We start from the raw sequence: 67766 nt of genomic DNA, 5'->3' as shown, positions 1-67766 counted from the left end.
GTAGGTGGGGTGACCCACTACATGTTACCTCACCTATCTGCGGTCCCCCACCTCCATGTAAAGAGGCCTTTTTAGGACGGGTAAGGTAAGAGGCACCTTTGTCTCAAGTATTAATTTTAAATCCCCTTGTTTCACGTATTGAGGAGAAGGTGTTCGTGTCGGTATTTTACGTTTGTATTTGTCTTTGTTTCGTTTGTTGCCATTTCCCCCCAGGCGAAAAGGGGCTCAGAACAGCGTACCCGTCGAACTTGCGTCCCTAAGGGAACGAACATTTTTAGTATATAGCGTGCGTACATGGAAAGGCCGGTCATTCTTGCAAGTTTACAAGAAGCCGACCTTCACTTTTCTCTGGCTCTCTCCCTTACCTGTACGGGTGAAACGTTCTAATGTACTGAGTGATGACGTCACAGTTATAGTTGAGATGAAAGATTGCGAGAGAACGGGTTTTTTCTCAAGCATAGGTTTTCAAAACCTGACTCTGTTTAAGAAGGGAAAAATACATCAATGAAGGCCGGACCCACTATTGTACACCATTTGAATGCTTCAGATAGTATCATCGCAGGGCCGTAGCCAGGAAGAAACTACAACCGAGGCGAACACACGGTCCGTTGTACGAAATCAGCCGTATGAAATCTTCTAATATTATCAGTCTGATAAAAAAAATAAAAATCGACAGTATTTGGTAAAATTTTACCGAGGCGAGTGCCTCGGTTCGCCTCATACTGGCTACGGCGGTGCATCGTTTTAAAATCGTATTAGGATACCTTAAAATTCCGAAAATAAGACCCGGGGCTTATATTTTTTTTAAAGACCCTTTATGAGGGGCTTATTTTTGCAGGGGCGTATCTACGGTGGGAAATTTGTGTTTCCAAATCGATTGGGCTTGCCTTCTAGTTGGAAGTAAATTTAGCGTTTTTGCTTTGTGTTGCTTTGTATTTGGGGGCAATTTTCCAAGTACAAGCCACCGGGGGGGCTTATATTCAAGCTTAAATTCAAGCGACCAATAACTGATGAATCATGTCGTAACAAGATATTAAGGTGGTACTTCCTACAAAATCCGACAATAACTACTCAAATGAAAGTTGAATTGCAATAGGATGTCTTATTTTCGTGTTTGTGAACGATGTTTTCAAAGTTAAATTTAAGATTTTTTTTGCCACAATTGCGGTCAATGGCAACGGCATGTTGTTTTTGTTTTTGGTGGCTAGTTTTGCCGTTAAGATATAGAAATAATTTCACGGTTAAGTTAAAAACATTGCATTGTATCGACAGATTTTTAACTCACAAAATCATATCCTTTTCAGCCTAGGGTTTATTCTTATCATCTTCTCAAAATATATTCTTATAGAAAAAAGAGTGTTTAACCTGAACCACTGGCAGGAATCGGCTCCTGCTCGAACCCTGGAAGATGCAGTGCTAAACAACTTTGCAACCCTCGAGCTTAATTCGCTGACTTCGCATGTTAAGACACGTAATCATTGGATACAACTCGGTGTCCGACAACTGACCTGGAAATAATAAATATTCAAATAACTGCCTGACAATTGTCGTTTTGATATCGGGCTTTCTCGTGCGAGCCGTCTGATAGAGAGGAGAAGTCGTTACGTCACGTTGCCATGGTAACAAAATTTCTGGTTGACAATAAACGGAAAAGGTCTGTTAAAAAGTGCATTCGCATTGTTGCAAACTTCATCGATTCTATTCAGTTTCATTTAATTTGTCAACCGTTGGCGAAATTTTCTGGAGTTGAATCCGAAATGACCGTACCAAAGTTTAGAAAAAGAAAAAGAAAATTTTTGTGTTCTGCATGTTCCCGTACTCCATAAAGCGGGCGCGTGAATTTAGGAAGTTTCATGTCGCAATCGTGCAACGACGGCTACGAAATGTACAAAAAAGTAAACACAGATAAGATTTTCAAATTCATATGCAGCATCCGCACATGGAAGTCATATTTGCCTTTTGGAATTTGCCATTGTTTTAAAGCTGAAAAACAATAAGAAAAATTTCAGAGGGAAAATGCATTGGCTGCAAATGAATCCACCCCGAGAATGTGGCTTAATTAACCTAATTAATTCCCATTTGGCTTTTTCCTTTTTTCATTTTTCTACGACAACGTTATTGCAATTAGGTGTATCTTCGCGCTGTTTGTCGCCTTTTCACGCAGATGAATGCGTATTTTCTCTTAATGAATAGCAAAAGCGTATAACAATTTATTCCCTCTATGTAAGTATACACATAGTACACGCTGCATGCATATTATTTAAGACACGCTTTCATGATCAGTTTCCGCACTGGGTTATGAAAAATGTTTTGTTTCCAAAGGTTGTTACAAAATTCAAACTTATTTACCTTTTCTGGTTTAAAATGGAACAAACTCTTCCTAGATTTGGCGTTACTCGCTTTACGTCGGCCTCGGCTTCGGCATGTTTTCTCAGCCCTTTTCCCAGGAGTTGTACTACTTAGCTAAGACGATCTCTTCAGTCCGACACTTTCAACGCCTCATAACGGGAAAACTATCCGGGGTAGGCCGGGGTACACCCCTAAATTTACAAAGAAGCCAGGTTGAAGTAACAAGATGACAAAAATAATCCGATAACAACGCTAACCGTAACCAGCAATGAATCCAAGAAGAACGGCGAAAATGACACTCAAATCATCATGGCGGCTTGCACATAACCGAGCAATTCAACCTCGTCCTCAGGGCGCTTTTTGCGAACAATTCAAACTTGTCACAAACGCTCAAGAAAGCAAAATATTTAAAGTAAAGTAACTTCTATCAAGATAAAGTTCCATCCACGGCGCTATAGTGTCGAAATTACCAACATAAGCTTGGAATAAAGCGAAAACCTCTGAAAACAGCTCTTTCCATGCGTGAAAATATTCATGACGCACACAGCGTCGGTGTGTATATAGGGATTTTTTTCGGTTGCGAGGCAGATGGGGGGGGGGGGGGGGGGGAAGCTACTTCCGTGTTCTCACAACTTGCAAAGCGATCAGCAAGGGTCTTACGGGATTCTTACCGGCGGATTTGTGTACTCATCATGCGCATTACGTCAAAAACCATAGATCAACGGTTTCGAGAAGGAACAAAAAACATTGCGGTCCAAGGCGGGACTGTTTCTCACGATAATATTTCGGTAATTCGCAAATTTATTGATTTTATGTCGCTTTTCAGACATAGTGTGTGGTTTTCTTTTTCTGTTAAACAATTTCCCTCTGCAGAGTTTGGAATATGCAACATATAGCTGCGTATAGCTCATAAAAACCGCCGAAGAGTTGAGCTATAGAGCAGTGTTTTGCTTACACACCTTAGGAAAGCTAAGATCGCTTCAAGGTACAGAGCTTTCAGTAGTAGTTATGATTTGTTTTCTAGGATCGCATCACTGATCGTAATAAACGAAGTGAAATGTTATGAAGTGTAAATGTTTATTCAGGTATGATATGTACAGCTGAAAGCTCATATTTATAAGACTCTCTTGAATATACCATAAAGACCTCGTCCTTCCCCCCCCCCCCCCCCCCCCGACCGGGATGATGTACCGAAAGGATTTATGGGCTAGGGGACTGTCCCTTTCGGCTAAGATGGTTAGTGATGCATCATACATCATACATACTTTAGTGAAAGATCACCTTTAAATGCTCCTTCAAGCCTTCAAGACATAAAGAAACAAGGTAGAATGGCTCTTTCTTCCCGTCGTGAGGAACAGTCATCCCTTTTTCGAGAAGCATCGTTTGAACAGAGTACAATGGGTGCATTTTCAAGAAGTGATTCCTCGTCATCTGAGGGATATGACGAATACTTTGATCCGCCTTTGGAAAGCAAGTACGAATGTCCTATTTGTCTTTTGGGTCTGCGAGAACCGGTACAGACTACCTGCGGACACAGATTCTGTAAAGGCTGCATTTTACGTTCAATAAGGTAAAAGAAAAGTTTTCGGCCAGTCAATCGATCAGGAGCTGAGAGAAGTAGCGTACAAGTAAAAATTTAAGATTACTACTGTAGACCCAAGGTGTTTGATACGGTTTTAACTAGGGTATCTAAAAGTTAAGGTAGTAATGCTGTGGCACTTTCTGTTGATACAGTCGAACCTCGATTATTTGGACTCGTTGGAACCAGACGAAATAATCCGGATAAGCGAAGGTCCGGATTATCGAAAATATAAATGTCAATGAAGAACAAAACTGATTAGATTAAAAAAAAGCTACATTTAATCGTGAAACAACACTTTTACAAATCATTTGGGGGACCAGAAATTGGAGTGCCAGATGTTCGTTGCTGAATAAACCAGGTATACAGGGCTTTATCGAGCTGTTGATCATGTGCAGCTTTCAAGGATTTTCGCTTCTGTCCTTCGCTGCTCTCTAAGAAGTCGGCAAACTTCATGATCGTCTCCTTGTTCTAGCGGATATCAGAGATCTGCTGCTTACTAATGCCATATTCAGCTGTGACAAATTGGTTCCTTTTTCTCCTTTCTCTAATCGCACAATTATAGACTGTTTATCCTTCATCGTGAATAAACGTTCGCCACGCTAGCTTGTTTGTTTTGCATACCACGCCGAGCGTGGTAACCTGTAGTAGAGCGTGAAATTTCACTTAGCGACATTGAACTCCGGGCCAATCATAATCAGAACAGTTTTGAATGTTCTTGATTAGTTACGAAAATGATGATGTTTAGAAAATGATCAAATGGTTATCAACTCTGGTTTTCCCATAGTAAATTGTAGGAAATGATTATCCATATTTATAAAATAACTGAGATAGTACGCGTGATCTGATTGGTCAAAAACCTATGGTTTATTATACCGGCAAACCCATAGAAAAAGGTATCCGGTCCACGAGCCATAAACAAAAACGGCTATTGATCTGCAAACAACGATTTTAGAAAGGCTAAAAAACATAACAAGTTACTTACCCAGCCCTTCTTAATATTAAAAGCGTTGGTTTCCACATTTTATTACTGAGCGTCACAATTCGCTACTGCCATAGCTTTAGAAGTTATAAAGTACAAAGCTGGAAAAGACAACAAAAGACAACTACTGTGTGACTTTCTGGTGTAGAAAGTCTCTAGCAAAACTTAACCATGTGCCAACCAGCAACAAAACGGATAGTTTTAGCATTATTGATTTATTTTATGTCAAAATTAAATTCCGTCGCGGGGACGGGTAGGAGAGAACCCTGTGAACGAGGTTGAGGTGTACTATCTTTTCTCTGAAAACACGATACTTTTCTTTCTGTTTATTGTACTTTATTAAATAACAGTTATTTAGGTATACATGTATAGAAAAAAAAACAACACAAAAAACGGGGAAAAAAAGAAAGAAGGAAAAAATGATAAAGTACCGGCTGGACGCGACTATACCTTAGCACCACACCACAGAGACTGATCACATGACCTTTGGGAAAGGTCTTTAATTTAGTGCCTTTTCCATGAAACTTCCGCCGGCAAACCACGCCGTTTAAAGGTTTGTTTGTTTATTTATTTTTCCCTCCATTTGTTTATTTTACAAGCCATTTATATTGTATTACAAGATTTGAAGATGAAGATGCTTTTTGTAGAATTAAATATCAGGTTAAAAGAATAAATGGAGAGGGCAGGATATAGTTAAACTAATTACTTGCCCGAACCAAGCCGTTTAAAGGTGATCGAGCCAAGCTATTAACAGTAAAGAAAAAAAAACAATGTAAACGTACTTTCCATGGCAATGAATGAATGAAAGAACATAATTATGCTTCATAAAACGCCGATACAAGTCCTCGTCTGCAAAGTAAGACTTCTCGATTTCCGCTGTTATTTTGAAACTAATAGTCAAAATCACATCCATTTTCGGCTCATACAGGTACTTAAGAATAGTATGGCATGACATATTGTCACTTACACAACACAAGCTGGAATTTGTATATCCTTCGTGTTGCGGAGTCGAAGAGCAAATGTTCATCTTCTCGTCAAGTTTAACGCCTGGACGAGTCAAAGGGTCTTGAATTGAAATCCAGTCCCCAAGATAACCATCGCACTCATCTGAAAGACTCCTGTGTGTCTTAAATTTGGTAAGATCTCTAACCGTGTAGAAAATTTGCCACAAAGAAAACTCTGTGTCTGAGCAGCGAATGATGCACGCTTTCACCCACCGACCTTCCTCGTGTTGTTATTTGAGTTGTTTGTAGCGCAGTGCATTCTGTTAAAAAGTAGCGCAGTGCACTCTGGTTAATTGCAATGCATTCTGGTAAAAAGTGATGAATTCGAGAATTCGTCTCAGCTTATATATTTGTCTTAAATCCTGATTATTTTGCTGCTTGCTTGCTTCGCTCGCTCTGCAACAATAAGGTAATGGTCCGTAGAAATTTCTGTCTAAACAGGAAATGAGCGAAACTTGCTCTCAGACATATGTGTTTATAAACCTTCGTAGCCAACGTTTTTACATGAACAGTCATACTCCCACCTTGCGGCTTATTTTGGTTCCCTTAGTTCCGGTCTTCACTGTACCTTATTATTACGGACAGTTTGCTTTGTCCATGGGCAAAGAAAACCCTTACATTTTTTCTAAATTTAACCATCTTAATAGCGATACCGGGTGAATACAAACACTTTCTATGGTTCCCTGGTGTTCCTATAGAGTTCTAAAGTGATGACATCATAAAAATAATTTTTTAAAATTTTAGAATTTGTTGGGATATTTTGAAAGGACAACAACTGAAAGGCCTCTTTGCCAAAAACGAGCATTGTGGGCCAAATTGTCTCGGGGATACTAGTCCCGTTTTACTCTGGTGACGATACAAATACACGTGAACTACGCAAATACTATGAACTGAATCACATTTAGATGGATTTGTTTGGAGTCATCAGAGCATAACTGGGCTAATATCTCAAAGACAATTTGCCTTGGAATACTAATTCTTGGCGTAGGCCTTTTGGATATTGGTCTTTCATAATACCGCGAAAAATCCAATAATTTCACAAATTTAATATTTTTATGACGTCACACTTTAGGACTCTATTTGAGTGATGGCACCCCTACTGTAGGACTAGAAATTTTTGAATGAGGGTTTTGGAAGGGGTTTGACTATACGTGTGCTTTTTTGGGGCTGAGCTCATCAATATTAACTGCAAATCCTTTTAAAACCTTGTTTTCTGTTTGTTTGTAAGTTTATTTTAGCCGGTTTCGCGTTTGGAAGGCGAATAGTAGATGAATATACCCCGCTTAAAGCCTTCTTTTTACAACCAACACGACAACTAAGTTTTCTTTAGAACATCTCCTTTTTTATTTATAGTCAGAAAACTGTTTAAAAGCTTGTGTATGTTAAACACGAGGCCATACATCGCCTCAAATTTATCTTACGAGTCACCGTAAGAAACTTAAAATAATTATGCCCGCCGTTCAACTAGACCAAAAAAATGCAATAACTTAAAACTCACCGAGATGCAACTCCTGACAGCTGGTAAAGACGTATTCAAAGGGAGAATGGTACTACCAACTAACACACCGCAATTCAGTTTTCGCAGTTTTACCGCAGAGGAGGTTTCCAAAGCTAGGGAAGTTAGATCTTCATAAAAGTATTGGACATGATAAAATAACATTATAGGCTCTAAAAATTGCAAGCCTAGAACTCTCACCCTCTCTAACTGAATTATACAACAAGTGCATAGTAAGGAGCTGTTGGCTTAATGAATGGAAGAAGGGCGACTTGACCCCTGTTCATAAGAAAGGCAACAAAATGGATAAAATTACTAAGCACTCAAGTTACATCTTTTATTGAGCCATATTTCAGCAAAACTGACAATGACAGCATATCGAAAGATGGAAACAGAATTTAGTTGGAAAGATATTGCTAGGAGTTCTTTCCACTGATTTGTCCAAAAAAATCGATTTACTTCATTCACCATTATTGATTGCCAAATTAAGAGCATATGGACACTCTTATGGAATGTATTCCAAAATGATTTGTATTATATGGTGAAAAAATGTGCATTATTCCCGTACGCCGACTACCATCAATTGCCACATGCTGCTGAGACGATTAAAGAGGTTGAGCCAATTTTGAACGAAGAAGGGAACAAAGTTTCCCAGTGGTATGACAAAAATCTTTTGAAAGGTAACTTCTCCAAATATCAAAACCAAAGCCTTTGGCTCAAAACAAAAGAACAAGAAAGTCAAAATATTGAGAACAGAGGTGGCCTGCGAGCAAGCTCTCCTGGGGCTCCCGGGGGTACGGGGGTCGGGAAGGGAAGAGGCGAACGAGAGCCTGCACTCACGTCTCGTAAGTTTAAATATCTACGTCCCAGAACAGGATGGGAAATGCTGATGGGCTACTTTTTAATCAGGCGATGAAGTTATGTTCCCCCGGGAGAGCTTACACCTTCATTGGCGTCCTTTTAATACATATTGCGCTAACGAGAAGACATTCTTTCAGATATTCAATTCGGTGTATTCCTGTCAATTTGCAATCCGTTTTAATAGCGGGAGAGAGGCGCAACTTATTAAGTTGTCCTGGACATCTTCGTGTCAAAACACTTTCGGAGGAACAATGCTCTGAGTTCAAGGTTCGCCACCAAGCTTGCAAAATATCTTGTTAGTCTCGCTTGCGTAAGCAGCGAGACTCATAATCTGCAACCCGTTTTTTTTCGTACAGTTTTACGACAAAAACAAGAACGCTCTTACAGCGGTCGTCGGTGTCGCTTGCTTGGAGATTAGATCGAGAAATGAGGAGGCGATTAATTCTACATGAAACAGGATTTACTCGCTAGAGGTTTTTTACTTCCTACTTTATCGTCGTCGATACTTTTTATTTGTTTCTGAATTGATTCAGTACAAGTGTTAGCGACGTCTGCGGTCGCAGGCTATATGCGTGTATAAATACGCGAAAATTCAAGGGCCTCGATTCCAGAGAAATCACATCATTGCTAGAGATCAAAGAGGTGATTTACATGGCACGTCATTTCAATGATTGCCGAAAATAAACCGCATGCTCATCACAAGACTCATAATCTGCAACGCGTTTTTCTCCGTAATTAGGACACAAAACGGGGTTATTGTGCCAGGCGTTCCTTGCGGAAACCGTGGAAACTGGAATAAGAATCGTTGCGTGATCAAAGCCGCGCATGTTTTGCGAAGAAAGGTTAGGAAAGATTAAATTTAGACCTTCTCCGAAACGTGTCGGTCCACGAATTCTATCGCTTGAAGCGTTGATTACTTTGGAACAAGCGAACACTACTGAAAGGTCGAAGAATAAGAATCTTAATAGCGCTTTGCACCAATGACTTCACAAATTTCTGGTCCCTGCTGTGTCTCAGACATTGAACCTGACCAGTTTAAGAGTTTCGTATGGGAAAGTCACGTTCTTTGAAGATTTTCATCGTTAAAAGAAACAAAATCAAACTTGGTTTCGATAACATATATCTTGAAAATAATCAATGCGTGCCAAGACAACGTTAAACATGGAAAAAAAAGGTACAGAATGAGTGATTTTATTTGTTATGCGGTGTCATTGCTGTGGGTAAAATTATGTTACGGCATTTTATTAAGAAATACGTGTAGAGCAGGGCTTAAAAGCCGTCTATGAACCGTACATTAGGTTAAATTTATAGGCAAAGGTTTCTGATTTTTTTTGGTTGAGTTTTTATCATAATACTCTACTTAGTACTACAGGATATAAATTACTGTACCCGTCCCAGATTTGTATGGTACCTGGCCGCACAACAACAGAACAAAGTTATAAATTTCCGGTTCGTGCTAATGTTGGCGTGCTTTTCAGCTTAGATATTCTGTCGCGGGCGTTCGAGAAGCACATAGAAACTCTATTTCTCTCTAGCAATTTCTGTATTACACAGCCATGTCATGTTTTAGTACATGGTGCTTTCTGACAAAGGCAGAACCAGGGATCCGATTTCAGTAGCCTTCTTTGATCAAGTCGCTTTATTTTCTGATTTTGACCATTTATTTTAGTTACTTGGACCAGGTTTTGCTCCCTGTAGCAGTAGTGCCTTTTAAATATTGGAATACAGCTCAAAAAACGTTTTTAAAAACGATCACTGCGAATTTTATACCAATTTCTCATGTCGGAAACGCATGCTGCTCCTACAACGCCTTTGAGTAGAATGCAAAGTTTGTCTGAGTCACGCGGGGGGTCTAAGGTGACAAAACCTATTTTTAGTAATAGTGCAAAGCGCTACTAGCAAAACTGCGATGTTCGGGTGTTGTAAACTTTCATTGTATGCAAATAAGCTTGTGATGAGCATGCGGTTTGTTTTCGGCGATGATTGAAAGGACGTTCTTGAATTTTCGTGTATTTATAGATGTACACGCGTATAGTCTGCGACCGCAGACGTATTTCCGGTGAAACAAATAAAAATTAAATATCTTGAAGAATACTCGACGGTGATAAAGTAGAAAGTAAAATACTTTTAACGAGTAAATCCTATTTCGTGTAGAATTAATCGCCTCGTCATTTCTCGATCTAATCTTCAAGCAAGCGAGACTGAACGCCGCTGTAAGAGCGTTCTTGTTGTCTCAACATGCCGAGGACTAAAGTAGGGGTTAGCGGTAGTTTGCCACCTTTTGGACGTTCTTCTGTTGATCTGGCACCCTCAACGACCAGCGTATGAAAACAAGAACTCGACAATTTTCTGGCGTTTCTTTTTTTCGCTGCGGCCGTACTTTCAGGGCTTCGTTCGCTCGAGGGAAATTTATCTTTCACGCGCTGTTTCTATGTTTGTTGACATTTGATAGCTTTGTCGTCGGGGAGCTACAGGGGTCACTGGGGGCGGAATTCAAATTCCTAAGACGTCAGTAAGCTCAAAAAAGAAGGGAATCCGTGCACAGGGGTGTTTGCGTATCCCTCAGGTTTTTCCCATTCAAGCAACTTTCAGTTGCAATTTCCTTTAATAGGCCCCGACCAAGCCACTTAAACCAAACCGAACACTTTATTAATCAAACTTAATCGAACGATTCGGTTCGATTAAGTTCGGTAATCGAACAAAATCGAACTCCGCAATAAATCGAACCCAATCGAACTTTGATCGAGTTTGATTAGGGTTCGATAGTCGAAGTTGGCATACATTCGATTAAAAATGGGATGTTATACGGAAGATTGGGCGTGTTTTGCGAGATGTTTCCTTTTTCCAGCTATAGGGTGTCTTACGACTGGGTATATTGAGGCAGTGGTTGTAGCGGACCAGTGTAATGTATTTTTTTACGTATTTTTTGGGGCAATAATATACAACACCAGGGAAGAACAAGTCTATATTGCCATTTTACAACTTCATTCTTCTAACAGAGTTAGGGGCATACCGATTAAAACATATGACAGAAAACAAGTACTTATAAACAAAATTCGCAAAGAAAGAAATAAACGTAATCATTCAACCGAAAAGGAACAGCCAGCAATTATACAACAGATACCACTACAGCGAACTTCAAACCATGCCTATGTCACGGAGAACGAGAAAGCGGTAAAGGAACCAAAAGGAACCACTGGAAGAAGATGAATCCTTGCCCAACAAAGATTTTGATACTGTACAATATGAAGTTATCTATTTTGATTCCAGACGCCATCGCTTAATTAAGGATGTTGATTCTCACCTTTATTTTCCTTATCATACGCTTTTCTCGAGAAGAACATGTTGCAGTTCATTGAAGGATTTTGTGTATGCACCAAGCAGTTAAACGTCCTCTTATATGCTGAAATAATAGGGTTTCTTTTTAGAGGCTATTACATTGTTGACAACTCTGTTAATGCTTCTAATAGCATTTCTAGCGAGTGTTGTGGCTTCGCAATTTACCTCACGTTACCTCGATCCGTTACTTAACATCCCAGGTACAGATTGTTCCCATAAAATTGGCGGCCTTTTATTGCAAGAAAGCCTAATGATATGAATGAACAAGTAAGTACTGTTGAATTAGTTTCGTTTCAGTTCATTGCAATGCCCGGTTCGGTTGTTACATGACTTTGTGCTAAGTTGACTCTACTAGGCTGATAACAGTAGTGGATTATAGATTATGTTTTAGTAAAGCTACAGTTAATCTAGGGTTTGATTCAACTGTTTCATTTTTGGCTCTTTTCTGACTCTTCAAAATTCTTGTTTATTTTGAGCCATTGGTCTTAAACATTCGATTAAGTTTGATCGAACTCTCACGCAAATTTTTTGGTTCGATTCTGTGTGATTACCGAACTAAATCGAACCCAATCGTTCGATAAAGTTTGATTACCGAACAGTTCGAGTGGTTGAGCCGGGAATAGGCTATATACAAAGACATGATATATTGCAGGCCGCGTTTAAACTAACTGCATCATTAAATTAAGTTATGCCAACAATTACGACAAAGCATTGCTTCTAAATAAGTTTACACAAGGGTAAAGATACCGTTATTTGTGTCTCATCAGTAAGTATTAAAAAACCCATCAAAGATTTTTATAACTTTCCTTGGAGTGCAGGGGTTTTCCCTTTGTTTTGCTTTGCGAGCGAGTACCCGTAAAGGATTATGGGATAAGGGAAAGTCCCGTAACCTCTACCACATGCCCTGCCGCTTAATAAGTTATGCCGCCTGTGAGGATTATAAAGAAACAAAGAAGAATGACTCGCTCTTTTGGTCGCACGGAACAATCATTGCTTTTTCGAGAAGCATTGCTTGAACCGAGTACAGTGAGTGCATTTTCAAGAAGTGATTCCTCGTCATCTGAGGGATATGACAAATACTTTGATCCGCCTTTGGAGAGCAAATACAAATGTCCTATTTGTCTTTTGGGGCTGCGAGAACCGGTACAGACTACCTGCGGACACAGATTCTGTAAAGGCTGCATTTTACGTTCAATAAGGTGAGTTGTTGCTCCCCGAAAAAGAAAACTTTACGGCCAGTCAATCTGCCTTTTTTAATTTAAGTAACATATATACACGAAAGCATTTGCCAGCACAAGCAGCAGAGACCTTGATCTATTTACTCGTGACCTCAAAAGTTGATTTTTGCAATTCACTTCTTTATGGTGTTCCTAATCAACTGATACCAAAAGTCCAAAGCGTTCAAAACTCAGCGGCCAGGCTATTTTACAATTATTCCACGAGTGCGCGTTGGATATGAGATGTTAGATACGCGCCTCGTTGGCTTAATCATCCCATCTCCACCAAGCGCGAGTGGAATATTTGTTTGACTTAATAAGCGCTCCGCTCATCATGATGTTGTAGGGATGACGGCCAGAATAGATGCGACCTTGTAGAACTCTGAGGTCATTTCCAAAAGACTGTTTTCAAGCAATACTTCAATGACCTCTTCAATTACTTCTGCAGCTGTTTTTGCTGTTTTTTTTTTACGTGTGCTGTCTTGAATTGACTGAACAGGCCTTGGTCCGCTTGGAGTAGCTCCTTGTCAAGATCATAGTATTTGGCAAAGAGGTCAGAGCTATGACTGGTAGGTGAATAACTAAGAGTGATATCACTCAACGCACAAAGAACATCTTGGTCATTTCCACTGAATCGATTCTCAGTTTCAGCTAGGATCCTATCTAGAGAGGTGAGAAAGGTGCTGACAAGATTGTAACCCTCTGGTTTTGATAGTGGAGGAGCAACATTGACGTTAGTTTTCCCCGACTTACACTTGTAAGCGTGTTGAGGGTTTTCCTTGAAGTACAAGAGCATCGCAAAATGAGAAATCGGATTCATTCACACAGTTTCCAAAGATCCAAACTGTACAGTACCGCAAATGATCCCCAACCGCAAATGACCCCGAGACCGCAAATGATCCCCAAAATAGACCGCAAATGATCCTCGACCGCAAGTGATCCCTAATCTCGACCGCAAATGATCCCGTGAAAACTTGAGGAATGGAATGGATTTTATGGGACTGATTACACAAAAGGACTGATTATAAAAAAGAAACCTTTTTCTTTCGCCTTTTAAAGAAAAAGGCAAGGAGGACGCTACATCTCAGGTCAATTTATACAAGGCGAAAAAAAAATTGAATAAATCTGAAAAGGTATGGTATTAGCCGTATACTTCTTCCTTTGTCGATTGCTTCAATTTTTTTTCAAGAATGTTTCGTCTTTTGAAAAATTTAAGACAGGCAGGACGTTACGCAGAAAAAACTCTATTATTTTAACGGCTAGAAGCTCAACTTTTCTACCGAAGAATACAAAGCCGGGCATCCTCTACAAAACAAGAGCTTTATTGACTTTACTGATCTTTTTGAAAGTGTGAAATTAATCAGCCAGAATATTTAATTTTGATTTTTCTCTGAAATGTTAATTTTACGTGATAAACAGCAAGACATTTGTTCGTAACTTAGGTGCCCGTTACGGAACAAGGCATGATTTAACATAAACACAAGTCAAAATGCCCCCGAACTTATCAATGTCCACAGGTTTCGATTTATTTCGAAATAGCAACTTTCTTACAGCTCATGAACAGCTCATGTAGTTATCGCGTGACAAAACATCGTAGGAAACCGTCACATTCACGTACTAAAAGAAAGTCGCTTATGATTATTCGGATCCAGGAGGCACTTTGGAGAAAATTAAACAACCTAAAACCCTTATTTAGCAGCAATGAAGAGCACTGCATTTCAAAAGAGGTCAAAGGAAATGCTCTTGCATCAAAGGGCAAATCATGCCGACCAGAAACAACAATAACCAGGGGCACCCAACGACAATTTTCGGAAAATATCTGTTCGGAAGACGATTTGAGATCTAGAATTTTCGGGACATTTGTTGTAAAATTTCTTGCTTGCCTGCCTCTCCTAGGATTTTCGAACATCTAAAAAATGGCATGACTGCCTATTTTTGACCTATTTTTACCCTAAAAAGGTCACCTAGAATTTTTGAGAGCCTTTTTTCTGACTGGAATTTTCGAAAAGGTAAGTTTTGATCCCCATATTTTTCGGATCACTAGACTTTCAGCTAGGAAATCCGAACAGATGAAAAATTTTTAGGGGATAAAAATATGCCTATATCTACCGTTTAAATACTAAAACACGTTTAACAATGCTATGTTTAAGTGGTTTTGACCTTTATTCTCGTTGGGTGCTCCTGAATAACCGCAGAAAATGCGTGTCATGACCTCTCAGTATGAAATAAGCGGCAAAAATCACATTTGTTCAGTCAAAACGTTTTCTTCAGAGGTATAATCTACCTGCCAGAGCCGGAAAAAAGTCATTGGAACAAGCAGTATTTTAGCGTGAGGTAAAAGTCGTGTTGCCTACTGACTTCGTTTTTACGCTTGAATGATTTTTTCATTCAGTTTTTATTCATATATTTACTTGAGAAGTAAAATTTAGCTTTTAATCTGACTTATTGTAATAATAATTAATCGACACGATGATCCACTAACTTGAGTCCAAGTCATTCCTATTTTTCTTTCGGGATCATTTGCGGTCGACTTTGGGGATCACTTGCGGTCGAGGATCGTTTGAGGTCCATTTTGGGGATCAATTGCGGTCTCGGGATCATTTGCGGTTGGGGATCATTTGCGGTACTGTACAAAACTCAGAATGGACATTGCGGGAAAGAATTAAGAAATGTAATCGACAAGTTTCTATCATCTGTTACATAACACTTGATTGACACCACACACCTTGATTTGGCATGTGTCCATTCAGCCTGACACTTTGGAATGACAGTCGTTTTTCCATTTTTTTTAGTTTTCTCTCAACTGCTGTTGCCCGAATTATGAGCGTTTTGCCCGAAAAGTTTCAACAGTTGCCATCGTGTGTCATTGCTACGAGAGACTCGCAGTTTTGCAAAATGTTTTCACCATTATTCTGCCTGAAAGGCCTTGAAAAGGCTTGAAGGGCGTTGAAAAGCTATATACAAGTAAGATAAAGAAACCAAAAGAAGCAGAGACGAAAAGTAACTTTTGGGACTTAAAAAATGCCTAAACTAGCACAAATCCTCGAACAGTCAAGCTGTACACGGCAAGTATGTTAGCCCGGGACCACGCTCCGCAGTGGGGAAAAAAGGCAAAAAAGCAGGGTGAAATAGGAAAAATATCGGCGAGCGAAGAGTGCCGAGCGGTGGCCTGGGGAGCGGGAAAGGGCCACCCTTTCCCCTCCTCATCAGACTTTTTATGCCCACGCCAATTTTTTTATCATATTTCCCCCAATGCGGAGCCTGATCCCAGGCTACACGTAAGTGTATCGGTCTAATTCTTTTCTGATCATTGTATAAAACAAATAGATTCTATGTTGCTGTGGGTCTGTTCAGTAATTAGATCACAGAAGACGTCAAAATGAGGTAAAAATATCAGTGACACACTCGCCTGCGGTACATGTGCCACTTCTTTGTTTTACCACATTTTGACGCAATCTGAGACCTATTATGCACCTATCAAGGTCTTGCCTCAACGGGGGGGAGGGCGGGCATACAAGGGGTATTGACATCGAAGCGTCGCCCGTGACAGGGGCTGCTGAGCTTTTATTGACCCAGGGCTCCCGTCAGGGTCCGGCTTTTTGGCATTTTCAGCAGAGAAGGACTGGGAGAAAGAATAGCCCGGAGCGTGATAGGTACTTCATGTATGGGACATATATTGTACCGACTTTCCACACATTCTAAAATGGCGGGAGTGATCAGAAGGCGTTGTGCAAACGGAGACAAAGAAGGTAAGGTTTAATATACTACCTGAAAACATGCCACTTGCCTGTTTTTGGTTTGTTTTTACAAATGAAATAACATGGTGTTTGTTTTCTTTCTCTTATTACCAAGAACATATCGGAAATGAATCGAAGTTCTGCCTTCAAACGGAAAACCACGTGCATTTTATTAATTTGCCGACAAAACTAAACCTTAGTGGTCCATTCTAAAGACATTTTGTACTTTTCAGGTCCTTGTTCAGTATCTAGAACAGAGAAAGATTTTTATAATAACCAGTTTAGAGGATCTAGAGACGAAAGCAAAACACTGTTATTCCAGCTGGAATCATCAACAACTATCGTTCTTCAGAGAGTCCACTAGTAGTCTATTATCAATGCTGCGTTCTGATTGGTTGAGCTACTACTAGGCCATATGTTATAGCGCACTAGTAGCGAAAAGCCTCGGCGTTGAAAACCAAAACAATGGCGGCTGATAAGTCGATAGTGTTCGAAACTTGTCAGTAATTGTTGACTGACAAGTTATGTTATTTTCTCGATAAAAGTCGATAATCACAATGATCTGAGGACAGGTAATCGATTTCGATTGACTTTTTATCAATTTTTATCGACAACAAGCAATTCTAACTTGCACTAACTCGATCGTTTTTGAGCGCTAGCATTGAAAGTGTAAGTACTTGTAAGGTTTTTAACGAAAATGGCAATAAACAGCGATAAAATTATATTGAATCAAACCTACTGTTTTTGCCTTGCTTTACAATGAGCTGTCTTGTTATTGCAGGTTTGTAGTACTCGCTTTCATGCCTTCGCCCTGTGTTTTTTCCTGCTACTGCTCTGCGATTCTTTTGTTCAGCACTGACACTTGCCTGCGATCAGCCATTTGTTGTCCAATGTAACTCCTTCGATCTGATCCCTTTCTATCTTCTGATAGATTTTGATGAAAATCAAATTTTATCACAAAAAGTCAATAGGAATCAATAATCACACAAAATTTTGTGACTGACTTTAATCGATTTCTGATATTTGTTGATTAATTGGTATTGATTTTTATCGACAGCGATCGATTTTTGTCCAATATCGGAATTATCGCCATGTAATGTCCTGCTATGAGAGATGCCAACTCACTGATGTTTGCTGGGTTATTTGTGGTCTCATCTGAGCGACATCATAAGTCAAACAGTTTTATAATTTTTGCAGATTTAGCTTATTTGTCATATAGTATGCACGGCTGTTATTTGCTCTTTTTCTTCGGATGGTCATGCTAGACAGTTCTTTTGAAAGACAAATTTCTGAACTTTCACACCACCATCTCTGTGTGGGCATTACTGATGAGATGACACTGAGAGGAATGTTTACGGTATTAAGGGCCATGGCACATTGCACGGTATTGTACACAGGCAGAAATTGCCATATTAAATTACAGAGAGGATTTGTTACTTATTATAAGGAATTTTAAACACAATTTTTGTGCTTTGTAATATTAAAGTTAATATTACCTCACTACTAATAACTTCCCGTGGAAGGTGATATTTGTCTCTGCTGTTTAGTCCTTGGATGGGGATTATTGACATCTGTAGTTTCAAAAATGTCAATAGCCCCAGGGTGTGCCTACCCTTGCCCCGTTTAGGCAAGACATTGATAGGTGTATTACTGGGAAGACGCACTGCAACGTGAAATCTATTTGTTAAATACCAACAAGCAGGAACAAATTAAACCTGTGCTAACACAGCTGCACTGGCTACCTGTTGAGTTCAGGATCCAATATAAAATCCTACTGATGACTTTTAAATGTATATTTGACACTGCTACTGATTATCTTAAACATTTAATTCACCAGTGTATACCAAACCACAGCCCGATCAGGTAAAAAAAACTACTTAGCACATGAGCAATACCACCTGAAAAGTTATGGACTCAGAGCCTTTTCAGTTGCAGCATCCATTCTTTGGACTGGCTTAAGAGACCATACAAAATTTTCTAAATTTTCTATTGCTGATTCAATTATTCATTTTTTTTCTCAATATTTTTATTATATTTATTGTAAAGTCCTAATGAACTTTATGGAATTGGTGCTATCTAAGTGTTACTTATTATTATTTTTATCCATTGGATAGTGATTTATCCAGTGGATGGCGCTATCCAACGTTTGAAGAACCCAGGCGCAAATCAAATTGTCGGTTGTGTGGTAATCTTACTAGCAGGCTTAAGCAACCATGACAAAAAAGGAAATGACAAAATAATAGGAAATGCCCATACAGAGTCTCAGAAGTTCTAATTGAGAGTTGAGTCCTTGTCTGTTAGCTCTTGTTGCTAACATCTGTAGATTCTCAACCAATAAAATTGTCGTTTTCAATCAACGGCAATGGATATAAATCATTGGTTCTCCTACAAACTGTCTCGGAGTGGAACTATATAATCCACCAGATAAACCTTTGTTCACATTAAAATAGTGTGAAACATAGGAACCCACACACTGTTTGTAAAGAATATTATTGGGGAAAAAAGGGATGTTGTTCCCGGTGGTGTGGCTCGTCTCAAAATAAAATTCACTTTCACATCAGAGGGCATTCATAATTTATCACTGAAATAATTATTATCTGTGTGATAAGCAGTCTGGCTTACATGTAAGTCCCCCAACCAGTATTATTAATTATCCAAGAAAAGCCCTGAGGGGAATGAAAAATGTGATATTTATTTCACTGGAAATTAATTATGTAAATTATTTACATTATTAATTTCCAGTGATAAACTCATTTCTCTTGGAGTTAACTCAAATCTAGCACCAAGTTTTGAAGCCATTATCCGGTGGGCATCTCAGCAAATGGCTTTGAGGTTTTATTGTATTCATTGTGTATAAACAATTGCTATAAGGGAAGAAATTAAAGAGATTTGTCATGCAGAACATTAAGTGCACAAATGACAATCATGACAATGATATTTTTTCACTTTCCACTTTGCAACTTCCCCTACTTATTTTTAACACGGGCATCGTGAATGGGTATTGTTTTAGGGACCTATTAAAGGCAGGATATTTTTTATACTGAAGACCTGTAATCCATCTTATAAACTTGGCCAAACATGTGTTAGATAATCTTGTATGATGTGACAGGCATTGATTCCTGTACATCTAGACCTGTAAATGAACATCTTTTGACTCAATTTAAGTATAAAACACGCAAAAATTATCAGTTGGAGAAAAAGAACAATGGTGAAGATATAACATTTGAGGGATTTCTGGAAAAATTAGAATTAATTGAAGGCATCACAATAATAAAAATGACTAGACAGGGAACTGGGGATGAGCCACTGTCTTTAAGACAGGAACCTCAATGGTACAATGAGTAAACAATAGTGCTCTCCAAGGAGGATTTTGCCTCATACATGTATATAGGCACCTACTGTCACATATGTTCCCTAAAATGATGGAATAGCCTTGTAGAAAAGTCCATGCACCTTCTCATATGTTTTTATCGTAAAATGTGTCCCAAACTTAACATAAACTGGCAAACTAAGCCCTAGCCTTGTGAGAGAGATTTTGCATTGTATGACCCATGTTTTGACATACTAATACCGGTAGACTATTGCAAGTTGATTATCAGCTTTCATTTCTAAAATACTTAGGTAATCCATGAGTTAGCCAGAGGCACCCTTTGGTCTTTTCTTTGTATTTAGTACAGAGAAGGGGTCTCATGGTCCCAGGCATTCCTAGCCGAGACTGTGGAGACTGGGGATAAGAATCGTGACGACTTTCATTGCATGCAAATGAGCTCATGGCGAGTATGCGCTTTATTTTCGGCAATGATTGAAGTGACGCGCCTAGTTGATCATGTTTTGGCTTTTTGGCAATGATGTAATTTTCCCCAAATTGAGGCCCTTGATTTTTGTGTATTCATACACGCGTATTAAAAAGTAAATATCCTGAAGAATACTCGACTGTCGGTAAAGTAGGACCTGAAAATATTATAGTGGGGAAATCCTGTTTTGTGGTGCATTGAACCAAATACACCACAAAACGGGATTCCCCCGCTAAAAATCTCTATACCATGCCAAGTTAAGGAATGAATTTTCTTTAATTTTTTCTTAGTATGCCTGAACAACGTACTAAGTTTTTTAGCTTGTATTTAATTACAACTGTGAGATGAACGCATTGTTGGGCTGACAAACATACATAGCTTGCTGACAAGAGCATTTGTTATTTATCAGTACAGCTGTGTTCTACGTTTTCTGGCACCCTATTCAGCCTTTGTACAACTGTACGTTGGCATCCTTAGTACACCGCTATGCTCCATTTTTATTGGCATCCATGCATTGCTTTTTTTCGGCTTTAACACAGAGCACAGCATGTAACAAAAACAAGTGATAAATGAAAACATGCAGTGACTTAAGGGGAAACAAACAGGCCCTTTTCACACTTAACTCAGAATCTAGTATACACAAAATAAACTAAGAAAGAACTCACTAAATTCTAAGTATGCTAGTCAGGCGTACTAAGCAAAAAAATTAGAAAGAGTTGCCTAGAACGCGCAGCATATAAAAATCTCGATCTTTGCCTCGTGGTATTGCCTTTGATTGTGGAAGATTGCTTGAAATTGCAGCATTATTGCCTAGACATTATTGGAAATTTTCACTCAAGATTTATAAACTGTAGCGTTATAATCTTTTTCCAGTTTAGGTTTAGTCTGACTATTCTATGTAACATAAGGCACTCAACAGTTACTGTGTAACCTATGTCTGTCTGCACACAGGCTCCGTAAGAATTTATCTTGTACTCATTTCTTATCTAGTTTCCAAGCAACCTCGAGTTGTACTAAATAATTTATTAGTCTTTTTGGAAAAGAAACAATGACAAGTGATTAATAGTGGGGTTCGTTTGATTGATGCTAATGCTTTCTTTTCAACTTTAACCAGGGATGCTGGTCGAAAGTGCCCTGTTGATGATGAACTACTACATGAGTCACAGGTATTATATTTATTATTATATATTATATATTATTATTATTGTGAAGAGTATGATTGGATAAACTTCTGATTTGTTGGGCATTATCTCCCTACCCCTCTGATAATGTTGTGACCACAAATGGGCACATTTCTACCCATTTTGCTCAAAATTCACATTCAAAAACTCATTAATAATTCATAAAGAAAAAACAAAAGAAATTTATGTTTAGTGAGTGTCTTTATATCTGATAAAGACACAGCTAAACTTGATGTCCAATTTTTAGAACAAAATAACCCCAAATGTTAACTTGCAAAAATGAGTTCATCTACAGTCAGGGTGTATATCAGAGATTTTGGAGCCGTTGAAAAAACTGGCAGTCTTGTATCAGGTTTAAAATCTCGAGGCTTTGCCCCGAGTTTTTAAACCTGATAATACACTCCTGCTTGTTTTTAAACAGTACAGTACTCAATAAGAATTGAAGTAGCCAGCAGGTTTGAATAGAGTAACCAACTGTATCAACAAGGACCTATTCGTCCCCTTCTTCTAGTGGGGAGTGAGTTGTACTGTACTCCAGAAAATTTCAGAATTTCAAAGCCCTATTATGTGATTTGCAGCATTCTGGGTACTATATTGAGTATGAAAGAGTGCATTTCTCATTCAAAAGGAATGTAGCTTTCATTTAGGTTTCAATTAACATGTATCAGCCACACAATCAACTCCTACTAGCAATGGATAAATTATGACACATATTTTTAGAAGTTATGTACATTTGCAAGTGAACAAATTCTGGGTAAACCTATAAAGAAACGGGTGAAAAATTGACTCGGAAATACAGTATTTACATAACTTAAGAATAACATAAAACCAGTGAGCTTTTAAGAAAACACGTCAGTCAGATTTTATGATTATTTTTTGTTTAGAACATTTGCAAACTTAGCTGCTTCTTCCTTCAGGGAAAAAAGAAGCGGACTTGTTTTTCGTAGATCATCGATCTGTGCTTTTTGAAACCCCTGCATCAACCTCCGTTACAGCTCCTTCAAATAGTTTGGTCTGCAGAAAAAATAATAGCATTCTCAAAATATCACTGGTATTATGGTTTGATACAAAGAAGTTGTTATTTTAACAGTAGAATTGTTTACTGTTTTTGTACATCTATGAGCGAAACAGTAATCATTTTTATGTATATCGTATATTAATATTAATTTATAGTTTGAACACAAAAGGAATTTTACTCACTGTGTGGACAAACTTCTTCAGTTATTAATTAACTGTATTTAGAGTCCTTACAATCCAATGTTTCCTTTTTTCTTTTGTTCTACAACAATAACCTTTTTTGTTTTAATTAATTAACTATTATTTACTTTCAAATTATAGCTTTTTCCAGATAACTTCGCTAAGAGAGAAGTTTTGTCTCACGATGTGTATTGCCGACAAAAGAAACAATATAGTTGTCCATGGAAAGGGCCTTTGAGCCAGTTAGAGGTAGTGCCTGTTGTTTTCATTTTGTGTGCATTTTGTGTGCATTTTGTGTGCATGTTGTGTTTTCAATAACATTAGCTTAGAATAGTATGTCTTGCATCCACTTCATCATTCTTCAAATTTCATTAAAAGTTATGCCCTCAGGGTTTTGATAAAACTAGTACAACTACAGAATTGTACCTGTTATAGACTCCTAAAGTGTGACATCATAAAAAATTAAATTTTTGAGATTATGGGATTTTTGGGGGTATTATGTAAGGACAACATCCAAAAGGCCTACCTACCAAAAATTAACATCCCAGGGCAAATTGTAGCATAGCCAGGTTTAAGTAAATATTTTGAAGCCTTGAATTTTGTTGTAAATAGTGTTAGGGAACGCGTCCAAATATCGGTAGGCAACCCGATCATGGGAAACGGACCCGATTAATTTTGCGATTGATCGGAATCGGTACCTATCTGTAGGCACTAGTTGCCGTTTCCGATAATGATAAAAACTTTGCCGATTCAATCGGAGCCAGAAACATTCCGATGTGGATAATGGGGTATCACATTCATCTGATAAGGATATGTGACTCTGCAAACATGTCACGAAACCAAATAATGAAAGAGTCATTTCACTCAACAAAACAGTCTTTAAAACTTGCTTTGTTCTCAATAGTAAAATAATTATAACAATACTTCAGTAGATGTTTTTTCGACTTATAAGTTGGTTCGAAGATGTCTACAAGGCTGTTCGACGATTTGTTTTCTGTCAGCCGATCGGTAATTGCTTACAAACTTTTCCACGCTGTTCTAACAAAATGTAGAGCGAGTCATATTTCGAAACCTCTCATAAAAATTCGTGACTGCCTAGCGGCCAAATACAGTCCAAAGCGGAAATGCCAAGCATAAGCTGTAAATAAAATTTATAACTAAGAATAATTCAAGAATATTTTCAACTGAAAACCGACAGAACAATAAGAATATTCAGCGTAGGCCGGTAAAACAACATTCTTATAATAGATTATATATAAAATAAGTGTACTAACTTGCTGTTTATTTACAAAGCTTATTCAAACTTGTAGTTGTCACCTGTATAACTATAACTTATAAACATTGCTTTCAAGCTAGTTTTGTATTTTGTATTTTGTTTCACTTGCAATTAAAAGTTTATCATAATTCAATTCACTTCTGATGAGCTGAAAATATAGGGAACGGCGTTTTCAAGTTGCTTCTGCCTACGTATCCAATACGTATCGCATGTCGCAAGCCGGATCTTTAAAAGCAGTTTTCTTTCCTTTCTTTAACTCGAGTTAATACATTTTATAGAAAGCTTTGTTTTATCTCGTTTCAGAAAAGAGCGAAAAATTAGTTGTTTCTTTTAAAAAATTCGGAGCGTCAACGGAATGTGCAATCAACATAACAATGAAAGATCCAGTGAGTTTGACTCGACGAGAGAAGTTTACAAGCAAATAAACAACTTGCCTGATTCTAGCCGGTTCAAGTTGGCTCCTGTACACGCAATGTCATGAATGCCTGATCTGACAGTATTCTGTCCCCTATTTTCTTGGCTAAACGATTTTAAAATTCCTCCAGCAAGGATTCTTCAATCACGCGTTTTGGATTCTAAGGTCGTAAATGCATTCAGCGCGCTATCTTTCGCTTAAAGATGCTCGATACAAAAATTCTTCATCTTGTCTGGTATTGTCTTCCATAAGAACTCTTCGATGAAGGCATTTGTCGCTAATTTTTTTTGAAACAATACACATTTCAGAAAGACAAGATACAATACGGCGATAAACACTTGGTCTTACCCAGCCTGTTTGTGCATTGAAAACTCAATCATTCACGCTTTGCTTTTGTTGACATAAACATTGCCCTATATAATTTTTGTCAGTAACGTAGCGTGACCGACGATTTCAACCCTTTGACAAACGCTGACAGATATAAGTCAAGATTTCATGAATTCTGTTAATTGGCCCGATGAAGAATTTTGAACGGTGCCGATTCCGTTTCAATCGGTACCGATAATATCGGTACCGACTGAAAACGGAATCGGAAAAAATCGGCACCCGATTGATCGGCATCGGCGTGACCCGATGCCGATATTTGGACGCGTTCCCTTATTGATTGCTTTAACGATTTTGATAATGTTTTTAGTCTTGGCACAACCACAAAATGAGCTCTGCTGTACTTTTAATTGTGTATAAATAAATACTGTTATTATTAAGCCCCCCCCCCCCCCCCCCCCAACACACACACCTCCCAAATAAGCCCCTTAATTGTCTCTAATAAGCCCTCCCTTTTCAGGGGAGGAAAGTTCATAAGCCCTCCCCTCTCTTTTAAGCCCCCCTTCCCCTCCCCCTTATTATTCTTCACTAATAAATGATATTTAGCAATTAATGAATGAGGCTGAGTAGGATATGAAGAATTAAGCAGATCGAGGAGGGTGTTTAATATCCACCTTAGCCTTTGACCTTGGTGGATAACACCGTCCGAGATCTGCTTAATTCTTCATATCCTACGAAAGCCAAATTCATTAATTGCTTTATTATTCATTCAAAATAATTCCTAGTTTAAAAACATAGCTAAAACATGCTTACCTACATCGATGTTAAGTTTATCTTCGATAGTGTACGTTTAGATTTGTCCAGCTCCGTAAATATTCTCCAAATAGCAGATGTCGCCCTCCAAGTTGTCTTCTTGCTGTTTTTGCTATGTTTTTAGCCATTATTTCACTTAGTTCCAGCTGTAGTTCTTACTCTTGAAATGAGTGAAGTGTCCGCCATTTTAGTTTTCACAACAAAAACAACTCAACCTTGTCCCCAGGTCTTCTCGGTTAATGGTGCATTAACCTGTAGAGGGCTGCTTCAGGGCGGAAAAACGTACTGAGCATGCGTGAACTTTTTTGCCCAGATCCCCTGGTCGGGTTTGAAAAAATGGCGGGATTTCAAATATTTTATTGCCTAAAAATAAAATGTTTAAACTCATAACCTGGAAAGAACAGGCAATTTGTCTTCAAAAGTTGCAAGCTGTGGTTATAACCTTGTCGTTACTTAATTTTCTCGAAGAATACCTCATGGTTAAACGGACTTTAACGACATTAATTTCTTTGCGTTGTACTGGAAATGTGCGTGAGTAGGTCCGATTTTTTTCAAGATGCATTCACAAAATGTGTTCATATAAGGAAGTTCCTGGATATATAAGATCCGGAGCTCCACTGTGGACACAAAAACAACATATCTTTGGACAGTGATTTGCCCAAAAAAAATAACGCTTGCCCACAGTGTGTTTGAAGTCACTGAACTTTGTCGCACTCGAGCTGATATTTTAAAACCCTCGCTCGATCGGACACTCGTAGTTTCACAGATCACTAAAATATAAACAAAATCCTCAATGTAGAAGTTATTGCGTTGATATGTGGGCAGAAAAAAGGTCAACCTTTATTTAGTAAAATCTTCCCAAAAATCGGTTTAAAAGCAACTATAGTTTTTTAAACTTGCTCGTTTCGCGCAGATATATAAATTTTGCTTTGTGTTGTCAAGTTGAACACGCATAACATCTATCAAAAACCTACGCGTAAATAGGATTTCCTTCAAACAAAGTTAAAGTTACACTATTTCAAAAACTTTTTGCTGACAATGAAGAAATGAATTTTCTGTACGAAAAGAACCTACCTTAAGATCTTGAAAGCAAAAGATCAGTTGCAACTTGGCAGCCAAGCCATGATTCACCATGTAGCTATTTTCAATAAGCTTGACTGGTCCATGCGAGGGTCTTCGTTTAAGCAAATTAAACTCAGCCGATCATTAGAAAATAAAGAAAATTGCACATACGGGTTTGTTTTGCTCGCCTCAGTCAAATCAAGCTGCAGCAATTGTTTACGGGAAAAGAGTCAATTGTTTTGAAGTCACTGCCCGCAGTTGTCGTTCTCTACTTCACAGCGAGTGAAAAGGACAAATTGCGTACAGAAAGTTATACTTATAAAGAACAGACTGTGACTTTCACAGTGCACTGGAAGACAAAACTATGTAATGAAAAATGAAAAAAATTCTGACTATTATTACTTAAGCAACAGAAAAATGATCTTGAGTAAGCTTCCTGGCCTTCTATTTCCGAGAAAGTTTAATAAGCGCACAAGTTTGTTTAGTCTGATGCGTTATAACAGCAATCTGATTCTTTGACTGAAGACAAAGATAAAGCTGGTTCTGCAAAGGTAATAAATCTGGGCATGTAAAAAAAGTAACCGTGACTACTAATAACAGAATTCAAACGGGTTTTAATTGAACCCGGCGAAATCAACTCATAAATTAATCAGATGCACAATCAGAAAAATACTCGCCTCTTAAGATTAGTTCAAAACCTTTTATTCCACCTCAGACTGACGGAATGATCCGTTTTTCCTTTAACATTGGTTGTTCTGAATCCAAAGTAATTTTCATGCGACGAATAAAAGCAAACATGTCAAACAAAAATGCTTTACAGGGAGCAAACGTTCGCACCTCGTGAATTTCACTCAGAACTCCAGCAACAAACAAACACAGTCAACACACAGAAAAGCCCGCCTTGAGCCTGCGATAAGGGATGCGCAGAAGCTTGCGCAGAACGTTTTTCCGCCCTGAAGAGGGCTGCATCTTTGACGTCATTTCCTTGTTAAACTGAAAATTCTTGCAAATCTGGTTATCAGTAACTGGTTATGGTGAATTATGCTTGTGCTTTTAGCCAATCAGAATTGGGGACATATTTTGAATGTATAATAAACTGTATTAATCAATCACAACTCTAATTCATGCATGTGGACTGATCCAGGATGGTTAATTCACCAGCTAGAAGTTCGGATTTGTTTTTGATCCTCGGCTGCATGACCTCCAACCATTGTACTTGAGCTTTTCCACTTTGCATTCGATTTGTTTTAGGAGAACTGATACCATCGTCTTTGCCTAATTAAATAACCTCCTCCCCACCTCCCATAAATGTCTTTGAAATAAATAAGCCTCCCGGGGTATTAATTGAGGATTTACAGTAAGTTGAAGATTTGAAATTTGAGATGACAAAAAAAGAAAAGTCAGTCGAGTCAAAAAAAATGAGAAAACATGAATCTCTCGCCGTGGAAAATGAGGGAATGCTGATCAGTTATCTTGTCATTTTTTGGCTTCATTCCACTCAAAACAAAATGGTTCGTTCATATTTTTTTTTCTTGGGTATGGAGGTCTTGAAAATGCAGCTTAGTTCAGCATCAGGTGTTAGTTAAGAATTCTTGTTTTGGTAACTGATGATCACTTGTACACTCTTGATCACACTCTGTCCTCACGATTTTGTGAGACCTGCAGTAGTCAAGATCAAAATTAATCGCCGCCGCAGGGCCATGCTGTCTTAGGTACCCTTGTACCGTCCTCAACTGACAACGGTCAGCTCTTTCTCGTTTTTGACTCATGTTTTGTTTTATTTCGTTTTGTTTTCCAACCCGACCCACAGTTTTTTCTGGTGTCGAATCAAATGTCAAAATTTCAACTCATGTTGTTTTTATCGACATCTGCTAAGTATTATTTTTTGTATTAAAGAAAATCTTGGCTATTTTCACTCTATTTGATGTATTTTATAATTTTCTACTTACTTGTTATGTTTTTTACATGATTTTACCATTGTCCACAACTGATTGGAACGCCCTATTCTTCACTCATTCTCTTTAATTGACTGACTCTCTAAGGTGAACACCAATCAAGACACAGTGCCAGTGTCTGATGTCTTATTTCCACACTATATTCGCAATGTACTTTCCATTCTAGTCCTCTCTCACCTTACACAGTGGTAACTTATTCCTTCTTCATGTCATTAGGTATTTGAGTGCTTGTGCATCAGGAATTTTCTTTTTTCTTGTCTAGGAGCACTTAAAAATAGAGTGCGACTTTGTTGAGTTGGATTGCCCAAATGAGTGTGGAAGGATACTCAAAAGGAAAGACCTCAAAAAGCATTCAGAAGAAGAGTGTCCTAACAGGACTGCACCATGTAGATACTGTCAGGAGCAAGTGAAGTGGAATGGACTAGAGGTTTGTTATTCACGTTTCTCAAAGTTTAATGGTTAATAACAGCAATTTCCCCTTTACATCGCCTTAATGATGAAATGGATTGTTTAATTAGAAAAATTTTGTTTAGGGTTGTGCTATACTGTAGTCCCCGATAAATTACTTGTACGTATGTAGCAAGAGTTTTAAAATATTATTAATTTTGTTTATTTAAGCACTGTATTTAATTAATGACCTGAAACAAAAGTTGAAAAAAATTTGGTCATGTACGGCGCAGCCTCATGTACTGCACAATATTTTCAAAGGTCTTATCTATCGTCATTTTATTTTACTTCCTTCAGGAACATTTTGAAGTCAGCTGCCTAAAATTTCCACAGACCTGTGACAAATGTGGACAAGAAAACATACCAAGAGACATGGTAATTCACTTTTATTGTCATGAGGAGTTTCTTGAAATGCTTGAAATACTTAATGAGTAAAAATAGATAGATTGAACAGGTTTTATGGTTCAATTTTCCGAAGAGAATTGCAAAAGAATGAACTAAACTTCACTATAGTAATGAAATTATAGTGATTTGGTATGTCTGGTTTCTTTTCCTACTTGCTCCAATTCCTGCTTATCATAAACAACTGCTTTTACTAAAACTTGAGCTGTGTATGTAATGCTTGATCTGTTTCTTTCAGTCATTCCTAACACTTGTACACTGCCATGCAATTTTTACTTTCAAACAGACGTATAAACTACAACTGGCATACTTGCATTAAGTTGAACCTCCGTCGCTCAACTTTGATGTTTACCCACATCTCACATCGTGTTGAAAGCTTTGTTAAAATGAGCAAGAAAAACATGCAACTTGTTTTGCAACATTGCTGCAAAAAGACTTGAAAAGCAAAGTTGCGCGTTTTACCACCCACGTTCAAACCTTTCTTGCAGCAAATCGGGCTGTTGCAAGTTGCGCAAATACTGCCTTCTGATTGGATAAAATGACGTGGGAGTCGCGCCATACATGGGAGCTACGATACTTGTTGCAACAAGCCAATGTGCACGACATGTACAAATTGTGTTGCAAAAAGGAATTACTCTACTTTCTGCAACAACTTTTCGCAACCTGCAGCAACCTGTTTGGTGGAAGGCAGGTTCGATTCGTTGGTGGTAAAATGGGTAACAACACAATTCAACTTAGTTTGCAACTATGCATGGTTTTTTTGCCTGTTTTATTGCTGTGTAGAGTGGGATAGACTACGAGTAACCTCTCTTTTTCTTAGTCCGTCGAGCAAAACGCGCGAGAGAAAGAGAGACTGCTCGTAGTAGGAAGAAGAGTATGATGATGATGACTGTGATACTGATAACGGTGATGATAATGTGTCACTTGTTTATTCGGAGACAGGAATTGCTGATTATCACTTGAAGTGCTTAACCCTAGCTAACTAGCAGGGCTGCACTACCATGTTATCACTTATTTTTGCGAGACTTAATTTTCGCGAAATTAAAGTCCCTCGAAATAAAGGGCCCGCCAAATTAAAGACTCGAAATTTAGAGACCTATATAAAAACCTTTATTGCTAGTAGTACTAAGCTAAAACTGTGAGCCCCAAAACATTACAAATGTGTATGTCGCGACTTCCAAAATATTTCTCCGCTTGTTTCCTAGACCTATAACTACGAGGTTTGCAGTTTCTATACGCGAATCCGTGGGTGTTTTGAGTTCAACTGATGTAAAATTCAGTTCGTTTTTACGTATAAATAGACAGGGTCTCTTAGCTGTATTGCAAACTCCCTGATGAAGTGTGCGCCAGTCACAAGAAACGCGTAGGAGAAAATCATGATGCAGCCCTACTTCAGTGGAAAGTTAAAAAAATGTCAAATGTTCTTTTCAACGTGATGTTCTTTATCGTGATTAGGTTAGGAGATTAAGGTATTCCAGTTGCTGGGCTGTCTCTGACTGCATTTTGACTCATTTTCTGCCAATCAGTCTATATTAGCAAGGACATGTTTTCGAACCGTAATAATTGTTGAATAAAGTTATTATTATCAAAACAGCTCAAAAATTAAAAGAGATTGTTCCGACACATTCAAATAATTGTGACAATTTGTTTCGTAATAATAAAATGTGTTTCAACGCAACTTATTTTGAGGTTGTTTCTCACTTCACTGGCATCCTTTTCCTACTTGCTCTTCAATCACTAGTACTTTCGCTTTGTTTTCTCGGTTACACTAGCCTCCCACGCAAACCTTCTTTTGGTTGGTCATACACTGAATTCTTCAGAAGGAAGGAACATGTGATGAAACGCTAAAAAACGTCTGCATGGGGGGCAACAGTTACACTGGCCGATTTCCCCTGTTTAACTGGCGCAAACAGACAAGCCCATTAACTACCTTATGGACTGGTCAACAGGCTACCCCTACGGACCATCGCTGCGGACCAGCCAAAAAATGAAATGAACAAACTAAAAACAGCAATTAAACATTTGACTTTACATTTGCCTGGATAGCCCACTCGTGTCGGTGTAATTTCGACATTTACAGTGCTGAAATTTAAAAGACAAAGGCTGAAACTCGGGCGCATGGTACATATTGCCACCCCATTTGCAGTGGCGTTCAGTGTATTTGCGACTGAGGTGCTTTGAAAAAGACAAATAATTAAGCTTTATTATCTGTTTCCTTCATTTTCCAGATTGAGGAACATTTTGAGAAAGAGTGTCCTAACACAGAAATCAAATGCCCTTTTCACATTGTTGGATGCAAATACAAGGTATGACAGCTGTTTATGATCAAGAAAAAATACTGTGGTTATTGTTAAACCTTTCACTGCTAATAGACCCCACAGTGACCAAAACATTCAAATTCCTTTTTTTAAAATCCAAAGAAATACATAGTACCATACAAAAGGTCTGCCAGCGAGTTTTCATTTGAATTGTAACACTATAAAAGTTTGTCCACAGACTCGGAAAGGTATAGTAACCAACAAATTATCCTGCCATAACTTAGTTGAGGAGTGAAAAGATTGAATGGACACTTTATTACATGTATTCTATTGTTATTTAAGTTATCATAATAATGGTAATAATGATGATGATAATATTCAATATTATTGATCTCTGTAGAAGAAAAAATATTTTTTTAAAAAAAAAACGAAACAAAATTCCTCTTTGTTTAATTTAATCAATCTATTTACTTCCACTTAAGTTTATATCATTATATCTAAAATTGAAAAAAAAATTGAGTGGTGACAAGAACAAGCCAAGGGAGACAAGTGGGAAAACTACTGTGCCTCAAAAGCCCCTCTTTGTCCTTTCTGCTTGTCCACCTCATAATCTAAAAACAGAAGATTACACGTGGATCCCACTTGCCTGAGGTATACACCTGTATTGAAAACTGCAAAAGATGAGAGAACAAGAATTGATGCTTGTAGAATCGAGAGGGACAACTTAGCACCAAAAAAATGACAGTGATGTTGATGATGTGTGATTTGTTTCTTCCTTGTACAATTTACGGTCCAGGCAAGTTTTGATTACTGCATTGTATCGTAATTCAGCTGTTATAAGAGCCTTGCGTTATAAGAATCCACGGCGGCGTATTTTTTTGACGAACTTTGAGGTGTTAAAGATTGTGATGTTTTGAGTGTTTGAGATATTTTCTCTTTTAAAATAATTTCGAAGGAGAAATTGTTGGTGCAAAAACAAAAAGTATTGCAACAGACATCCGTCGCAGTGCACGACTTACATTTGTCTTTGGATTTTGAAGTATCAGTGAGTTTGAGAATTTTATTCCAAACCTTCTTGTTTCTTTCTTATGTTAGGGTTTGCGAGCCAATGTTAACCAACACGTTATGGAGCAGTTGACTGGTCACCTGACTGATATGTCAAAGAAAATTGTTGCTTTATCTACGTCCCGTGAAACAGAACCACAGACTCAACGAACTGCTCCAAGACGCACTCGAGGTGGTTTGGAAGCGCGCCCTCAAGAACAGACTGCCTACAACCACCTGGGAGAGAGAAATGAGCAGAGGCAAATAGTTCACAATCAAGATGGTCGACTGGAGGAGAGTCGTATGAGGCAGGAAAGATCGATACAAGAGCTCACAATGAGGTAGGTGTCACGAAACGCACTGACAGAACAATAACCCGTTTTATGGGTCACCACCTTAGGGTCTGTAGAAAATGACCGCTTAAAAGAGCTGTGTCAAAAAAATTACCAAAGTTCAAACAGAGAGACCTGCTCCCAAATTGAGTGAAACAAAAAAATAACTGCTCAAAACATTAAACGAAGGTATACATGTAATAATACGGCAAATACAAAACCCTGGCATCTGGTTGAACTGGAGGACAACCCCGACATTTCTTGTATTAAATGGCAACACATGTTCTTAGGCATTGTAGATTATCATGCCCCTTTTAAACGAAGTAGAGTTGGAAATGTTGCCTCCCCCCCCCCCCCCCCCCCCCCAATTACCCCAGACCTAAAGAAGCTTATGTTTCATTATCGGTATATTAAGAATAAGGTTAACTATGAAATTAAGAATGCTAACATTAGCTATTAACATAGGCGCGTTTAACGTGCATGAGCTATTTTGAATGCTTCAGTGCAACCGTATCAACAATCTACTGTTTTAATCCCGAATTAAGACTATGTTTTGTGCGAAATTGGGTATTGCTGTACATTAATGAAAACGAGAACCGCTGCGCATAGCTGATTCATAGTTGGTCCTGAGAGCCTGCTCCTGGGCTGCACAAATAAGTGCTTTTGTTTGGATCTTCAAGTCTGCTTTTCGTAACCAGCTCGAAATTGCTCTTGCATGTGTCGTTTCGGGTATTTCTCTTAAAATTGACCATGCAGCCTTTTTTCTTCCAACTGTTGCGTTTCGTATTGTTCTAGGATGTCTTGAATTCATCTTTACTGACAGTTTCCTCACTTTTAATTACACCAGTACCTTACCCCTTGCGGTAGAACGTCCACAGAATTCCTCACATACCACCCCAAACTGTTTTCCTCAGCTGCCACACGCCCCTCACAGCTTATTAATTTCCGACCACCATCCCCCTTGATAAATACAACCTATCAACATTGCTCTTTGAATGGAAAGCACCATTCATTGTCAACACATTTCTATTCATTCTATCTAACGTTTTCAGTTCTTCCTTTGCCCATGTTATTATACCTTCTCCATACCTCAGCACTGACAATTGCTAAATGTTGATCGCTATAACCTTATTCTTTGTATTCAATTTTGATTTCAACACTAGTTTCAGCCTCTTTTTGTACCCTTTTGTACCCTTTTTTTTCATCTCCTTTTCGTCTATTACATTTGACGTTCTTCATTGCTAAATAACTTGGAGGTCGCTACGCCATAAATAGTCGTAGTTTCCAACTTACCAGGATAATGGGTCTTTTCCATTGTCTTTGCAAAACACCCGCTAGACACAATCCAGGAAGCACTTACTTTTGATTCTGCACGTGCCTAAACCAACATCCTGCTGCCAATGCCTTCACCGTAACCCAGACTGGGTGGCTAAGGAGTTGCTGATGCTTGCCAAAGGCATAACCCCAGACTCTGGTGGGCGGGAACGTCCATCTTCCCGAAGTAGGCTGAGGTACCAACCTGTCCTACCCCAGTGCCCTTAATCTACCTTTTTGTTCCTAAATTAAGACTGGCTTATTATTGGGCTACCTGTGGCGCCCAATTTAAAAATGTGAGGCGTCTATGCAGCAAAAAGACAAAATGGCGGACGTATCACGTTTCCCGTCCCCCCTACGATGGGGCACCGTATATAATTAATGAGGGGAGGGTGGGTCATTTCAAAACAAAAAATCTTTCAAACTGACTTATACTGAAAACAATGTTATTGCGTGAAGACATTAGTCCGCTATTCAAGCCTAAAAAAACAGAAAAAAAATCCAATGCTATGATTAGTTCCTTTTTTTCTTCAAGTTAACGTGAAGTCAAGTGTTTTCTTTTTCAAAACGTGATTGCAAATCTTTCTGCACGTCTCTGTGTGTATCGATTGAATGTGAATGTCTATGAAGCTATCTTATGGCGCTTTTTTCAATGCCTTCTTCAAAATGACCCGTTTAATAAGTGCTTTCTCTCAAAAATTCACACTCCTTACAAGAAAGGACTTGTTCTTTGTAGATCGCCCTGTCAAATAGAAACATATTTACCTGGATTGTCCGAATGGCTTTTAGTGCAATATCAGACAAAAACAAAAATTTTATTCGCTACCCCAAAAGCTGACCCTGTCATGTTTTATAACCGTAAAACGACAATAATTTTTTAAATTTCCAGTTAGATCAGACTAGTCACGTTATACTTTCATGCTATATAAACTGTCTACTATACATCCATTTCTCACTTTACCAATGAAGTTTTAAAGCAAGCAAATCATCAAAAGTGGGGAAAATGGTCCTGTTTTGCGCTTAGAAACGTTCCTATCAAAGGCACGAAAAAGTACCTCTCTGCGGTTCAAAGCGATTTTATCGAAAGCGCGAAAAAGGCACCTTTAAGAAAATGGTGCTTTTAACCTATTTAAAATTCTGCTGATTGACATTTTGTCAACCGTTTCGCGCAATTTTATGGGTTTTTTTCTTTAATATACTGAGATGTCAGTTACAAATAACTTGAAGATAAGGGCCAGTGTTTTGTACATCATGTTAAATGCTCAACTTTTTTGCTCCGTTTTTTCGCCTAACAAAGGCGCGGTTTCACCCCCTCCCCTTCCCCACCACCATCACCGAAAAAGGAACTAAAATGCACGGTTAAAGCTCAACTGCCCTCACCCCCTCACTTTTCAAGATCGCATTCAAAAAGGAACCCAGACGTTTTCTTAATTCAGCGATTTGAATAGCTATCGTAATGAGAATATGGGTTCCAATTTGAGAATCATCTCAGGTTCGTTTGATCGAGTTTTGAAGTCAGGGAGCACTTGTGAACACACTAGGGAATCTATTTGGCACAATGACTCTTTTTACACTTGTCTTTTAAGGCGCCATATATATAAAGAAAACATGTCCCAGGTAAAAGGGTTACCTCTCAACTGAGTCAACTTTAACAAGCGTTCTTATGAAAAAATAAAGTTGCTCTCTCTACCCGAGCCAACAGCACTCGTGCATGCACTGCACGCAATCTGATTGACTAAAACAACACTAGCGCATGCTTTGATTGTCTCAACTTGACCGAGTTGACCTGGCAGTGAGAGCAAAAGAGTTTATATGGAGAAAAGGAGGGTGGCCTTAGCTATCGTCGTTGTTAATATGCCACGTGGCTTTAACATAAGAAATCGTATTTATTATTTCTCAGGTTGAACCGCTATGAAGCCAAGTTGTTGGAGTTCGAAGGGCGCGTCTGTAACGGTTCTTACATCTGGAGGATTGAAAACTATCGACAGTGTCGGCAGAACGCTATCGATGGAGTGATGACTGCATTACACAGTCCTGCCTTCTACACCAGTCTGTATGGGTACAAATTCTGCATGAGGATGCATCTTAACGGTGTAGACAGGGGCGTGGGACAACACCTTGCTTTGTATGTGCAGATGATGCAGGGAGATTACGATGCTGTCTTGGATTGGCCCTTTAAACTGAGGAAGGTTGAGTTTACCATCGTGGATCAGTCTGACGCCACCGAGATTCGTCACCATATCAGCAGATCGTTGGAAGTAAACCCTTACGTGGCTTTCCAAAGGCCCTCAACGACTTGTAACCAGCAAGTACACGGCTATGCGGAATTCGCTGCCATTGCGCGGATTAGTGAAAGGCAGTACGTCAAGAACAGTACAATGCTTGTGCACATTCAGATTTTTCATTAACTTTCAAGATACATAGCGTAGTATATAGTTAAAGAGTTTCATTTATAGGCATGAATTCCCCGAGCTACTTACATAGTTTTGTTTTCTCAAAAAAGGAAAAGAGGAATGGGTGGATGGATGGGGGACGTATAGCTAACAAAGCGATCAGCTAGAGGGTAACAGGTGCAAGCCAACAAATTGAAATAAGGAAAAGTTTCCATTTGTTTGAAAAGGCGGGCGAAGAATTACAGCGAAGTGTAACTTGTCGTTCGATCTCAGGGACGGAATTTAGCTTACTCTTAAAGAGAGAGATGCAAAGAGACGCTCCAGCTAATTTGCGTGATTAGATGTAATATCTCCCAAGAAGAAGAACGAGGTCGATGACTGTAGAGGTTTCAATTTGAGACAGCCCCATCAGATGAAGATTAGTTAATGCAGCATTGCTCTTGAGGCCTTTTTGAAATAAAAATTGTTTAACATCGTTCCATAAAGAATTTTGTTGCAGAACATCTCAGAAATAGATGAGAAATAGTCCCTATTTCTCGTTGGCAAAAACAACATTTATCAGATTGCTTAAGGTTAATTTTCTGTAACAAAAGTCGTTAGTGGCAATCCTCCGATGTAAGAACTTAAAATGGAAGGTTCTTAATTTAGTAGATGCTGTACGGTTGAAGGCGATTGTATATGGTTTTTTTTTAATCTGTATCAGTTACATTTCCAACTTGAAGGTCTGTGAGCCACTTTTCTTGGCTTCCGATGGGTGAAGAAGTATATTTCTTCAGTCGCGACATATAAATAAAATTGTTAATTTGACTTTGAGATTTTAGTTCAGTTATGGTTACTACTTTAGTAGAATCCACTTCTTACTTTGGTTAATCTTGTAGCTTGCTTATAAACGGTTTTGCAGCTGAAACGATACCACAAAATTCTAACCAACTTAAATCCTGAAAATTCTACTTCCTCCGCGGAGGTTCCCACCCTCATCTAATAAGGGGCTGGTCAAAAGGTATGGGGTGGGGGGGGGGGGGGGGGGGTGGGCCGGAGCATTTGGAAATGTGGTTGATAAAAAACACATGACCCAACCCCTCCCTTCGGCACAAAAATGACTGACCCACCCCTAAAGCAAGGTTGGAAATTGCATGACCCACCCCCTAGTTAAAACATGGATGTTCGGTTTCCTCTGAATAATCCAATAAAACCTCGTTCTGTGCTCGACAAAATTTGTTCATACACTGCTACAACCAATATCAAAATCACAGAAATAATACCTTTCACTGAAAAGACAAATGTGAAAAATCGAAAATTTTTTGTTTTGATGGACGTTATGAGTCTTGACACAAATATACAGCAAAACGAGGCTATATTAAAATTGTCTGTCACAAAGCATATGAAAATTTCTACAAAGACAACCCATTCCTACACATTACTTGCCGGAAATGCCTAGATTAATCCTCAAAGAAAATTTTTTCCACTTCAATGAAAGCACTACCTACAAAACCGTGGACCTGCAATGGGCACAAAGACAGCAGTTTTGATTCCTTTGCCAATATTTTCATGACATATATTGAAACAACAACTCTAAGTAAAACTGTCTTTGGAACAACAGTTTGGAAATGCTACATACACGATATCTTTTCCCTATGGGACATGAGTAAACCAGACATCGAAGCCTTCATTGAACAAGCAAACTTCCATCACCCAACTACCGTGAATTCAAGGCCGAAACCTTTGACACTGAGACTGCGTTTTTAGACACGGTTGTATACAAAGGCACAAGATTCAAGGAAAAATCTATCCTTGATGTATAGACACATTTTAAGCAAACGGAAACCTTCTTGCACACACATTTCACCACGTGTCACCTTCCAAACGTTAAAAAAGGATTTGTCAAAGGAGAAGCCTTGAGAATCCTACAAAAATACTCCTCAGAAACAAACTTTGAGGAAAATAATGCAAATTTAAAAAAAAAAAATGCTTGATGGACGGAGGCTACCCACAGTCTTTGATAGAAAACCTACTACCTGAAATAAAATTCACTAAAGGGAGTCTGAACTCCTAAAACAAAACAACAAGGAGGAAAAAGAAAAATTGCCATTTGTGACACAATACCAGCCCTCGGTGTCTACTGTAAAGGAAGCTTGAATGAAAAAATGGAATCTTATACAAAACCAACCATAACTTCAATAAATTTTTAAAAAACCACCAATCATTTCCTTACAAATAAAGGAAAATCATTAAATGACATGCTCGTTAGAGCCAAAAAAAAAAGGTTAACAGAGGCTTCCAGGCCCGTATAGATGTGCAGCCTGTTACCCTTTGTATTTTCTCGCACAATAGGTTTGTGAGTATTTTAGCAATAATTCCAGCTGGCTGTTTTTTATATAACAAGTGTAGTCAACTGTCTCGTTAGTAGTTAGTGCCTATCTATGTAATAAAATAGGGTGACCCACGCCCTAAGGGAAGCTGAAAATTGCACGACCCACCCCTTGCACAAGGCTCAAAACCTGATGACCCACCCCATCTCTGCTCCGGCCCATCCCCTCCCCCTATACTTTTTGACCAGTCCCTAAATGAGAAATTTCGCTGACACCATGACCCATCCAGTGTTTATGGAATACTGGCCAATTGTCTATTCTTATCAAGGAATTAAGCCAGACTGTGTGGTCGCAATCATTTGCTCAGAGATGACTGCAGCATCAGAGAAATGTAACTCCGCCCAGGTTGATAGGACCCGCGGACAGAGGGGTTACTTATTCCTAACAAGGGTTTGTGTAGATTACAAGAGAAAATTAGTTTTCCACCATGTATCTTTAGACAGTCATCAAAAACAATTTCCATTTCCCATTAATTCTCGGATCAAGGGACTTATTGATCATTCTCAGAGCACCCTCCTTAAATCCTTTATTATAAGCTCTCTTTTAGGGACTGTGCAATAATTATCAGGAGGGGGGCTGAAAAACTAGAGTTATCTAGCAAAAACTTAGACAGTACCCCCTCTCCAAAACAAAAAAAAATAGTTCTAACCCCCCTCTGTTATGTTAAAAATAACGTCGCCCACCCCCCCCCCCCCCCCCCCCCCCCGACCCACCACCCACCCAAGATTTAGATAAAGCATTTCCTAAGTACCGGGGTGCTTACCATTGGCTTTGGTAGATTGTGCTCGAAAAAAAAGCAAGGTGTTGCAGTGAATCAATCTTAATGAGACTTTCGGACATCTTTATATACATTATGAAGGTTATGTGAATAGATTTGAAAAAAAATTCGTTCGAGTCGTTTCGGAGATATACAAGAAAGCGCTAAAAGTCCAAATTCTGAATGAAGTTGCACTTATACAGATGGTGAGAAAATGGGTTAGTTTTCAAGATCGCATGAACGAAAGTACACCAAAATTTCCTAGTATCAAAACATGATATTAAGCATCATTCGTACGCTACGTAAGAATAATTTGAGTCATTTATAGCGTTTTTATTACATAACCTATCACGGCTATTGAAAATTTAAGGTTTGAAATATATTTTCGTTTTATTCGAATTCAAACATACAGAATTTTTTACTTCTTACGGAGATTGTTCGCTAAACACCAAACTTTAAGTTCCTAGTGTTGGACTTTCAGCAGCAGGTCTAGATCACACAAAATTCGGCTTTTATCAATTTCAAAGTTTTTTGTTTACTGTTGTCATAGTAATATCGAGTTTACTTAAAACTACATTTTCACAAATTTCAATCCATAGCCAATTACTGGTGAAAATTTTATAGCGATCGGACAAGGTAAAAACTACTTTTAAGGCGATTGAAAAATATCGGTATGGCCTTTGAAAAACTGTATCGAAACACCTTAACTCTATCAATTTTGACTTTAATGAACATTCATATAGTCCACCTTCCAGTCTTAGAGTGTTTAGCATCGCAAATACCGTGTGCGCACCTCGAAAAGCCAAATGATTAACAAATGATATCAAAATCAACCGTTTCTGGGTTCTGAATCTGGGACAGAAAGTTAAAGCCCGCATACTTGTTTTAGACGCCATCCAGGCAAAGCCCTCAGTTCAGTATAAAGACAACTATGCATGTTGTTAATCTCTGTGTTATCGGTTCTTGTACTGAAGCATAACACAAGCCTGTAAATAGTCCACGAGAGCATGCTCTTGTGTATCGTTGAACGATGAGTTAAGAATAGAGAATACTTGATCAGCTGCTGCAGACAAGGGATGCACCAGCAGAACCTTCATAACTGCAGAAGACCAATGGGGTAGGTTATCAGATTGTTGCCACCACCACTTCACTTTATCTTCTTCGCAGGGTATGATGACGTCCAAGGCGGCGGCAAGATAGTTAGGCAGTCTCTCAGATATGCACAGGGTGACCTCTGCCGCCTACTGGACCATATTTGACCATGGGCCTTAGCACAGACCTCAATATTTTCCAAAAACAATACAGAGATAAAATACAAACAGAATTATTCTAGAGCTATGCTGGGTTTTGTTTGTTTTCAACGCATAAAAGCTCGGATTATGCTAGTAGTGCTAAACTGAAATAACAGCTTAAAATAATGCTCGTTTTGCTGAATTATGCTTAAAATTATGCCAGCACAATCTACCAAAGCCTAGCTTACCACACTGGCCCAGTTTACTAAAGAGGGCCCAAAATTGTATGAAATATGTAAGAGTTTAAAGGTTTCACATGACGTCACCTAAATTCAACCAAAGAAACTATCGATACTTCTGAGTTTCTTCATTCATGAGGTATCACAGTACCTAAAAACTCCTATTTTACACAAATTTTTAGGTCCAAAATGTTCTTCGTTTTGCGATAGAAGAAGCTTGAATTTCCAGGCTTTTGTGTGGCGCGGCATTTACCTGGCGGCCGGGAAAGCTCTTATGTGGGTCCAAACGTTACTGATTTTTTGAGATTTTGCTATCTAAACCTCGATAAACCATTCCTTGTCTTAGAATAAATATTACTTTAATATCTGAGTTCCTCAAGCGATGAATTCACGTACAAGTACCAACATAGCGTCTCCATACAAAGCCGTATAAATTTGGCTAAAACATTTTTTTGTGAATTTCTCCCATATGAATTATCGCACAGACCTAATTCTTGGCGAGGCTTTTGGTATGTTCATCTTCGCGCGCTGAACAAGAATGCTGTATAATGACAGACTCGAAACAATAGACAACTCCCAAAGCACAAACTCAGCCAAAACGCTAAAAATCTTCAATGTTTACTCAAGTTTGGGCTTATAGAGGATAATGTCACAGTTTTTCAATGACCATGAAATTCAGAGTCCGGGTAGTTAGTTAATCAATTGTGGCCCTGAAAAAATTTGAAGGAAAAAAAACCACGAATTTTTAAGAAAATGCTTTTTTCCTGAGAAGGACTCTTAAACGCTGACAAACGTCAACAAATAGCGAAAACCATAATTTCTATCTGTTTGCTTTGCGCGAAATCGCGCGCATTTACAAGGCCCTAAAGCGTTTTGCTGACTTGTAAAGACCCATCTGTTATAACGATGCCCAAAATAAAGGGATGAATCTCATAGTTTATTAGATATAATCGAGTAAAGTTTGCTTATCATTTTCGTATAAATTATGACCTAAATTTGGAAACCGCTGAATTTCTCGAATTGGGTCTTTTCGATTTTGGTGAAACTCTGTTCAGCGCAAGGCACTAATGCGCACTATGTGTAGCCGAGAGATTTTCAGGAAAAAATGCCGGCAACAGCAGATTTTCGACTCAGTCCTGAGAGGGGCGTGGCATTATAACCACGTGACATTTACTCCGATCGCCAAAAATTTTATGTTATCTTGTAGATTGATCTATATGATATCCAATATATTTGTTAGACTTACGATAAAAGTAAAGGTGGGGATACCAGAGAGCTTCAAAGTAGGATGGTACCCCCCCCCCCAAAAAAACTGGGTCGAGTCACCTTAATTCTGATATTAACCGCGTTAGGAACTGGATGCAGACTAATCAACTCACGTTAAACATTAAGAAATCTAAATTTATGCTGATTGGAGGTCATTCCCATCTTAATAGTATTGATTCCACTACTATTTCTACTGATGGAAATTTGCTCGAAAAAGTTAATTCTATTTAATATCTTGGCATAGTAATTAATGCATGCGAACTTGTAATTGAATGATCACATTGAACACATTTGCAATCAATAAGAAACTTGGTCTTCTGAGACGGATTAAAGCATATTTACCTCTTATCGCTAGGTTGACTTTTTCAATAGCTTTTTTTACCACACATTGGATTATGAAGACATTATCTGGGGCGACCGACGAAACTCGACATTGATGGATGACTTGCAAGTGCATCAAAATAAAGCTAGCTGCCCGTATTATTTTAGATCTCCCGCCACGCGCATCTTCTAGTGATACTCTAGAGAAATTACATTGGAAACCGCTATTGCCCAGAAGAGCTGAGCTCCGGGCCATTTTTTTTATAAATCAATAAATAAGTTTTTTCCCATGCCTCTCAATTTAGTTTTAATCGTGATTTTCATGATTATAATACCCGATCTAGAAACAATCTTAGGAAGACTCCAGCTAAAAGAGGGTGGGGACGTTGGACCCATATCAACTTAATTTACAACAAATGAGTAGAAATCCCTTGATCTGTCTTTTAGGGAAGCCACCTTTTTGTCCAGTTTTAAACGAAACCTTCCAAAGTGACTTTTAAAGTACCTGTTGATAAGTAAATACTTACTACCTACTAGTATGTTATTAAATGTATGTTTTTAGACTCTAAATTTTTATTTAGTAATGTGCATATCATTTTTTAGAACTTTAACCATTTTTTAAAATTTTTATCATGTAAATTTTTTGAACTTTTAACTTGTAAGTAATGATTATTACTTTTATTATCGATTCTAGTCTAAGAGGGCCCCTCTGTAAATCACTGGTTTAGGTGAAGCTGGCATCCTCAATAAAGATTATCATCATTCATTCATTCAATCTCGCAAAAGTGATTGGAATTGACGGGTTTAGCTACAGACGAGAGTTTGAGCAATTTTGTCCGCTCTTGCTCAGATGTCGAGAGCCAAAGGAGATTTCAGCACTTGGCAAATGCTTTAGGGGGTATGGGTACGCTTGGAACTGACTGAGCCATTACGATGACGATGCAACCATCTCTCACAACAATGAAAACCTATCAGCCTGCGAACAAGATCTCCATTTAAGGGATATCGAGAGATGTCACGAGCGAGAGGCACGCGCGAAAGGAGAGGCAAAAGTGAGGTGCGGGGAAAGAAAGCGAGAGCTCTTCGTTTACTTCGCCGCTCAGAACTTTACCACTCCCTCGCGCGTTCACTTGCCACTCGAAATGGTGAGGTTGCTTCCAGTCCATAATATTTCTTGGTAATCGTGCGCGTTCGCTGTTCGGTGAGCCAGTTAACGTTAGGAATTCCGAAAAAAAAATTTAAGCTATTTACATACTTAAGAACGTCCACTATTGCTCCACGCCTCCTTTTTCAACCATTTCAACCAACCTTTCACAATTAACAACATTGCGGCACTCGCACTTGCCAGACAACAAAAATCCTGACATACGCGTGATACAACGGCGCCCAAGAGTACGCTACGATAGCGACTTGTTTAAAAAGATCACTCGAGGTGATCTCGAGATATATATCTCGAACAAATTCTGCACTCACTTCGTCAAACGGAAAACTCACGAACAACAACTTTTGGACATTCCTGAGTGTCGCTAATCCTTTACTTGGCGCTCCGCCCTAGTAATTATAAAAATTTGACGCGTTTGATCGACAAAAGCGTTACATGCCATCACGTAATTTTCCGCACTTGATGAGGTCGCCAAACGTGTTTCTTCAAATGGGGAACTTTTCTCCCATTAAAAATTCGAAACTTTTCGTTGTCAAAATGGGCTCAAAATCATTGTTAACACGATTAATTCCGCCTTTCAAGGCGTATTCATTCTATACTTTATCAGTTATTAGTATATTAAATTGTCAAGTCACGTGACCTGTTTTACTCAATTGACGGTTTCCAATAACACATGGACATGACAAATAGGTGGCAGTCTAAAGCCCTTACTAGGAGCCATAGAAAAATAGTAAAATAAGGGAATTATAGTTACTGTTTGAACATGTTTTCGGTGAAACATTTTGACCGTTACAAGGCGAATGTGAGTCACTTGACTTAGACTGACAATAAAATAGCTTATCAAATGAATTCAAGGGTGAATAGGAGGAAACTTCTTGCCAAGATACACAAAGATCAGGAAACTTTTTCTACTTGAATTCAAAACCCACTAAATTCGTGGACGAGTCAAGCCTTAATATACACGACTGTGGCGTTATTTTGAGCTAAACTTACAAGCCTAACCAAACTATATACTTTCTTTGGTAGGGCTGAAGAAGTGATTGCTCCTGTTTCACTTTACAAAACCTAAGCTTATCGCCGTCTCCCGCACTACCGTCTATACAGCTGCTATACAGGTAGTAGAGGCAGAAAGTATCTCTGTACCCTTTTAAGTGGGTATCCTGTGTTTTGTGTAACAATGTATTCTTTCTTTTCCTGATCCTGGGGATCCTGTGTGTTCTGGTCTTTGTTTATAAGCGAAACCAACCTGGATACCAGATTCCTCTGTCTATCAAACCCCTTCCTCGTATTTGAGTATAATGGCTCACATAACCAATGCTTCAAAGCGTAACTTGTAGTCAACATGTTTTATTGTGTTCTAAGACAGCAATAGAGAGGAGAAGTGTAATGTCCGTTACCATGGCAGCAAAATTTTTTGATCACATTAAAAGGAAGCTTAAGCAACGACGACGGTGACAGCAACGAGAACGGCGAAAAAAGCAATAGATTTATATTAGCAAAAAAACAACTTGTAGGCTTTTTTGTTCATTTTTTAGCCGTCGCTACACGATTGCGACATGAAACTTCCTAATTTAACGCGCCCCCTTTATGGAGTAGGTGAACACAACACAAAATTTTTCCGCTTTTTCTTTTTCTGAACTTAAATACGGCCGGTCCTTTCCGACTCAGCCCTGAAAATTTCGCCAAAATTCACATATTAAGAGCGATGACGTCTGAAACAGTGCGAATCCACTTTTTAAGTGACGTTTTCACGGGTTGTCATCTAGAAATTTTGCTACCATGGTAACGTGACGCAACAACATCTCCTCTCTATTTAACGGCCGGCTAAGAGTTTTCCGAAAATCAGGACGCGTTTCTTTGGGATATTTCAAGATCAGCTTTTCAATATCAGATTCTTTTGATTCACAACAAGAGAAAAGTAAACTAAGAGTCCTTCAGCAATCATGAATCATTAATCATGAATCCTTAGAATTCGGATTGAGTTTTGATCTTATGAATTCAATCGCAATAAGTCTTCTAATCCTCACAAGTCCATTAATTTTATATTCTAGTAAACTGAAAAGCAAATATTGGTTTTGTTGGATTCAATAATCTAAATGGAGATCCTCAAAGAAACTAGATCGTCAAGGCATTGCTGCATACTGTAGCTAGAACAGTGGCCTTCCTAAAATCGTGGAAAGACTCAAGAAAGTTTGCTGTTAATTTTTCAAAAGATTTGGGCAATTTTTTTGGTGCAATATATGTTATTTTTAAACAGAGAGCACCGTAAGTCAGGCCTAAAATGATGGAGCTTTCTGTGTTTTCTTCAGACGTCGATTTAACTGTTTAGTCTATCCTTTTTATCTGGTTTTCTGGCAAAACTGAAAATCATAGGATGTTAGGATTGTTTTAGGATAGCTCTGGAACAAACGAGAAAACCAACAACGTAAAAGCTAACAACATGAGGCCTACTGAAGAGTACTCAAAAGGCTTTCGTCATCATCATCATCATCATCATCATCATTTGGTTTTGAAAAAAAAGCTTTTGTCGGACTTGATCCTGCAATATAATGGTGCATCATGTTTCTTTAAATTAATTAAAGCTCTCTTGCTATCGGTTGAAGAATATTGTTGTGTTATTGGCAAAAATTGTACAAATAAAAACTCTGAAACGAGCTGACTCTTCTTTCTTGGTGATTCACGTCTCTCGCAATAATAGAAAAAAAGACAAAAAAACTTACGCCTCTAATTCATAATTTTAAGTGAAGGTATGAAAAAATACAAAAAAAAAACAAAAACAAAGGAAAAAAAGAAAAACACTTTCGCAGAATTTCCCACTTGCGATAGAGAGAGATTCCGCAGACGCTGATTCAACAATCGAAGACTGTACAAATCTGAGTTTATTCTTCACAATTCAACATAAAACGTTCCGTTCTACGATCGATCTCAGTCTAACTTGATTTTACAAAAAAGCTGCGCATGATAGTTAAGGAAGTCCACACCCAGATGGGTAATTCCGGCGTGGTCACAATAATCCAGTGGGGTCCTAGTTCTTTGCTCACGTTCAACAACGATTCGTGGGCACTAATTTTAACTAATTTCCTATTAAGCGTGGGTTTACTTGACAATTATGGTGCTAATCCTTATGTGCGGTTAAGGTAATGATACCCGATTAAATACAACACTGATTAATTCTAATGATCTTTTCCCACGATATTTCCTGTTAGGATCTAAATATCTCTTTTAGCGATAGCGAAATAATGGCTTACTTAATCAACGACTGAAAATATAATGAAACTAGAAAGCATCCCAACGTTTCATAACAAACACCAGAGTGAGCGTACCCTGGGTTCCAGAGGATATTTTTCAAAGCGTTAGCACGGTTTATTTCATATTTGGTATTTTGAGAACGGACCTCTGGATCCAGGGTAGAGTAAGCGAGCTCTCACAGGAGATCCTGCCTTATTTTTTCTTGACAATCCCGGGATCCAATCTATGTATTTCTGTCTATTTTTTTAAATCAACCCCTCTTAAAGTTTATCCCCATTTATTTCTGTATGTTTTCGTAGATTTGAGCTAAAAAGGCGTGGAAAAAATGGCAAGTCTAGTTTATATTTTAGTAGCAAACACATCCACTAGCTTGCACTCACAGGGCCCTAGGTTTCAGCAAAGAGCAAAGAGGTCGCGCATTGTGGACGTTTTGGGGCACTGGGAACTAAGCTAAATTCAAAGATGGCGCGTGGAAGGCATGGTTGGTTTTTATCCCGTTTTTCATCTATTTTGCAAGGTCAGTAGCGACTATAGCTGGATCAAACAGTAAGAACTGTAGAAGTTATCTTTTTAAAAGGTTTTAGAAGTGCTTGTGGTAATGGTTTACTTTACATTTAGTGAGATCTTGACCCTCACCTTCCAAAGAGCTCACAGGCTTAGAGCTTAAGTGCAACTCTTTTAATAGTTCGATCTCCCCCTCCTTTAGACTTCAACGCTTTGATTTTAAGGGCAAATCGGTGCGTCTCGAACGGCATATAAAGGCTTTATTTACAAATTGGCCTTAAGTAAAGTCTTATTAAAAGTGCAATGTAGCAAATTGTTTATTTGTATGCCTAGTAGCATGCGAGCAAGCTCTCCGGGGCGCCCTGGCGGTGCTGCGGGAAAAGGGAGGAGAGCGTGCAACTGCGTCTCTGGAATTTGAATTCCGCATTCAATTCCCCTGTTGACTGAGCTGTCAGGTTTCCGCCGATCAGTGCAAAGGGGAAATGAGCATTAATGTAAACAAACATTGAAAAACATGTGGAAGCACATGCCAAGGGTAGACATCATTACTAATGTCATCTCCGCCAATCAGCATTTTGCATTGACTTTTTAATGCAGATGTTCAATTTCTAGAGACGTAGTTGGAAGCTCTCCTTCCTTTCACCCAATCCCTCCCTGCCCCCCTGCCAGTTTAGTAGTTTAGCTTAGTAGCCAGGCCTTTGACTTGGGGTGAAATTTTGGGATTTTGGGGGATGAGGTTGATGAAATGTACCTTTTACAACCATTAAAGTGATAATAACAAGAATTTTACTGGTGATATCGGTTTGTGTTCCTTCAATTTTTTTTGTGAGTTTTTTTAACTGGGTTAATTTGTCAGAGATACTGGCTTAATCCGGGATTAATCTTAGGGACTCAGCGTCCAACTTCAAAAATCTAAAGCAAAAAGCTGCTTCATTCATTTCTCTAGCTGTTAGTGGGACAGAACTTCATAAGCATTGCCCCCCCCCCCCCCCCCACCCCTCAAATAAAAATGCCACCCTTGGAGAAGTAGCCCTTCTTACATTTTAGATGAGTATATTAATTTTAGGGGTGTCTTGACCTCCCTCCCCCCCCCCCCCCCCCAATAAAAAACTGAAGACAAATTTATCCTTGGGTTGTCCTTTATTTGTAGTCAAAACAGAATTTAAAGCACTATAAAAAAAACCTCACATAAAAATATCTTAAGTTGGTTTTGCTGATCGGTTTGTGTGCCAAAAATATAATAATTCGGAAAAATGGGTTCAAACACATTTAAACTTGCAATGATTTGTCAATTATATAGAGGAGGAAAGGCAGCCTTGTTTTGTATTTTTTAGCCTTTGAGTGCCTTGGGTTCTTTTGGTACCCAAGGGGGTGGGGCAGGGGGTTGGTGCAGTGCTGGTAAGAGGCTCAAGCTAACAATAATGTCATTTTTAACTATTAAGCATTGAAAGGACAAAATTTATCCAGTGCCATGAAATGCTCCAAACAAATCTTTGTTCCTTTGTATACCACTTCCCTTTCCCTTTAGCTTTACAATTAAGGATCTGTACACACATTAAACTGCTGCTTATAAATAAGCTTATACAACTTTGTTAGAGGTGCATCATAAATAGAGGGGATTACATATGTACTGCACATGTATCTGAGAGGGCTTATAACAGGAATAGAAAAAGTGTGTTTGTGGGGGGGGGGATACTTATTATTGGATGTACTTGTCTCATTGTCTCATAAGCATTTGTTTACAGTTTTTAAAGTTTACAGGTTTTTAGAGTTTCCATCAATTTTAGGTTTCTGGGCCCTTTTTTTTTCAAGATATTGTTAGTCTTGGGGTCTTGGGGGTCTTTGTTTTCATGACCTTGCAAATATTGTAGTATTTGTGGGGTTATGGTACATTTGTAAGGGTAATAATGTTGTCTTTTGATAAATGAAAAAATACCCTGCTGGGAACATTCTTCCAAAATATTGAGCTTAAACTTAAGTTATAACCAAGATGGCACGGATAAATTTTTGGTGGTCTTTACACCTGCCAACCTTTTCTGAGTCAATTACTTGAGATTTTCATCTTATGATTGGGATGGAAATGTGCCAGCACCTTCTGAAGATTTCTCAAGATTTTCCAAAGACTTCCCAATGTTGTGGAAAATGTTGGAAGATTTTCCGATGATTTAGCATTTTTGAAGCTGTTTAAAAGGCAGCAATTTTGGTGTGTTGTGATAATTCATGTGTTAAAAAACAGTTTGTCTGGATCTGTGAGTCAGACGTGAGAAATTGCTAAAGTGTTCGATAGGATAACTTTATAATTTCTCCTGTATTTTACAATCATCCCAAGATGTGGGATGATTGTTTGGAAAGGGGAAACAAGGTGTATTTTAGGCATTGCAAAAGTGGCAAAACTGGTTTTTATATGTCTGCTACCAATAAATTATTGATTTTTCCCAGCACATCAATAAGTTATTATAAGTTACATGTGTAGCCAACTAAAAGTCATTTACCGGTAGTTAAAGCAAAAAGCTTCTTAGTGTTCCAGGAGAGATGACCCCTGACAGTTATATCAGTCTATTTGCAGTAATTGTCATCCTATCCCGGTGGCCCAAGATTATTTTATTTTATTATCATCATGTCTACATTATTATTTGTTTATGCATGGAGAGGAATTATACAACAATTTATTTATGTTCAGTGTCAACTTTTTTTCCATAGATCTTCAACAGTAATGCTTCAATATGTGCACGATTGGCACAAAAAGGTACTTTTTATCAAGCGAGAGTGGAGCAGCACCAGAACTGAATAGTCACAAACCACAGCAGTATTAAAGACTGGTAAGAAGACTGTTGAATATGCATTTTTTTATTTTAACAAGTGGTCAACATAAGAATAAGACTTGTTGGCTCCCTGCAAGCAGAGCCTTTCTTTTGCTAATTACTTGATTTTGGTGTACTCGAGAGAGACTCTGCATGAATTGAGTAAGATTTTTGTGAAGCATGCATTGCATGTTGCTGGGATATAGTTTTTGAACCAAGGCCTGATGGCCTGGCTCTTGGTTCAACGGGTTCAGTTATGACCTGGATTGGTTTACTAAACCATTTGTCAAGAGAGAACAAGAATTGAGTAGTCCAGAAGTTTGTGCTGTGGCAACTTTAAAGGTATAATGAAGCAATTCAGACAAAGCCTCCTTTCCTTCCCATCACTCAAGAAGGCAAAAGGAGGCATCTGCTCGCAGGGTTGTTAGGTGCAACTGGAATTGAGTAATTATATACCGTATTTATTCAATTAACCGCCCTGGGCACTTATTAAATTTTTGGACCTTGAGAGTGGGCACTTATTCGAGGTGGGCGCTTATTCGAGGCTGGGCGCTTATTAAATTTTCACCATTTTCAGCAAGTGAAGTATGTTTATTTTGCAACAAAACAATAAATGCTAATAACAAAACGCGAAGAAGTAACAAAGCACGGTTTCTGTAAAATACTCTCAAGAAAACTCCGTCCTCGGGAAAGTCTCTTGGGGGTGAGCGCTTATTTGAGTTTGATTGTGAGGAGGAGGGGGTGGGCGCTTATTTGAGGCTGGTTAGCTAGCTTGCGCCTGTGTGACTACGTTATTTTTCAAATCTAAACAAACTTTGCTTAAGATGGTCTAGAGATTAGAGATTGTGTGTGCCAAAGGTGCTTATGTTATTATGGAAATCCTAACCCACCTCTGCATCACAAAACCTCAAAATTTGGACACTAATACATGTTCCTTTTGTGTACATGTTCCTGTTGTATAGATGCTGACGGTAAAATGTGTTCTCATGTTAAAACAGTCTTCAGTCTAATAGGATAAGCCTTTTTTCTACATGTAGGGTGCCAGCAGACCAGTAGTCAAAATTTATTGGCAATATATTGGTTAAACAAACTGAAAAATTATTCAAATCAAGATGTCCTGATTAAAGGTCATATCCACAGTAATAATAATAATAATAATAATAATAATAATAATAATAATAATAATAATTATTATTATTATTATTATTATTATTTTAATGATAATAGTAATAATAATGATGATGATGATGTTTGGGGCAGTGGGGTAGGAAAGGTTGAATTGAATTCCTCAGCCTATCACAGGAAGCCCTGCTTACCTTAGTCTGGGGTAGCACCTTTGTCAAGTGCCAGCAATTAACCCTTTAGACACCCCTGTCAGGGTTACGGCAAAGTCCTGATGGCAACGCAGGCAGAGGAGGAACTATTACATGGCTTTAGCTTCCCAATGGCTGCAGAGGCAAATGAGGGCAATACCAGGTGGGCTGGCTACTAAATAAGAATAGGTGAGGCTTGTTAGCCTTGGACGGCATCTCACCAAGGAGAAGGCCACTCTGATAAAAGACCAACTTCTCACTGAATGGAATGACACATGAAGCCAGAGTAATGGGACCCAAGCAGAAATACTGGGTGCCTTGTCTGGCTGGGTTCCTTGGAGGCAGCAGCAAAGACCTGGTCATAATCCTTATACTGTTATGTTAATATGGTCAACGGAAGTAAACAAACTTGTGATGATCGAACCTCTATAACAAAGTCCTTGGTATAACAAACTATTTTGATTACCCCAGTAATAGTAGTACATTTGAAAAAGAACCTCCATGTAACAAGAGCCAAGGGACTGGCAAAATTTGTTTGCAATAATGAGGTTTTGTTATATTGAGGTTCTTTTTCCTATATGTATTGCTATTACTGGGGTAATCAGAATAGTTTGTTATACCGAGGACTTCATTATGTAGACGTTCATTATATCGAGGTTCCACTGTATAACGAAACCTCATTGTGTGAACTAATTTTGCCAGTCCCTTGACTTTTCCTTGTATTGAGGTTCCACTGTATCCAGCAGAAGGGTCACCAAAATAATTAATGTAGTAGAAGAAATCGAGCGAAGGGTGACCATCCAGGCAGCAAAATTGAGGTGTTGTGAGGAGAACTACACATTACTGAGACAAAATGGATTGTTTGAATGCAATCATAAAAGACTGTTTGAGGAGCTGGAAGGAAATGAAAAGACAAGTGATGTGACGCCAGTTAAAGAAGAGTGCTGAAATTTCTGGGGTGGAATGTGGGAAAAAAAGTGAAGCACAATGCAAAGGCCGAATGGTTGCAAGATCTAAAAAGTGAGCTAGATGCCCTGGGAAGGCAAGGTGAGGTGAAGATTTCTGCACCGATGATCAAAAAACAACTAAGGAAAATAGTACCCAATTGGAAATACGCAGGTCCAGATGGTATACATGGCTATTTGGGCTGAAAAAGTTTACCGTGTTACATGTTTGAGATCAGTTCCAGAATGGTTAACCAAGGGGAGAACTGTGTTGGTAGTAAAGGACAAAGGAATGGGAGGTGAAGTGCCAAACTTTGCACCAATTACATGCCTACATGTACCACTGATGTGGAAGTTACTTACTGGGGGTTGTTGTTGGCAGATACAATATTTTGAACATCTTGAACGAAAGAGTTTATTGCCCAAGGAACAGAAAGAATGTAGAAGAAACTCACAAGGCACAAAAGATCAGCTGTTTATTGCAGAAGGTGCAAAAAAGGCCTTGGAATGGTCGGGTGGACTATAAAAAGGCATGATATGGTACCTCACTTGTGGATTATTGAATGTCACAGGAACATGTTTGGTATTGCAGAAAACCTGACCTGGGTAATCCAAAACAGTCTGAAACAGTGGATAACAGAACTGACAGCTGGTAACCAAGTGTTGCAGGGTGAAGTGTGTATAAAGAGAGGAATATTTCAGGGGGATAGCCTTTCTCCATTTATTTTCTCTTTATATTGGCACTGATCCTACTAAAACTGGTGTTGAGGAAAGTTAAGGCAGGATATAATCTGGGGAATGGACTTGATCTAAAGCTCTATGGAAAAAGTGAAAACTGGGTTGACATACATGTACTGGTACAGTCAGTCCGAGTAGTCAGTCAGACATCAGAATGGAACTTGGAATAGAAAAATGGGCAGTCCTGGTCGTGAAGAGAGGTAAACTTGTCAAGTGAGAGAGTATTGTCACCCCACGTGAAAGACTGCATGATTTGAACAATGAATGATGGTGATGTGGATGCTTATAAATACCTAAGGGTGCTTGAGGGAGATGAAATCAAGCACACCAAGATGAAAAGAAGAATTTAGAAGGAATACCTTTGTCGTTTACAGAAAATATTCAAGTCTAAACTGAAAGGTGGGAATATGGTTCAAGCAATCAACAAAAAATTGTAGAGTAGTGGCAGTAGTGCGATATGCAGCAGGAATCGTGGAGAGGACAAAATACAGATTATGGATAGGAAAACACACAAATTGATGACTCTACATCATTCTTGCATCTGCAGGCTGATATCGACAGGCTTTACTTTAAAAGATCAGTGGGTGGTAGAGGATTTATGAATGTTGAGGACTCTGTAGAGTGAGATCAATAGTCTTTAATAGCTGGTATGTTGAGAGTTGTAACGGCCCCCTACTGGAGGCAGTGTACAAGTAAGTGTACATCAGAAGTTCGTCTTAAGGATTGAGACTGGATTCACAGATGAGACAATTGCGGCATTATACGTCCTTCCATTCAAAGTCACAAAAAATATAAAGCTTTCTTTGTTTGAATTTAAAATAATTAAACCACTGCATCCTGTACTCTCGCAACACTGAAACTTTTCAAGGCCTCTTTTCATGTGTGTGAATCAAAGTAGACCCTATAGCATCTGTTTGTAGAATGCCAGCATGTCCACTCCTTCTGGAACCTTTTTACCTCTTGGTGGAACGACAGTAACTCTCCCATAGTGTCTTTGACCAATAACAATAACATTTAGGGTTATCTCCCTAAGAAATGTTCCTTCCACATGTTTATTCTTTGCCTGATAATTGCTCACTTTAATAATTATCTATACCGAAGCCAAAGAAAGCAAACTGTATAGTTTCTTAGTGTTTAAAGCTTCTCTGAAATACAAATTATCTACAGAGCCTTCAGGCATTTGAGAATCCTTGAGCCTTCAGCCATACACATTTGGCATGTTGATTTGATTTTTGTTAGTGTTTTTTAATGCAGATTAGTATTGTAATAGCCTGTGTACGAATTATTTCTTTTCTTGTACCATTTATTTTAGTTTTGTAGTGTCTCTCCCTGTTAATATTGATTATTTTATTGTACTTAAGCCAAATAAAATTTAATTTAAAGAAAATGCTGTGTACAATTAGCATTGTAATAGCCTGTGTACAAATTATTTCTTTTCTTGTACCATTTCTTTTAGTTTTGTAGTGTCTCTCCCTGTTAATATTGATTATTGTATTGTACTTAAGCTTAAATAAAATGTACAATGGGGTGTACAAGTAAGCAGTTCTGAGATGGTATGCTAAAAGTTGTGAATTCAAAGCTGCATCATTACAGTAAGAAAGAAAAGAGCACTTTCAGGAGAAACAACTCATGGGCAGTTTTGGAGGAACATAACAGAAGTAAGAGATATAAAGACTTGGGAGTGACTGAAAAAAAGGGCAACTGGCTAAAGATGGAGATGGAGGATATCATTATGGCAGCACAAGACCAAGCTTTAAGAACTATAATACTATTAAGACAGTTGACAAGCAAACTGTGCCCGCAAATTGTAGAATGGCGGAGAAAGTGATGAAGCAGGCAGCCATATGGTATTGAAATGCAAAAAACTGCCCAAAAGCAATATCGATGTTGTAGGGAAGACAAGATGGTGCAGGTGATTCACTGGGACTTATTTTGTATGTGGAATGCTGGGTTATGACAGGGACAAATACATGTATTACATGAGCTACAACCAGTGTACATGTATGAATCCACTAACAACAACCATGATCCACAACCAGTGTATGAATCCACTAACAACAACCATGATCCACAACCAGTGTATGAATCCACTAACAACAACCATGATCCACAACCAGTGTATGAATCCACTAACAACAAGCTGCTGTGGGACTTCAAAATACAGACTGACAACAAGACTGAACACAACAAGCCTGTATTAAATGAAATAGAACAGAAGTGCCTGATTATTGATGTTGCTTGTCCATTTGACACCTGAATGAAAGAGAAAGTTGAGAACTAACCCAGAGCTGAGGCGGGAGTTGAAATGTGTCTGGAAATTATGCAGAGTAACTGTGTGGTTCCATGCAGTCATAATTGGCGCAATGAAGAAATGTTATGGTAGTTGCATAGCTTTTGCCCTTCTTTGTAGCAAATAGCTCGTCAAGCCTAGTATGGTATCAATTACATTCCACCGCCATACCACCTGTCGTGCTGAAAACTAATGGCGTGAATGAAGCTTTCTCTACTTCTAACACTCAACTAGTGTACTGGCAATTCTTCTCTGTTTTGTGTTGCCTGAATATCTGGTCTGGATCCAAATCTCTACAGGTGTCTGCATTCAGGTGGCAAACCCTTACATTAAAGAAAGGGGACCTCTGCCTCTCCCAGAATCCCCAAGCAACTATATCCAGCCATGCAACTAAGGTGGTTGTTGGCTATTCAACTCTTCTCCTGTGAATTGTCTTGCAGAACTGGTTCAACTTCAATGGTAAAAAGAATAATATAATTTTAATCACAACATAATCATGATGATAATATAATTAATAATAATGATGATGATGATGATTATCATAATAATAGTAATATTTGACGAGGGAGCCAAACTTGCCATGGGAGTTTTCATTGGGGTCCTCATAGACAATCATAAGGGTCATATCATTGTAACAAATATTAGATAAATTAACATAATGCCTACCATGATATGAAGCAAGCTAAGATTACTACGATTGCTTATGAAGATGATTGATTTTTCATTTCAGATCAGATGGGTCCAGCAGATGTGTCAAGACTTCAACAGCCAGGAGTTAGAGCTCATCTTCAGTACTGTAAGTGTTGTAAATTTTGCTTAGTAATCCAGCTCTTTAGTGAACCATGTAGACAAAACAGAGGTGCTGAGCTTGTTCAAAATAAGATTGAGCTGCAGCTTCATCAGCTTTTTAGTGGCCATACCTGCCCTAATTTAACACAAAATTCACAACTGTTTTCAAATAAATGTGACTGTTAAATAAGATACACAAGAGAAGGAGAAAAAAATTTAATTGAGTGACTCAATGAAATCATTTAATGATTTCAATATTTGGCAAGCTGTTTCTTTTTTACTTGTTTACTGTTGAAAAGCCAGAGATTCAAAACCATTTTTGGAGTCAAAGGAAGAATAAAATTTTAAAAATATGAACAGTTTTTATTAACAAAAATAGTAAATATATTTTTGTAAATAAAAATTGTTTGTATTTTTAAATGTATTTCAAATGGAAATCAAAGGAATGTTTCTTTTCGTCTTTTCATGCAAGACAGCCAAAATCGCTAGAGCAGTTTGAGGACAAAGTGTACCTTACTTTCCAACAAGTACATGCAGTGCATGTGTAATTCCGAAGAACTTTAAAAAATTGTCTATAACTCATTACATGTATTTATAGTAAGCATCTATTTCCTCAAGACAGACAATTTTATTATACATGCTGCAAGCAGCTGGGACAATAATTATTTTTTTAAAAAATGAATAAATAAAAAAAAATTTAAGGTTTCATCAAATTTCATGGCATCGAAATGAAAAAAAAAAACGAATGCTCAAGATTTCTCTAAATCAACCTTGCAAATTGAAGTTAATGTATTTGCCATAGTTAATTTTTCTCTCAGGTAATTTTTGTTTTGGGGTATAGTAATGTATGCTAATAAAGTTGAAACAAAACCTGAGATAAAAAATTAATTACAACATATTTCTTAATTTCTACATATTTTATGCTGCCCATTTTTGTATTTTAATTCAAAAAGGGAGGGTATGACTACTAAAAGCCCTGAAGTAGCTACATGTAGCTGTGGCTAGCCTGGAAAGATAAGATTCAAATTCTGAGCAGGAAATCAATTTTCTATTCTTGGTTGATGGCATCAAGTTCATTGTGTTTACAAGTTTGTTTCTTTTAACTAGCTACATTTTTAGGTTTGAATAATTTTATGCAGTGAAAATCAAATCTCTTTAAGAAATGAAGTATTTCTGATAAATATAGAGATTTTTACTGGAGTAGCAGACACAATCTAGATAATAAATGCGTATCTCGCAATAACCCTCTCGAAACTCGATGTTTTTAGTAGCTTCCCTTCAAGTTAAGCCCTGTCGGGCGAGGCTATGAACTGGTTGGGCGACCCACTGCCAACATCATCGTGAAGGTCCTTGCTTTGTTCTTTCTCTCATTTTTCTGCTGTTTTACAATTTGTATGGTGTTATTTAAAAGTGTATTAGGAAGCATATTTAGCATTATGTCGGCGGCAATATGAAAAAAAAAACAACAGTACAATTACAACAGTGCAACCACCACAACAGTACAATTCGCTTGCAATTATTGTTCCTTTGCCGCAGTACAGAGCAGAAACTTTGATCTATCGGCGAGGAGACCAGGACACCAATACACTTGGGTGGGCCACGGTGTGAATTGAATTCCAAACTAGATTTCCAAAAAAAAACAAAAAAGGTTTCGACGGTAAAACGCCAAACTGAACAAAACACTCTGGAGAACCATATCGTGCGACATACACAAACTCGTCTGCGAAGTGAGATGCACTGAAAAATGCCCTTGTATCTCGAATTTCGCTCTTATTTTGAAGCTACTGGCCCAAATTGCCTCAATGTATTCTGGAAAGTACTTCTGCAGTCAATGTTTCTAGCCAAAATTATTTCTTGACGGCCAAAACGGGCCAAAAAAGCAGTCAGTTGGAACGTAGTCGCCACATCGTTGCTAGGCAATCTTGGATACCAAACCAAAAGAAAGAAAGATTTATGACAGAAGCAAAATTGCAGCGGTGCAGCCTGCCGACAATGACATCACGCTGCTGAGCTCAATTGGGACGCTGTCATGACTGTTGCTAGGCAAGTGCGGATACCAAACCAATAGAAAGAAAGAGTTATGACCAAAGCCAAATGACTCTGCTTACGATCCTCGAGTGTTCCGGGCGACATCACATGACTAAATTATCAATTCTCTTTCGTGAAAGGCGCTTTGTGTCTTGCTTTGCTCTGAATGACTTCGTGACCGCTGTCTCCCCCTCCCCACACTGTGTGCACAACATGAGTACCGCGCTAGCAGTTTGCAAATGGCCAGGCCTAGCTCTCCATTTGAGAACTGTGAGGGCCCTGCAACGGTGCTTGTAGTATTGGGAATTGAATTTGATTTTATCAATCAAGCTGCCCGCTTGCCAGCAGACAAACTATCGGCCTTGCAGGGCCTGATAAGCTCATGGCTTCCGCATAGGTGGTGCAACAGACGCAAACTGGAGTCCCTCTTTGGCCATCTACACTATGTTGCCAATGTGGTGTGGCCAGGAAGAGCCTTCCTACATTGCATGATCGACCTTTTGTGCTGCTTCCACAAGAAGGATCACCCACCTGATTAGCCTCAACAGAGAGTGTCATCTGGACTTGCTTTGGTAGCATCAGTTCTTGTCACAGTGGAATGGGGTTGGTTTTTGACTCCTTCCAGGCTTGCTCCCTAAAGCTGATGTGGCAGTTCCCTTGGATGAAGCTGGATCACTGGGCTATTGAATGTTCCTAAAGGGCTTCTGGGTCCCGGGTTCCTGCTCAGCAGCAGCAATCTATCGCTTATAAGGAGCTGTTCCTGCCAGAAATTGCTTCCCACATTTTTTGGTGCCACCACTGGGGCTGAAAGCATGACTCTTTCGCTCTGACCACGATGCTGTCGTCCACATCTCGAATGCTAAGACTTCTAAAGTTCCCTGCTTAATGCGGTTGCTTCGCATTTTGCTGCTCGCAGTGGTACGTCATAGCTTCTCCCAACATGTGCAAGGTGTTATGAATCAGAGTGCTGATGCTGGCTCTCATTGTCGTTGGCAGGAATTCAGGCAGCTGGCTCCAAATACTCAGCCTTGTCCAGCTTCGATGCGGAGTTCTCGTCCTGCTTACCGACTTGACTTCCCTGATTTAGAACAGCAGTGCTACTCCTTTCGTACTCGTGGCCTGGCTCCCTTTATTCGGCATTCCTATGCGTCAGCCCAAGCGAAATTCATTTCCTTCTGCTGACAGCTTGGCAACTTGCACCCATCAAGGTCTCCATGCTTAATGGACGAATGGACGCCTTGTCTAATTGTTGTGTTTCTGGCCAGGACTCTCCAGCATTTGTTGCTTAGGTTAATGTATCAGGCTTTAGAGCTCTCCACATGGATCAGGGGTGCTCGCATCTGCTTGCAAATTGTCTCCGCCTGCAAAGGGACATTCATGGCATCAAGCGCTGTCAGGGTACTCCTTCGTCCATGCAGCTGCTTATAAGGGATGAGATTAATTGATGCTAGTTACCTCGCAGTCTTTGGATCTCGGCCCTCCAGATCATCAGATGTTCTGGGCAGCTCGTTTCTGGGGTACTTAGGTTTCCTGCGTTCGTCTGAGTTCATGGTACCTAACCTATCTAGCTACTCGTCATCCCTCCACTTGAGTGTCCCGGACTTTGCAGTGGATTTTTCATCGGCTGCATCGTCCTTGCGCATACGAATCAAGGGCTCCAAGACAGACCCGTCCCGGAAAGGCTCTTTTCATTCACATTGGCCTTGACAAGCATCCTCTCTATGCAGTGCACGCTATGATGATATTCCCTGCTTCTAGGGGGTATTCGTCTGGCCCCTTGTTTTTGTTTGCGAATGGCAGCCTCTCACTCGCACTATTCTTACAGATTGGCTTAGGCAGATCATAACTTCAGCTCAGATACCGGGCAATTCCTTCCCCCCTAGCTTTCCTATTGGAGCTGCCTCTGTCGCTGCTCGCAGTGGGATTCTGAATCAATGGGCCATTGGTCCAACAACGCTTATCAGCCTTGTATTAGGACACTGGCTGACTCGTTAGCTGCACTCTCGCAAAAACTAGCTTCATGTCCCACAGTTCCATGCAGAATCCCTTCACGGCACAGTCCTCACTGCTTCCCGGGGTAGCTTTCTTGGCAGCCATCTGTCCTGGTTCAGGACCTTTTGCCTATTTCAGCTGGCGGATCAGCTAGATTTTGGGAGCGTAGTCGCCACATTGTTGCTAGGCAACCTTGGATACCCAACCAAAAGAAACAAAGATTTATTACAGAAGCAAAATTGCAGCGGCGCAGCCTGCTTACAATGACATCACTAGCTGACTCGCTAGCTGCATTGTCACAAAAACTAGCTTCAGCGCGTTCCGCAGTTCCATGCAGAATCCCGTCACTGCACAATCCTCACTGCTTCCCGGGGTAGCTTGCTTGGCAGCCATCTGTCCTGGTTCAGGATTTTTTGCCTATTTCAGCTTGCGGATCAGCTACAAAATTGTAGGTTAGTGCCTTCGTAATTTGCGCAGCTGTGGGAGTTGTTTGGTGCTTGGGGATTTGTTTGGGTGATCGGAGGTACCAAGTCACCCTGTTGACGGGTCCCTCCGTTCTCCAAGCACCTGGAGACGGGTTTCTTTGGGTGGTTCCCGCTTCCAGGGTTGCCATGGATACCTCCTCTCTGCTAATTGCATTTGGCCCCCCACTAACCTTTAAGGCACCAGTTCCCAAGCTCATCATTAGCGATGAGTTTAAATGTGGCTAAATATCATTTAGGCAAAGTTAAACTCGAGCGAGTTGGCCAGCAGTCTTCTCCCACTTCAGTATGTGACCTACGGGGCGGCCCGCGGGGAATTGCAGGGCTCCTTGTGTGCCCTGTTGCTAGTGTTGCTTTGCATTGTAGCTTTGCTTGCTGATTGTAGCGGATCATTTCTTAGCCTTCTTGCAAATCAGTGCGGATTCTTGCTGATAGTCGCGGATCAATGTTTGCCTTCTTGCGAATCATTGCGGATTTTTGCTCCCTCTCCTCCCTCCCTGCCTGGTGGTTTGGTAAGTATTTTCTCAGGTAAGTATTCTCCTAGGTAAGTATCTCCACTGAATTTATTCAGTGTGACGGTGCCGGTTAGTGGCTGCTCCTGGGGTGGTTCCCGCTTCCAGGGTTGCCATGGATACCTCCTCTCTGCTAATTGCATTTGGCCCCCCACTAACCTTTAAGGCACCAGTTCCCAAGCTCATCATTAGCGATGAGTTTAATTTCTGATAAATATAGAAATTTTTACTGGAGTAGCAGACACAATCTGCCTTGAACAAGCTGTGGCTTTAGTTCTGCTTTGATTCCTAACTATAGTTCCACAATCTACATAATACCAATTGAATGGACTGATATATTGACTGATTGACAGTTTCCAGAGTGGCCTTTCACTTCAGTTAACTGATTGACCAACTGACTGAACAATTGAAGGACAGTCTAGACGTCTGACCAACTGACCAACTGATTTGCTGACTTACTTAATAACTGACACATGCACTGAATGAGTGACTATTTGATTGACTGACTAACTGACTGACTGGCTGACTTGATGACTCATTGTCTCATTGACAGACCGACTGATTTATCAGCTCACTTCTTACTCACAGACAGACTTAATGACTGACCTGTTGACTGACTAACTGATTTACTGACTTACTGACTGACTGATTGATGGACTAGCTGACTGACTGACTGACTTGCTGACTCACTCTCTCATTGACTGACTGACTGATTGACCACCTCACTTACTCACAGACAGACTCAATGACTGACCTGTTGACTGACTGACTGATGTACTGACTTACTGACTGACTGACTCACTGATTGATTGACTGGCATTTTAACTGACTTATTGACTGACTTGCTTACCAACTTCCAGGCCAGTTGACTGGCTGACTGGCCTACTATAAATTACCAACTGACTGTGTTACTTATTATGAGCTGATTGACCGACAGTCGCAGGCTGATCGACTGGCTGGCCGGCTCATTGACTCATTGACTTGGCTGATGTACTGAGATTCATCCTACAAAATGACGTGATAGTGATGTGAATCAGGATTACTGATTGCTTATGAAGATGGTCATTTTTCATTTAAGATCAGATGTGTCCAGCAGATGTGTCAAGACTTCAACAGCCAGGAGTTAGAGCTTATCTTCAGTGCTGTAAGTGTTGTAAATTTTGCTTTGTAATATGTGGTTAAATGTAATTTAAGCTAAGTTAAACGCGAAACAATGCTGGTCTGGGGTTTCCCTTATCTCGGTCATGCGCAGTGGTGGGGGATCTGCTGGGGGTCGCGTGGTTTTACAGCTCGGGTTTTGAGGTCAACTCATTTGCGCGTGCACTTTTGCCTTTTCGACGGTGCTTGGCGACTTTGCTCCCCGCCCTTCCCTCCCCCTTTTCCGGTAAGTATGTGGTAAGTATCATGGTTCCACTGTCTTCTGTCAGTGTGACGGTGCCTGGTGGTTGCCGCTCACAGGGTTGTCATGGTTACCCTACGCGCTCGGCTCCGGTGTTCGAGGCCCCACCATCTTTCCAGGCACCTTCCCCAAGCTCATCTATTGTTGATGAGTTTAACCAGCTCTTAAGTGAATTATGTAGACAAAAACAGAGGTGCTGAGCTTGTTTAGAATAAGATTGAGCAGCAGTCTCATCGGCTTTTTAGTGGCCATACCTGCCCTAATTTAATGCAAAATTCACAACTGTTTTCAAATAAATGTGACTGTAAAATAAGATACACAAGACAAGGAAAAAATGTAATAGGCCATTTGCACTAAGAGGCATGTGACATCGTTTTTATGAAAATGAAAGTTATATGATTTTGCCTTCGAAAAACGATTAATGGGTCATATCTTAAACAAAATAATGGTGATTTGGTTTTTCAAACCTGAACCATTTTCTTAAAATGAATAAGTTCGTAAATGGTCACGTGACCAAAATGTGATTTTTAAAATTATGAATTACCTCTCTCTGAACACAAATTTTGCACTTAAACTTCAAGGAAAATGTTGAAAAGATGATGTGATAACGTTTACAGCACGTCTGAGCGTAAACATGAAACGTTGAACAAGATATAACCAAGAAGTAGTTTTGGCCGCCATGTTGGAGGGCAAAAGCATGCCCTCCAACATGGCGGCCAATACAAATCATACTACTTTAGTCAAAAATCAAAGTGCCATAAAATATCTCCCTTAAATGCGTTTCCTCTCAAATTTCGGGTGTAAGATAATTTTTGTGTGCTCTAACAATTTTTGGCATCAGCAAGATTTCAACTCATTGTTTAAAGGAAGCATTGGTCACGTGACCTCTTAGTGCAAGTGGCCTATTGAGTGACTCAATGAAATCATCTACATGTAGACAATCATAAGGCTCATATCAATGTAAGAGATTAAAGAAATTAATATAATGCCTTCCATGATATGAAGCAAGATTACTGCGATTGCTTATGAAGATGATTTATTTTTCATTTCAGATCAGATGTGTCCAGCAGATGTGTCAAGACTTCAACAGCCAGGATTTTGAGCTTATCCTCAGAATTTTAAGTGCTGTATACATTGCCTTATAATCCAGCTATTGAGTGAACCAGATAAACTGAACACATGCAGCTTGTTTAAAGTAAGATTGACGTAAAGTTTAATCAGCTGTTAGTGGCCATACTTGGCCGAATTTAACACAAAATTCAAAACTGTTTCAAATTTATTGTCTCTGTAAAATGAGAGGTACATCTAAGTATAATTAAAGTGAATGAAAAACGCTACTGGAGTGACTTTACTTCTTCTTGATGTTTAAAAATAATTTTTATTTGCAAGCTGTGTCTTGTTTACTACTGAGAAGACAGAGATTCGACAAAATTTTAAAACTCAAAGGAAGAATATTAGACACTTTTTTTAAAAAAAATAATATTGCTTATATTTTTTAAATGTATTTATTGAAATCAAATGAACGTTTGTTTGATATTTTCATGAGAGACAGCTAAAAGCTCTAAACAGTTTGAGCAAAATGTACTGTTCTTTCCAACAAGTAGCACATGTGTAAGTTCATTTTCAAATTCATTTAGAAATTACTTTTGTCATTGACTGATACCATTAAGTACTTTGGATTTTCTCTTTCTAGCTTAATAAATTCAAACAATTACTTGTACACAGTTAAAATCAAATCTTAAAATAAGAGTTTTTCTGACAAAATTGCAATTCATCCTAAAGTAGTAGATGTGATCTGCTTTGAACAAGCTGTGCTACAATGTTGGTATATAATTCCAAGTTCTTCTTTTAGTCATTTAGTATAGTTCTGCAATTTACAAGATGCCATTTGAGTGGACTGATTTATTGACTGATTGACAGTTTCCTTGAGTGGTCCTTAGCTGATTGAGCAACTGACTAAATGAGCGACAAACTGACTAATTGGCTGACTGTCTGGCTGATTACCTGACTGACTCCCTGACTGATTAAGTGACTGTCTAACTGTTCAACTAACCGACTGACTGATTAACTGATGGGTTAACTGACTGATTGACTGAATGATGGACTGATTGACCCACTTGGTGGTTGAATGACTCATTGACTGACAAAATGGCTGACTTGTTGTTGACTGACTGAAGGATTACCTGACTTACTAATGGACTGACTGAGTGACTGACTTACAGTTGACTGTCAAACTGGCAAACTGATTGACTGATTAGCTGACTTGCTTTGCTGGCTGACTGGCTGATTCAGTGGCTGTATATTTGACTGGCTTACTGATGGACTGACTGACTGACTGATTGACTTATTGTCTATCTAACTGACTTGCTGACTGACTGACTCATTGATTGACTTGTTGAGTATTTGACTGATTTATGGACCTACAGACTAATTAACTGACTGACTGACTTACTGTCTCATTGACTCACTGAATGGCTGACCTGTTGAGTGACTGACTGATTTACTGACTGATGAATTAGCTGACTTATAGTTGATGACCAACCAACTGGCTGACTTATTGATGGACTCGCTGACTGTCTTGCAGACTTGCTGAGTGACTGGCTGACTGGCTGGCTTGCTGACTGACTTACTCATGAATTAGGTTACCAACTGGCTGACTTGCTAACTGACTGACTGGCTGACTTGGCAACTCACTGACTTTTTAACTGGCTAAATGGCTGACTTTTTGACCAACTGACCCTCTGACTGACTTTGTCGTTGACTGAATGGCTGACCTGCTAAATGACTGCCTTATTGGCTAACTTACTGACTGGTTGATTGCTGAGTGGTGACTGATTGACTAATGAACTGACTCATTGAATGACAGACAAACTGTCTGATTGGCTGACCTGCTGACTGACTGACTGACTGGCTAGCTTACTGACTGGCTGAAGTACTGAGTGATTGACTGGCTGGCTGATTGACTGGCTGACTTGCCGACTGACTTACAGACTTACTTGCTTACAACCATACTGACCAACTGACTTGCTGACTGTATGACTGATAGACGGACTGACTGACAGTCACAGACTGATTGATTGACTGGCTGGCTCATTGACTAATGGTCTTTACTGGCTTGTTCACATACTGGAGGTTCATGCTAAGAAAAGAAATTAATTTTAATGCCCTCCATGACAAGAATCAGAATTACTTAGATTGCTGATGAAAATGACTAATTTTTCATTTCAGATTAGATGTGTCCAGCAGATGTGACAAGACTTCAACAGCCACTGGATTTAGAGGTTATCTTCAGTGCCATGAATGTTGTATATATTGCTTTGTAATCCAGCTCTCGAGTGAACCAGATAAATTAAATTGCTGGTACAGCTTGTTTAAAGTAAGATTGAGGTATGGCTTCATCAGCTTTTAGTAGCCATACCTGGCCAAATTAAAACCAAAATTCAAAACTGTTTGAAATTAATTTATTTGCAAAATGAGAGATACGCTAGTCAAGGAAAAAACACTACACTGTATTTGACTGACTTGAATACTTGTTGATTTCAATATATTTTGCCAGCTGTTTCTTGTTTACAACTAAGTTCAAGACAGAGATTCATCAAAATTTTCAGACTTAAAGGAAGAGTATAAAACATTTTTGTTTCTAATGTATTTTTTGATATCCAGTGAATGTTTGTTTTAAATTCTTCATGGAAGACAGCTAAAAGCTCTAGAATTGTTTGAGGCCAAAGTGCGCATTTCTTTCCAACAAGTAGCACTTGCGTAGTGCGAGAGACTTAAAAAAATTTTTGTGGCTTGATAAGTATCCTTTTCTTCAAAACACTCTCAAATAAAATTATTTTAAAACAGTACAGTCTTCAATGTAAGACAATTATATGATCATTGACCTGCAACTCCTGCAAGTGGCATGGACAATATATTTGGAAAATGAATAAATGAATAAGATGAACGAATAAAATCAGGTTCATTTGATTATGAGTTGCCATTGAAATATTTATCACTAAAATTAATATGATCTTTTTCTGAAATTTACTCTACAAAATCATCTAGTGTGAACTTGTAAAATTTGTACATTTATGCTGCTCACTTTTGTGTTTTGTGTTTCAAAACGTAAAGGTATGACCACTAAAAAGCCTGAAGAAGCTACATTGTACTTATGGCTTGGAATTCCTCTGATTCAAATTCATTTTGAAATTAATTTTGTTTCATTGACTGATAGCATTAAGCACTTTGAGTTTGTTTTTCTTTCATTCTTTTAGGTTCAAATAATATTGCATGCAGTGAAAATCAAATCTTAAAACTGCAAATGGTAACTTTTCCTAATGTAGTAGACATGATCTGCTTTGAACAAGCTGTGCCACAATGGTAGTTAAATGCCAAGTTCTGCTTTTAATCATAAGTATAGTTCTGCAACCTATGTGATACCATTTGAGTGGACTGATTTATTGACTGATTGACTGTTTCCTCAAGTGGTCTTTAGCTGATTGACCAACTGACTAAATGAGTGACTAACTGACTAATTGGCTGACACTCTGGCCAATTTCCTGACTGACTAACTGATTCATTGACTGACTGTCTAACTGTCTGAGTAACGGACTGTCTGATTATATTA

At 38.9% G+C, this 67766-nt stretch overlaps 1 protein-coding gene and 1 long non-coding RNA gene across 2 annotated transcripts; both read left to right on the top strand.

The window, feature by feature from the left end:
* The first annotated feature begins 12530 nt into the window (after positions 1-12530).
* Positions 12531-37519, top strand: LOC140942123 (TNF receptor-associated factor 6-like). Its single transcript, XM_073391101.1, has 8 exons — positions 12531-12808; positions 21472-21523; positions 22877-22984; positions 28843-29007; positions 29325-29402; positions 31658-31735; positions 32783-33072; positions 36278-37519. The coding sequence occupies exons 1-8, from the start codon at positions 12531-12533 to the stop codon at positions 36783-36785; spliced, it is 1557 nt and encodes a 518-aa protein (XP_073247202.1). The 3' UTR covers positions 36786-37519.
* A 13063-nt stretch (positions 37520-50582) lies between these two features.
* On the top strand, positions 50583-64368 carry LOC140942295 (uncharacterized). The gene is made up of 4 exons (XR_012166523.1): positions 50583-50688; positions 56686-56751; positions 62837-62902; positions 64210-64368. It is a non-coding gene; the product is annotated as an uncharacterized lncRNA (long non-coding RNA).
* Positions 64369-67766: the final 3398 nt, after the last annotated feature.

This window comes from Porites lutea, chromosome 6 (assembly GCF_958299795.1).
Source record: "Porites lutea chromosome 6, jaPorLute2.1, whole genome shotgun sequence".
NCBI lineage: Eukaryota > Metazoa > Cnidaria > Anthozoa > Scleractinia > Poritidae > Porites > Porites lutea.
This window is presented reverse-complemented; position numbering and strand designations above follow the sequence as displayed.

Excerpts from the sequence above, each read along its gene's own strand:
- LOC140942123 (XM_073391101.1), top strand. The coding sequence starts at position 12,531 with ATGCCGCCTGTGAGGATTATAAAGAAACAAAGAAGAATGACTCGCTCT. Across the intron at positions 12,809-21,471 it reads TGCATTTTACGTTCAATAAG|GGATGCTGGTCGAAAGTGCC; the intron begins GTGAGTTGTTGC and ends AACTTTAACCAG. Across the intron at positions 31,736-32,782 it reads TTGTTGGATGCAAATACAAG|GGTTTGCGAGCCAATGTTAA; the intron begins GTATGACAGCTG and ends TTCTTATGTTAG.